The sequence below is a fragment of the Saimiri boliviensis genome, chromosome 3, assembly GCF_048565385.1.
Source record: "Saimiri boliviensis isolate mSaiBol1 chromosome 3, mSaiBol1.pri, whole genome shotgun sequence".
Taxonomy (NCBI): Eukaryota; Metazoa; Chordata; class Mammalia; order Primates; family Cebidae; genus Saimiri; species Saimiri boliviensis.
Genome location: NC_133451.1, coordinates 4,333,993 through 4,394,940, shown reverse-complemented (window position 1 = coordinate 4,394,940; position 60,948 = coordinate 4,333,993). Strand labels below are relative to the sequence as shown.

General features: G+C 54.1%; 1 protein-coding gene across 2 annotated transcripts; it reads left to right on the top strand.

Annotated features, from left to right (window-relative positions):
• The first annotated feature begins 2,159 nt into the window (after positions 1-2,159).
• TRMT44 (tRNA methyltransferase 44 homolog) lies at positions 2,160-38,374 on the top strand. 2 transcript variants are annotated; one of them, XM_039468191.2, is made up of 11 exons: positions 2,160-2,827; positions 7,414-7,528; positions 10,297-10,516; positions 12,239-12,307; positions 13,138-13,245; positions 14,713-14,784; positions 24,672-24,778; positions 26,004-26,187; positions 28,421-28,826; positions 32,776-32,892; positions 37,374-38,374. In XM_039468191.2, the coding sequence occupies exons 1-11, from the start codon at positions 2,209-2,211 to the stop codon at positions 37,598-37,600; spliced, it is 2,244 nt and encodes a 747-aa protein (XP_039324125.2). In that variant the 5' UTR covers positions 2,160-2,208; the 3' UTR covers positions 37,601-38,374. The 2 variants fall into 2 exon arrangements, with proteins under 2 accessions (XP_039324125.2, XP_074251917.1); XM_074395816.1 differs by lacking the exon at positions 2,160-2,827 and having other exon boundaries at positions 7,441-7,528; positions 10,326-10,516.
• Positions 38,375-60,948: the final 22,574 nt, after the last annotated feature.

Below are 60,948 nucleotides of genomic sequence, written 5' to 3'. Positions count from 1 at the left end.
TTGGCTGCCCTAACCAGGCTAAATACCTTTGACCGGTGTTGGGGTTGAACGGTGTCCCTAAAGATATGTTGAGGTGCTAACGCCTGGCTTCTGTGACCTTATTTGTTAATGGGGTTTTGCAGAGGTAATCAAGTTAAAACGAGGTCATGCTGGACTAGGGTTGTCTCTAATCCACTGTGAATGGTGCCCTTATTAGAAGAGAAAAAGAGGTTCAGAGAAACACCACCACGTAACCACGGAGGCAGAGACTGAAGTGCTGGAGGCACAGGTCAAGGAATGCCAATGACTGCTGGCAACCACACCAACTAGGAGAGAGGAATGGATTCTCAGAGCCTTCAGAACTATGAGAGAATACGTGTGTGCTGTTTTTTTGTTTTTGTTTTTGTTTTTGTTTTTGTTTTTGAGACGGAGTTTCGCTCTTGTTACCCAGGCTGGAGTGCAATGGCGCGATCTCGGCTCACCGCAACCTCCGCCTCCTGGGCTCAGGCAATTCTCCTGCCTCAGCCTCCTAAGTAGCTGGGATTACAGGCACGCGCCACAATGCCCAGCTAATTTTTTGTATTTTTAGTAGAGACGGGGTTTCACCATGTTGACCAGGATGGTCTCGATCTCTCGACCTCGTGATCCACCCGCCTCGGCCTCCCAAAGTGCTGGGATTACAGGCTTGAGCCACCACGCCCGGCCTACGTGTGTGCTGTTTTAAGCCACCGGGTTTATGGTAATTTGTTATGGAAGCCCTAGAAAACTAACTCGGACAGCCTAAAAAGCAATTACTGTATGTGATCAAACACTAAGGCGAGCAGCTGTGGCTGTGAGGATCTATCTCATTCACCTTTTACTTAATTCCACCGACATTTGGTCTGTGCTCTTCTCTCTAATAAACCACATGATCTGAGTTAGCTTTCACTTCTCTGACTCTAACAGAGATCCGTTAGGAATGACAAAATCCCAGTTGAGGGATTCGTGTACACAAATAATTAAGAATATTGGAGGTTTTTGGATTTCACTAGAGATTCTGCAGACCAGCTGCTGATGATGTTGGACTAAATTGGCAGGATCCAACCTTCTCTGTTGCTCCTGGGGACATGTAGGTGCCAGGTGACCTTCAAACCTCCTGGGATAACATTACATGATTCTTATGAAACGTCATGGCTGTGCTCAGACTTAGGAAGGCACTGGCTGTAAGGCTCCCACTAAAAGCAAACCAGAACCCAAGTGGAGAAAAGTGAGCTTTCATACGAGGACTCATCTTGAATTTTCACAAACTTAGCCTCCCTGACTTTTACCAGTAATCATGTCTCGAGCGTCCCGTACGTAAAGAGACCACCAGGCAGGCTCTGTGTGGGCAACAAGGCCGTTCACTTCGCACTTGGGTGCAAGCCGGCCAAGTCCAAGAAAGGAGTTAGGCCAAGGGAGTAGGAGAGGGGATTGGTTATAAAGGTTGGGGCTAAAGGTGGTTATCTATCTTGGGGACGGGAAGGGCGTCAGGGGATGCAGGATCACAAGGGTAGGGGTCGTTTATTACAAACAGGCATGATCATAAGGATGGGGAGTATCGGTTGCAGTCCCCACCCTTATGATCATGCCTGTTTGTAATAAATGGGGAGAGGGCGGTAGATTACCTAGTTACAGGGGTGGGAGTCTTGAGAAACCCAGTGTCCCGGGGGAAATTTTTGCAAGGCTGAACAGGAACAATGGGTGCAGCTTAAAGAGCGATTCCTTGAGGCAGGAACAAGTTTTCACTTCTTTCTGTGGCCACGGGGTTACTTGTGGTTACTCCAGACTTCTCTGGCTCCTAGGGACCATCCAGAGGTGTACGTGCGGGTCACCAAGGCTAAGACGGCCAGGCTTGGACGTGGAGACCTAACCATCAGTCCTGAGGACAGTGGGTTCCAGACGCACCTGCTGGCTGTTTGAGTCTGTAAATATACCACCTCCAGAATTCTCTCAAAACAGTCCAGATCATGTTACTATCGGGCAGCAATGCGCCTAGGGTGGATCCCCAGGAAATAAAACAAACGTCAAACTCCTCACCCACAGACTCCGCAGCTGAACCCCCGCTGGGGAAACCAAAAGCAGGAAAGGAGGTCCCCTCCAGCCACGCCCATTTCCGGTCCCAGCGCCCCGCCCCATGACGTCAACGCACCGCGCCACAGGGCTGCGTCATCTCGGCGCGCCGCTGCCGGGGCTCTACACTTGCCGGGTGCTATGGCGGAGGTGGGCCGGGCCGCGATCAGAGACCCAGGCGCGCTGCTCCCCCGGGGCTTCTGGGCTGCGGTGGAGGTGTGGCTGGAAAGGCCGCAGGTGGCCAACAAACGGCTGTGCGGCGCCCGCCTGGAAGCCCGCCGGAGCGCCGCCCTGCCCCGCGCCGAGGCCTGCTGCCCTGGGACGAGCTCAGGTCCGGAGCAGAAGGAGCGGGGTCCGGGACCCGGCCAGGGTTCCCCCGGAGGGGCCCCGGGCCCCAGGCCACCATCAGGACCCCAGCAGGGCACGGCGTGTTGCGAAAGTGAGGAGACCCAGGGCCGGTGCCAGCTAGAGGAGGCACAGAGGGAAGCCGCCTCCGCGCCCCTGCGAGACCCCGGGCACGCCGGCCATGCTGAAGGAGGGGAGGGCGACTTCCCCGCCGCGGATCTGGATTCGCTCTGGGACGATTTATCCCGAAGTCTCGCCCGTGGCAATTCGAAGCTGCTGGACTTCCTCACCTGCTCCAGGGCGGGATCGCAGCCAGAGGCGCAGCGTAAGCTCGACGTGGTTCTCAGAACCGTCATCCCGAAAACTAGCCCTCATTGCCCGATTACAGCTCCCAGGAGGGAAATGGTTGTGCAAGGTAAGAGTGTTATGATAGTAGACGGATACGATTAGATTAAAAAGCATTCACGGAACCGCGGGTCAATGAAAAGGTCCTAAGGGTACCTACCTGTGATGCCAGTTCCTCTGCGATGTCCTAGGGCGGTTGTTAGGCCTGTGTGTGTGTTGAGTGGGCGCGTAGAAATCTGTGTCATTAGTACAGAAGGTGGGATAATTGATTGGGGTGGTGTCTGGAAGGCTTCAGGGAGACAGTGAAGGACCAGCTGGTTATTGCATGATAACTAGGAGTTTAGCAGCAGATCCAGCTGTAGGTGTAAAGGGAGCTATTTATGCTGAGACAGGTAGCTGTGAAAGAGCATAGAGACTGGCCGGATGGGAACCTACTAGTTCTCAATATTTGTTAAATCTCTGGCATTTATTTTTACTGCCCGTGACGTTGACACTTCGGCCTCAGCCACTTCCCTCAAACTTTATTCAGCAGTCTGTGTTTTCTATTGCCACTGTAACAAATTACTGCAAATTTAATGGTCACAACACAAATTTAATTATTTCTTTCAATTCTGTAGGTCAGGAATCCTTGTTGAGGATATGCAGAGGTGGTATATTTACAGACTCAAACAGCCAGCAGGTGCGTCTGGAACCCACTGTCCTCAGGACTGATAGGTCTCCACGTCCAAGCCTGGCCGTCTTAGCCTGTTGGCTCTGCTGGTTTCTCTGCGTCTCTCTCACAAGGCCAAAATCAAAGAGCCGGTCATCTGGGCTCTTACCTGGAGGTTCTGGGAAGGAATCTGTTCCCAGGCTCGTTCGCCTTGTTGGTAGAATCCAATTTTTTATGTGGGCCTGGGGTCCTCTTTCCCTTGCTGGCTGTCAGTTCCTAGAGGCCTCTCTCTAGTTCTTTCATGCAGCTTCGGACATCTCAGAGCCTGCAATGGGGTTGAATCATTCTCACGCTTAGAATCTCTCTGCCTTCCTCTCTTGCTGCTTCTCCTCTCTGCCTCCAGCTGGAGAAAATTCTCTGCTATTTATGACCCATGGAGTTAGACTGGGCCCACACTGGTAATCCAGAGCACTCCTCCGTTTTGAGATCTGTAACCATAATCATGTTTGCAAAGTGTCCCTTTTGCCACATAATACAGTATATTCACAAGTCCTGGGTATTAGGGCATGGACACTTTTGAGAGGCTCTGGTGCCTACCTCAGGCAGCAATTCCTGGTAGGTACATAGTCCCCTCTGACAGCTCCCAGTACTGTCTGCCTCTGTGCCTTCGTAAGACTCTGGGTGTCCCTTCCTCCAGGGGATCCCTCTGACCCTGCCAGTCCAGTCTAGTTTAGGAGTTCTTCCAGCTCTTATCAACTGCGTTCTAATCTTAACCATTTTACAGTGTGCATCCACTGGGCTGAGAGGCTCGGAGAAGCAGTGCCCACGAGGCCTTCATGTGTAGACTTAGCTGAAGAGAGGGGCAGGGCTGAGTTTTTCCTTTCTTCCTCTCGGGGAGGCAATGTTCCCTCTCAATAAGGAGTGCTTTTTCAGGATGGCTTTCTATATTCAGCTCCATCCAGGAAGGCTCACCAGAGGACTTACGTCCTCCATGGAGTATAGACAGCCTGGGTTTGAATTTCGGTCTTGCCAGTGATAAGCCGTATGGCTGTGGGCAGGTTTTAGAGCCTCTCTGTGTCTCAGTGTCTTCATTTGTAAAATAGGTTAATAATAAAATCTCTTAGAGTCGCCAGAAGAGTCACTTTCCTGGCCCTATTCTCGGTAAGCTTATGAAGGTCTTAAGAGTAACGTGGCTGTTCAAGACCAGCCTGGCCAACACGGTGAAACCCTGTCTCTACTAAAAATACAAAAATTAGCTGTAGTGGCGGGCACCTGTAATCCCACCTACTCAGGAGACTGACGCAGAAGGGGGCAGAGGTTACGGTGAGCTGAGATCGCACCACTGCATTCCAGTGGTAGAGCGAGACTCAACTCCCTCCCGCCGCCACAAAGAAAGAGTAGGCCGGGCGCGGTGGCTCAAGCCTGTAATCCCAGCACTTTGGGAGGCCGAGGCGGGTGGATCACGAGGTCAAGAGATCGAGACCATCCTGGTCAACATGGTGAAACCCCGTCTCTACTAAAAATACAAAAAATTAGCTGGGCATGGTGGCACATGCCTGTAATCCCAGCTACTCAGGAGGCTGAGGCAGGAGAATTGCCTGAACCCAGGAGGTGGAGGTTGTGGTGAGCCGAGATCGCGCCATTGCACTCCAGCCTGGGTAACAAGAGCGAAACTCCGTCTCAAAAAAAAAAAAAAAAAAAAAGAGTACTGTGACTAAGAAATCTTAAGTGTTCGTAGCAGGCAACAGGACAACACAGTGGTTAAGAACTTGACCTCTTTAGTCAAGCAACAGCGTTCAGTTTGAGGCTGTGTGGACTTGAGACAGATGACTTCATATTTTGAACGCCTGCTTTTCTCACCTAAAACAGAGGGTTCAATAGGGACACTGCACTCCATGATGTGATGAGTTCACATTGCATGCCTGTAGCAAAGCATTTCATGTACCCCATGCGTGTATACACCTGCTATGCACCCACAAAAATAAAAAATTAAAAATTAAAAAAATGGAAATGTGTCATTGTTCAGTGACAGCAGCCACAGTGGATTTGGGGTTGCAACACTGGTCAGAGAGGGCGGGATGCGGCCGGCATCTGGCGGGTTGGGCCAGGGCATCTGCCGAGCATCCTACAGCACACGGGACAACTCCCTGCAATCAGCAGCTATCCAGCCACAAATGCCAGTGACGCCGAGGCTGAGAAACCCTGATCTAGAGGGTGCTGAAAATAATACTGATGATAAAGTTGTGAGTTTTATTTTACTTTATTTATTTTTTGTATAAATAGGGTCTTACTATGTTGCTTAGTCTGGTCTCTAACTTCTGGCCTCAAGTGAGCCTCCCGCCTTGGCCTTCCAAAGTGCTGGGAGAACAGGCATCGGCCACCTGCCTGATCCTGTTGTGGCTTTCCAATGAGGTGATTCATGGAAAGAACGATGCATTGTGTCAGTCCTCTTCTCTCTGGTCTCACTCACAGTAACAGCTGTACTTTTGTGAACTGCAATGCCCTGTGTGACCTGGGTGGGCCCTGTTTCCCTTTGGTTTCACCTCCTACCGCTTGTCACCTTGTCCACAGCACTCACCTCCATCCCCCACGCACCTGAGCACCCTCCTGCCCCAGGGCCTTTGCAGTTGCTGCTCCTGTGTCTGAAACACTTCTTCCAGGTGCCCCGTGGCACACTCCCTGACCTCCTTGGGCTCTCTGCTCAAACGTCACGTGATTAGGGAGGCCTTCCCTGGCCGCTCTGGATTCCACAGCTGACTGGAGTTTCCTTGCCCCGACACTGCTTGCGCCCGGTCTGAATCCACCCAGCCCCTTCAGCTCCGCTCTGCTCCGGCAGGCCTTGCTCTTTCACCTGCTGTGGAAGGGGAGCCACACAGCTGTGCGTACTTAGCTTGTGAAGCATATATTCCTCTGTAACTGAGATTTTGTTTTGTTTTGTTTTGTTTTTTAAATATCAAAGGTAAACACGATTGATTTTAGAGCTAGAACTTTATATAGCCAAACTGTAAGTATCCACAGAAACTGATAGAATACTGTACATTTAGCTTAGGAATAGGCCACTCTGCTTATGTTTTGATGGGAAGGTGAGTGGGAAGTCCCGCCATGCAGTGAGGACTCCACTCAGCATAAAGCCGTTGTTGGGCCGGGCGCGGTGGCTCAAGCCTGTAATCCCAGCACTTTGGGAGGCCGAGGCGGGTGGATCACGAGGTCGAGAGATCGAGACCATCCTGGTCAACATGGTGAAACCCCGTCTCTACTAAAAATACAAAAAAAAAATTAGCTGGGCATGGTGGCGCGTGCCTGTAATCCCAGCTACTCAGGAGGCTGAGGCAGGAGAATTGCCTGAACCCAGGAGGCGGAGGTTGCGGTGAGCCGAGATCGTGCCATTGCACTCCAGCCTGGGTAAAAAGAGCGAAACTCCGTCTCAGAAAAAAAAAAAAAAAAAAAAAGCCATTGTTAGGAAGGCCTGGAATGGGCTGGGCGTGGTGGCTCACACTTGTAATCCAAGCACTTTGGAGGCCAAGGCAGGCGGATCACCTGAGGTCAGGAGTTCAAGACCAGCCTGACCAACATGGTGAAATCCTGTCCTTATTAAAGGAAAAAAAAAAAAAGGAAGGCCTGGAATGATGTCACTTTCCTGAACTGGCCTCTGATGGTGGAGCAGAGTTCTGTGCCTTGCTCACATCTGAAGGTCATGGCCAGGCTGTGGCAGACACTCAGCTAGGGCAGAGGTCCCCTGTTCTCTCTGATGTAGCTCTCAGGTTCCGGTGGAGTCCACGTCGGCTGGCCCTTTCCTCAGGTCCTGGCTCATGCGTCCCCAGCAGATGCTGCAGAGAATGGCTGCTGTGTGCCTGGCACATTCTCGGCTCTGGGCTGTAGCCGTGAATGAAAGGCAGAAGCTCCTCTCCTGGAGTGCCGTCCGGAATAGAGTGCAGGGAGAGCGCTGCGGGACTGAACGCGTCCTGCTGGGCAGTTGTAGTTTATCATTCTTTTCTTTTTCTTTCCAGATGTCCTCAGTGGATCTGTAACGTTCTTGCCTTTGGAAGAAGATGATAAGGGGAACTTAAAGGTTAAGATGAGCAACGTGTATCAGATTCAGCTGAGTCACAGCAGAGAAGAGTGGTAAGAGCTGGGCGGTGGACCCTGGTGCGACGGTTTCCATTAGGTGGCTCAAGGACTCTGGGTTGCCAGAGGGCTTAAGGTCCTGTCCCTGAGGTGGTTGCGGTTATGAGGAATGCATTGCCAGCTCGTGTGCCCATGCCAGGTTGCTCTTCCTGTTGGCGCGTGGCCTGGAGGTCGGGTGGTCACAGCCTGGCTGGGGTCTCTGGTCTCTACCTTCCCTGTGGCTGTGATGGTTTAGCAGCCCTCAGTGTTAGCTCTGAAGTCAAGTTAACTCAAATGCCTGTATTGTTATTGTTATTATTACTATTACTATTATTACTGAGACAGAGTCTTGCTGTGTCGCCCAGGCTGGAGTGCAGTGGCACCACGTCGTTTCACTACAACCTCTACCTCCTGCATCCAAGTGATTCTCGTGCCTGTCTCCCAGGTAGCTGGAACTACAGGCACCCACCACCACACTCAGTTACTTTTTGTATTTTTAATAGAGACAGGGTTTTACCCTGTTGGCCAGGCTGGTCTCAAACTCCTGGCCTCAAGTGATCCACCTGCCTTGGCCTCCCAAAGTGCTGGGATTACAGGCATGAGCCACCATGCCCAGTCTATTTTGTTTTTTTTTATGACTTAGTAATGGGGAATAGATGATGCTTCTTTCTGCAGCGAGTCAGTGATGCTTATTATGAAGTAGCAGTTTAATAAGCACCCTTAATTCCGTATGATATTTGGGTCTGTACAAAAAGTATGAGATTTAATTCACACCAGGTTTTTTTTTTTTTTTTTTTTTTTGAGACAGAGTTTTTGCCCTTGTTTCCCAGGCTGGAGTGTAGTGGTGCGATTTTGGCTCACCACAACCTCTGCCCCGCTGGGTTCAAGCGATTCTCCTGCCTCAGCCACCTGAGTAGCTGTAACTACAGGCTACACCATCACGCCCAGGTAATTTTGTATTTTTAATAGAGACAGGGTTTCTCCGTGCTGGTCAGGCTGGTCTCGAACTCCCAACCTCAGGTAATCCGCCTGTGTTGGCCTCCCAAAGTGCTGGGATTACAGGTATGAGCCACCACGCCTGGCCCCATTTGGTATTTTTAAAATGAAAAGAGGAGGAGTGAATTCATTCATTACTCGTCAGCTGATATTTTCCTGAGCGCCGCTTCCAACCTGTACTTTCTGAAACAGTCTTGGGGCTAACATCTGAGTAATGGAATGGGTTTGCCTGGGCTTCCTAGAAAGCAGAGGGGTGTGGCGAGAAGAGCGTGGGTTTCCCACCAGCAGTGTGGCCTTGGGTACGTTCTCTGCCTCCTGGCCTTCCGTCTGCTCACCTCGAAATGGGTTGAATCATTCCTGAGCCTCTGAGGAGGTGGCAGGGCTGGGCCTCACCTGGACCTTTGCAGCTTCCGAGCTTGAAAGCGATGTCAGGCCCTGTACCACAAAGCCCTTTGAGAGCCGCCCAGAGGTTGCCCCGAGTTGTCGGGGGATCCTGCCCCAATGTCCCTTCCTGCCAGCACGTGTTTGTTGGAGAGTGAGGGGTGAGAGCAGGCACCAGGAGAAACCAGGCTTCCCTGTGCCAGGTGCCTCTGTGGTCCTTTACCATCTTGTTAGCTATTTAGTACTGTCCAAAAGGTACTTTGTGTTTTTCCAGCTTTTGAAGTTGTTTCCAGTGAGAGGGTTCATCTGGATTGTCTAAGGCACTGTGGCTGGAAATAGAAATTTCAACTTTTTTTTTTTTTTTAAAGATGGGGGTTTCACCATGATGGCCAGGCTGGTCTTGAACTCCTGACCTCAGGTGATCCACCCACCTTGGCCTCCCAAAGTGCTAGGATTACAGATGTGAGCCACCGCTCCCGGCCAGAAATTTCAACTTTTAACATTGGCCATTGGTTTTTCCTCTTTTGCCAAATGCCAGTTCTGAACGTGACTGATTTGGCCATTATCCCTGCGCGGGGGTCATGCTGCTGCCGTGCCCTCAGCGCGCCTGTTGGGCTCTTCAGCTCTGCCCCGCTCACCCAGCGGCTGCGTTCTGCTTGTTCTTAGCAACGTCTGTTGAATGTCACTTTTATCGTAGCTTTCTCTCATTGACCCAGCAAACTGAACGCCCCCCCTTCCTGTGCTGCCCCAGTTGCAGCCCTGGACAGCGTATTTTATCTGGGTGCGCGTCTGTCCCGCCAGTTCCCCCAAGGATTTTGAGCTTTTAGTCCTTCACTGAATTCATCCCTAAACAGTGCCTGCTGTGTGTCAGCACTGCTGGGGCTTGGGGGTGGAGCAGCCAGTCAGACGGGCAGGAGCCTCGCCCTCAGGGCCTTCTGATGGCAGAAGAGGTGGGGAAGACAAAGTGAGCCAGCAAAATGCGGGGCGGCCCTTATCTCTGGCTGAGTACTTCGCCTTCTGGCAGGTAGCTAGTTGGTGAGCCGGTATACTCATTTGAGTTGCACGTGTGGAAATGCGTAAAGAATAGAAACGTCAGGAAATCCTTGGACACTTAGAATCTGGCCCCTTGTGCATGAAGCAGAAGGAAAGAGTCCTTTATTTGTCTGGCTGTGGACTTCACAGTTGTGTCAATATGTTCTTAACAAAGTTTGCAGGGAAAGAGGGATCGATCCTTTGTGCTTTTTCATTGTTCTCCTCTAGTAGATGAAAATTCTGTAAAACGTTCTAGTTGGTTTCATGTTTTTGGTACTATTTTATAATAGCTTCTGTTCTCTCGGTAAATAAATGGATAATTTTAAAATAAGAACTGAACATGTCTGTGCTTATTCATATTTCTCTTATTTTTAAAGGTTCATATCTGTTTTAATTTTCTGTCCAGAAAGATGGCATTCAGATGGAATTATATATCCCAAACCCATGTGGCTTGGAGAACAGCTGCCGGCCAAGTTGGCCAGGTGGTGTGTACAGAACAGGAAGAGTGGCTTTAAGAGCACCCTTTCCCTCGTCTCCATCATGAAGTACAGCAAGGCTTACCAGGAACTTAAGGAGAAGTATAAGGAAATGGTTAAGGTAATTCTGCTGAGGAATAGCTACAATTATTTCCCCCTGCATGGTTTCTTTTTTTTTTGGTGACGGTCTCACTCTGTCACCCAAAAGAAAGGGCTGGAGTGAAGTGGCACGATCTCAGCTCACTGCAGCCTTCATGTCCTGGTTTCAAGCGATTCAGCTTCAGCCTTTCCAGTAGCTAGGACTACAGGCACACACCACCATGCCTGGCTAGTTTTTTGTATTTTTAAAAAGTAGAGATGAGGTTTCACCATGTTGCCCAGACTGGTCCCGAACTCCTGGGCATGGGCAATCCTCCTGTCTTGGCCTCCCAAAGTGCTAGGATTAGAGGTGTGAGCCACTGCATCCGGCACGCCCTTCATTTAAATGAGGTAAAATAATCAAAACTCTGCCAGGTGAAATTGTTCTTCCTGTTGCCGGCTGTGCTTTGACATACGTAGGGGTGCAAATGACAAAAACATAGGCAGATATATAATGGAAAAGGATTGATCTTTACTTGTCTATTATTTGTTTTCAAGAGACCTAAAGGGAGATTTTTTTTTTTTTTTTGAGACGGAGTTTCGCTCTTGTTACCCAGGCTGGAGTGCAATGGTGCGATCTCGGCTCACCGAAACCTCCACCTCCTGGGTTCAGGCAATTCTCCTGCCTCAGCCTCCCTCCCGAGTAGCCGAGTAGCTGGGACTACAGGCGTGCGCCACCATGCCCAGCTAATTTTTGTATTTTTAGTAGAGATGGGGTTTCACCATGTTGACCAGGATGGTCTCAACCTCTTGGCCTCGTGATCCACCCGCCTTGGCCTCCCAAGGTGCTGGGATTACAGGGAGTGAGCCACTGCGCCAGGCCCCATGTGTTTTTTTAACCAGTCACCTCTTGCTCTGTAACAAAAGCACCTCCAGAGTCCCAGGTTTAAAGCTGTAGCCTTTCATTATTGCTGAAGCACCTGAGGGTCCCAGGGGTTGGCTGACTGAGGCTGCGTTCGCTCCCACATCCTGACCTCGTGGTCCTTTACCATCTTGTTAGCTGTTCAGTACTGTCCAGAAGGTACTTTTTATGTTTCTCCAGCTTTTGGAATTGTGTCCAGTAAGAGGGTTCGTCTGGGTTGTCTAAGGCACTGTGGCTGGAAGTAGAAATTTCAGCTTTTACCACTGGCCGTTGGTTTTCCTCCTTTGCCAATGCCAGTTCTGAACGTGACTAATTTTAATAACGAGAGTTCATCTTTGCCCAGCTAGTGCTTTACAGTTTTGAGGGCAGCTTGATGATCCTGCCTGTTAGCTGAGGCTTGGACTTCATCCCGGTTTGACAGGTGGGGCGATGGCAGCCACGGACGGACCATGGGCTGGAGCGCTGGTCTCCTAGTCTGCGGCTTGCGGCTCTCGCTGCTCCACGTGCTGGCCCTGGTTTCCCTGTCCATTGCCCTTACCTGCGTAAACAGTGAGCACAGTGTAGCTGTGTTCCCTCTGCGTCTGCTGGCTCAGTTAAATATCTGGTGCACGCTCCGTTGATTGTGAAATCTGGCTTTGGATGCATTGTTCTTGGCAGGCTCTGTTTCTTTATGTAAATCATTCATTGTAAGAAATCAGTTGTGAATTCCTGCCCTTGAGCTTATATTTTTTATTTTAGTGCACAATTAGTTCAGTTGATTTACGCTTTATGGGGATACTTAAGTATTAGGAAATGGTCGTGGGGAAACTGAACCATTTACATTTGCGCTTGAAACTGTCTTAGGTGTGGCCTGAAGTAACTGATCCTGAGAAGTTTGTGTATGAAGACGTAGCTATTGCAGCGTACCTGCTGGTAAGAGCGTGCATGATCCCAGCGTGTCTGTGCGGGGGGCGGGGTGGGGGCGGTGAAGGTTGCTGCAGGCAGATGCTACCCGTAGGGAAGGGCAGTTTCCAAATCCATGACTTCCATTGCTCACAGTTCTGCTGGCCAGGGTTGGTTACACATGTCATGGTTTGACGTCATGGGGTCCTTCTGATGCGTGTAGGAACAAGTTTGGATTGAAGCTTGACCTCAGGTTCAAACTTGACCTGCAGGCGGAACTGTCAGTCCACTGTCAGCAGCCATTGCGCTGGAAGCACTGGGGAGCACATGGCCTGGGGCCTTCCAGCCCTTTCCTCTGCTGGCGTGCTGGCTAGCTACATTTGGGCATGCCCTCTGATTTTATAGTCTTGGTTTTATTATCTATAAGAATGTTTAGAGTAGGCTGGGCACGGTGGCTCAAGCCTATAATCCCAGCACTTTGGGAGGTCGAGGCCAGTGGATCACTTGAGATCAGAAGTTTGAGGCCAGCCTGACTAACATGGTGAAACGTTGTCTCTACTAAAAATACAAAATGAGCCAGGTGTGGTGTTACGTGCCTGTACTTCCAGCTACTCGGGAGGCTGAGGCAGGAGAATTGCTTGAACCTGGGAGGCAGAGGTTGCGGTGAGCTGAGATCGCACTATTGTACTCCAGCTTGGGCAACCGGGCAAGATTCCGTCTCAGATAAAAGAAGAATGTTTAGAGTAGATAATTTCCACTTTCCTTTCAACTCAGAGTTTTCTCTGACCGCTTTGTGTCGGAATTATTCCTGCGTAGAGTGAGTTACCACCTGACTTTGTTTTGTTTTTCTCTTCACTTAGGTTCTATGGGAAGAAGAAAGGGCTGCGCGGGGACTCACTGCCAGGCAGTCCTTTGTTGACCTGGGCTGCGGAAACGGCCTCCTGGTCCACATCCTGAGCAGCGAGGGGGTGAGGCCCAGCTCCGTGACCTTTTCTGGTACCTCGTCCAGAGTTTCTTCAAGTTAGACACAGGGTTCATGGACATCTTTTTCTGCTGGTACTGTCTGTATTTGGAGTCAGCTGGCTATTAGAGTAGGCAGGCACTTATAAACTTCTGTTAATTTGATAAACAAACAGCTCACAAAACAAGGGAAAAGTGGTGATCTTACTAGACCTACGAGGAAGGCCCCAGACCCCAGCGTGGGCCTATAAAATGACAGGCTTTCAGTAGCATGGATGTTTTTTACTGGCAGATTTTTCTCATGAAACCCACCGTCCCAAGGTGCTGGAAGGAGATAAAAAAGCAAGGCAGGTTCTGCACTTGAGAAGCTTCAGGCCAGGCGCGGGGCTCATGCCTGCAATCCCAGCACTTGGGAGGCTGAGGCGGGGGGGTCACTTGAGCCCAGGAGTTTGAGGCCAGCCTGGGCAACATAGTGAAACCCCATCTCTACAAAAAATTAAAAACAAATAAGAGAAGATTCAGTTCTGGCCCAAAAGACTCTGGCCTGGCGGGGTACTAGTTTCTGCATCCATTTTCTGCATGTTCGGCTGATGCAGGAAAAGCAGTCTCGGGCTGAGAGCGGCACCTGCCCAGGGAGCGAGGTCAGTAGGGGCGAGTCAGCTCTCGGTGTCTTGTGCCTGGAGCTTCCTGCCAGCGACTCATACCCCTGCCCCTGCATCCGGTGCAGCAGGCGCCGTTACCCTGTGAGACAGTGGCGAGCTTAGCCACTTCCTGCTGGGGGGCAGCAGCTGGAGTCCGCACCGAGTCCTGGTGGTGCCAAGCTGATCTTCCTGCTGTACTGGACAGCATTGTACTGGTGGGCTGCACAGACTTGTCTACACCCGGAAGAGCTTGGAATGGTTGTTAAATGCCCTTTTTCAAGTGTGCTATTAAAGAGCAAGTTTCTAATCATAGTACCTGGAAGCTGGTTGTGGGGATGGTAGTGTGTCAGGCGGCAGCTTGGCAGCTGGTACCTGAGACAGCTGGGAGGTGTCTGTGCACCCTTCCTCTTCTGCAGGCTTGGAATAAACAAGTGTGCCCTCTGAGAGTTAATGAGTGGGGCAGGGGGCAAGGAGAGCAAGCCGCCGAGCTTGACGGAGAGCAGGGAATTGGCCTGTGTTCTCAGCTGCGCTCCCTGGGGCACTGGCCCTGGACATGTTCCCATGCTAAAGGCCGCTGTGGTCACTCAGCTCCATGTCCCCGCTTGAAGACTTATAATGGCCATCAGCGGCGTATACCTTCTTACCTGCCTTGCGGGGGTGTGGGTGTCTATTTCAGACAGCTGAGAAGTCACGCTTGTGCCACCCACGAATGCCAAGGGCCGTTTCTCTTGCATTTCATACTGGGGCTGGTGCCTGCAGAGCTTTCGTGTGTTCTTGCTAATTTATTATGAAGTACTATACTTAACCTTTGATTTCTAAATTTAACTTTTTCAGCATCCAGGCAGAGGGATTGATGTCCGAAGAAGAAAAATCTGGGACATGTATGGACCGCAGACTCGGTTAGAGGTACTGTCTTTATGATGCATGCCCTTGATCTCAGCATGGCTTAGCCCCAGTGGGATTCGTTGTCGTGAGCGTGTCTCTTTGTATAGGTCAAGCAGACATGCTGACGGTAAGCCTTCACATTCATCTAAGCGCTCTGAAATTAGAGAAGAGAAAAAGAAAGATAGAAGTAGACTTCCCAAGCCTCTGGTTAAGCTGGCTGAAGGGCACTGGCCTCCAGGCAGGAGTGCTGGCTCTCCCAGAGTCTGTCAGTGCCATCTGCATCTTGTCTGGAGTGCTCCCACGCTGCCTCGAGGCAGGGGCCGTGCCCAGGGCACTTTGGGAAGTCTTCTCCAAGGCCTCCCAGAGGCTGCTTGTTCATTCAGCAGGCGACGAGTACCCTGCCTGCCAGGACTCCGCCAGGGATGGGGACACCTGCAGATGAGCCACAAAGGGCGGAGGCTGTGCCAGGGCCGGGACAGAAGGTGTAGAGGGCTGTGGGGACGCAGAGGAAGGGCTGGATTCCCCTTGGGGCCTCTAAGAAGGCTTCTTGGAGCACCCCCGTGAGCAGTGGAGGCAGCCAGGTGCACAGCATGGAAGCGAGGTGCCCCTGGCGGGCTCATCTCTGGGCACACAGATGATGTGAGGGCAGACTGTGTGGTCCCACGTCATTTCTCTCCTGTCTTTGGGCCAGTCCTCTCTATTCTTCACATTTGTCTTCTCTAGGACTTGGACAGTCTCACTTTTCTTAATGCCCCTACCCAGAGATAGTTATCACCTTTAATTTAGGGAAATAAGTATGTACCCATTTACAGTTCAAGAAAATCCCTTTGTGACCATGGTGTATGCGGAGCTTTGACCCTGGCTGCTTCTGCTCCTTTAACCTCCCATCCTAGGCACTACCTGAAGCCTTTGACGGTCATTTGTACGCATGTTTTTAGTGGCTGAATAATGGGCCATTTAATTGTAGGTAACAGCAACATAAACAATACAGCTGACCCTTGAACAACATGGCGTTGAACTTTGTGGGTCCACTTTTATGCAGATTTTTTTCAATAAATACATTGGACAATTTTTGGGAAATTTGCAACACCTTGAAAAAACTTCAGATGAAATGCGTAGCCTAGAAATACTGAAACAAATCGGAAAAACTTAGATATGTCATGAATTCATTAAATATACGTACATAATGGTCTGTGTTACTGTTTACTACCCTGACTGTGCAAATCTATTATAAAAAGCTAAAATCTATCAAAACTTAGAACCAGATTATATGTGGTGTCATTCCCTGTCAAGAGAAATGTAGATGTAAAGATGCAATAGGAAGTCATGATTGCGTGCAACTAACTGTCGCACATACTACGCACTGTCAGGATTTCCCAGTTGCCGCCTGCGGCTGCTGCAGTGAACCCAAGTGTTGGAAGCGTCCATTTAAAATGCCGCCCGGCGCTGCGCGCTCCGCAGCAGCAGCTCGTTCTTCCCACCGGTTGCACAGCCCAGTGACCGTGATCGCTGGTGATTGTCAGTGTGTTTGGTGCAATACTGTGAACCTCGAGACGCACTGTGGGACCCATACACAATGCCACTAGTGATGCTGGAAGTGCTCCCAAGAAGCAGAGGAGAGTCACGGCATCGCAAGGAAAGGCTGAATTCCTCGATGTGTAGTATAGATTTAGGTCTGCAGCTCCACTTACCCACCATTTCAGGATAAATGAATCCCGTGTAAGGACTGCTGTAAAAAGAAGAAAGAGAGAGAAGGAAAGAAATGTGTGAAACTGTCACTGCAGCTACACCAGCAGGCATGAAAACCTTGCACTTTTTGCAGGGTAACTTTTTATCTCATATTGAGAATGCAGCTTTTATGTGGTGGCAAGATTGCTGCAAGAGAAGCATACATACAGACTCTAATATGATGTGAGAAAAAGCAGTCATTATACGATAAAGCAGAAGGAAGTGAAGGTTCTAAAGCTGCAGAACTTAATGCCAGCAAAAGATGACTTGACCGTTTTAGAAAGTGATTTGGGTTTAGAAAATGCTGGGATAACAGGAGGCGTAGCTTCAGCTGACCAAGAGGCAGCAGCTGAGTTCCTTGGTGCCATTAAGAAAATCATCACCGAGAGGCCACGTGCGCTGGCTCACACCTACAGTCAGCACTTTCAGAGCCTCAGACTGGAGGATCGCTGGAGGCCGGGAGTTCAAGACCAGCCTGGGCAACATAGCAAGACCGCCCCCTCCACCACCGCATCGCTACAAAAAATAAAACATTATAAAAAGAAAATTATCAAAGGGAGACGTGTCTGCTTAAATAGGTTTTTAATGCAGATGAAAGTGCCCTATTGTGGAAAAAAATGCCATAAGGAAGAGAAGCCCCAGAATGTAAGGCAGGAAGGGACAGGCTAAGTCTGTTGTTCTGAGCGAATGCAGTCAGGTTTCAGATCAGGACTGCCCTTATCTGTAAAGCTGCTAAGCCCCAAATCCTGAAGGGAAAAGAGAAACGCCAGCTGCCAGTTGCTTGATTGTATAAGAAGGCCTGGGCGGTTAAGAACTCTATTGTGGGTTCATCAAGGCTTTGTCTCTGAAGTCGGGAAGTACCTGGCCAGTGAGGGACTACCTTTTAAAGTTCTGCGGATATTGGACAATGCCCCTGGCCACCCGGAACCTCTTAACACCAGCAGTGTTGACGTGGTCTGCTTGACCCCAAAGATAGCATCTTCTCAGCCTCTAGATCAGAGAGCTATGAGGACCTTTAAGCCTCATTATGCACAGTGTTCAGTGGAAAGGACTGGATACTGTGGAAGAGAACTCTGAGAGAGAGAACATCTTGAAAATCTGCAAGGATTTTACTATTGAAGACCCCATCATTGCTACAGAAAAGACCACGAGAGCCACCGAGCCTCAAACAAATTCCTGCCAGAGAAAATGGTGTCCAGGTGCTGTGCCTGACTTCACAGAATGTACGACAGAGCCAGTCAAGGAAATCATGAGAGAGATTGTGGATTTGGCAAACCAAGGTGGGAGGCAAAGGGTGCAGGATGCGGTCCTGAGAAATTCAAAAGCTAATAGTCACCACTCCAGAGGAAGGAACTACGGACCTGATGGAGATGAGTGCTTCCAAGCCAGTGCCAGCTGATGAGGAAGAAGATGTAAAAGAGGCGACGCCAGAGAGCACGTTGACATCCGACAGTGTGGCAGAAGGTCCTGATTATTCAAAACTTCATTTGACTTCTTCTATGACACAGACTCTGCTGTGATGTGCACTGAAACTAAAGGAAATGGAAGAATGATCGGTACTGATAGAAACATTTTTAGAGAAGCTACTAAAAAGTAAAGCAGACAGGAGTTACAGTGTACTTCCTGAGGTGACACGGCATGTGCCTGTCCTCTGCCTGCCCTTCCACCTCCTCCACGTCTTCCACACCTGAGGCAGCAAGACCAGTCCCTTCTCTTCCTCCTTCTCAGCCTGCTCTGTGTCAAGAGGACAGGGATGAAGACCTTTGTGATGGTCAGTCCTCTTCCACTCAGTGACTAGTAAATAGATTTTCTCTTCCTCATGATTTTCTTTCTTTTGAGAAAGTCTCGCTCTGTCACCCAGGCTGGGGTGCAGTGATGTGCTGCAGGTTCACTGCAACCTCTGCCTTCCAGGTTCCAGCAGTTCAGCCTCCCAAGTGGCTAGGATTATAGGAACTCACCACCATGCCCAGCTAATTTTTGTATTTTTGGTAGATACGGGGTTTCACCACGTTAGCCAGGCTGGTCTCGAACTCCTGACCTCAAGTGATCCACCCATCTTGGCCTCCCAAAATGCTGGGATTACAGGCATGAGCCACTGCACCCAGCCACAATTTTCTTAATAACATTTTCTCTAGCTTTATTTTAAGATTATAGTATATAATACACAAAATGTGTTTCAATCGACTTTTATGTTTATATTATGGATAAGTCTTCTGGTCAGCAATAGGCTAACAGTAGTCAGTTTTTGGGGAGTCAAAAGTTATACATGGGCCAGGTGCAATGACTTACACCTGTAATTCTAGGTCTTTGGGAGGTCAAGGCATGAGGATCGCTTGAGGTCAGGAGTTTGAGACCAGCCAGGGCAACATGGCCAAACCCCGTCTCTACTAACAACAACAACAAAATAATTAGCTGGACGTGGTGGCTGCAGTGAGCCGAGATTGTGCCACTGCACACCAGCCTGGGCGATGCAAGGGAGACTCTGTCTCTAAAAGTTATGCGCAGATTCTTAACTCGTGTGGAGGTTCAATACCCCTTAACCCCCAGATTCTTCAAGGGCCAGGTGTATTGTAATAAAAACTGACAGTCATCCAGTGCTGTGTGGGGATGCCTTTCTAAAGGTAAATGTATTGTATGTACAGTGACTTACTGTCATCCTCACAACAGCACTGGGAGGTTAATTCTCTCATTCCCATTTTACAGGCGAGCAAACCGAGGTACACTTGTGGAGGTTAGGTCAGCTGTGTGTATGGCAAGCGGTGAGGGCAGAATTATTTACTCAGCTCTTCTGTTCTTGACCGTCTGTTTTCAGATTATAAATTACACTACATAACTCTGTGTGTATAAATCGTCATCCACTTAAAAAATATTTTTCACAGGCTGGACTTTAAAGGTTTTCAATACATATTGCCATAATGTTTTTCGAAAAGGTCCTGCCTCAGATACACTTCCATTTCAGGAAGCTGAGTACTACGAGAGATGCGTTCAATAGGAGAAAGAAGAGCTGCACAGATTTAGCAGGTGTTTGGGTGCCCACTCCCAGCAAGGCACTCTCAGGTGCTGACGATTCAACAGTGACAAGAGCCCCTGCCTTTATGGTCCTGGGAGGGGGTGGGGGACAGACAACCCGCAGACACACAGCCAGTTCGTGCAGCAGGTTCAGGGTGGTGGGAGGTGCTGAGGAGGAGGCCAGGGGTGTTGTGGGATGACCACCAGTGGAGAAGGAAACAGAACAGAGGCTGGGCTGGGGTGGGCTACAGACATGCAGATACCTGGGGGTCTGGGCCTGACAGCACATCTGTTTGGAGCTGTCAGCCAGCCCTGGTCCCTAGAAGCACGTGACCATGGGGTCAAAGTGCACTCAAAGTCAGAATTTGGTCAAGAGTAGCTTGCTTCTCCTGGTACTAAGGACCAGAGAAATGACCCTGTAACGGGAAAAAAGTCATGGGTCACTTCAGGAGCGGTCCTAGGACAGGTTATAGTGGCTCTGTAGGCGTGGCCTCGCTTCCTCTGGGCGGTGTGGGCGTGGCCTCTCTGGGTAGCTCTGGGGGCCTGTTTGTCCTTCCTCCGAAACCCCTGCTGGTGCCTAGCTGCCAGCATTGCCTTAAGGTCCCGGCCACATAGTTACACACTTGGGTATGACTAGGTCACGGGTCCTTATGTGCCAGAGGACAGAATGTTGGTTTATGAAATAAAAAACAACATTGACTTTTCATTATGGAGAATATCAGGAATATACGGAAGCAGAGAGGAACCAGCCAGCTACAAGGGTTATTCTTTTCTCTCACCGTGCTGACCCTCAGACAGTCCCCACTGTTACTTTGAAACAAATCTCAGGTGTATTGCGGAGCTTATAGCTTGCAATGAGGCGGAGACCGAAGTACTCAGAGAATTCCAGCTGAGCGGGGCTAGGGGGTAGCTCTTCTGAGAGAGTCACCCCCAGCATCCGCCCGCCAAGTATTTATCAAAAGGGCTTGTGTTAACTACAAACATGCACCAGATGGCCCTTTGCGGTGGGTTGCTGAGGTGCCTGTGACCTTGTACACACTCAAACTGCGTTCTCAGGAGGCTATTTTCAGCGGTCCTTATCACACCATCACACATTCTCCTCCCCTGTCCTGTTTTCAGGGTCACGGAGTTTCATGCGCATGCACAAAGAGCATACACAGGGCCGCCGTGTTTTTCCATGCCCTGAGCTCAAATGCTTTGTACATAAAGCTTGAATGTGTTGCCATGCACCCCCCACATACAACATTTCATAGAAATAGAAAATAATTGAAAAAGATCTCAAAACTATTTTTACATTTCCTGTCAGCCTCACTCCCTTTTTTTCTTTTAATTTTTGAGACGTTTCCCCCGGGCTGGAGTGGTACAGTGGTGTGATCTTGGCTCATTGCAGCCTCTGCCTCCTGGATTCAAGGGATTCTTGTTCTTGAGCCTCCTGGGTGGCTGGGAGCACGGGCGCACACCACCGCTACGCCTGGCTACTTGTATTTTTAGTAGATACAGGGTTTTTCCATGTTGGCCAGGCTAGTCTGGCTCCTGGCCTCAAGGGATCCACCCGCCTCGGCCTCCCAAAATGCTGGGATTATAGGCATGAGCCACCATGCCCAGCCCGCGTTTTAATTTTTTGGAGACAGGGTCTCTGTTGCCCAGGCTGGAGTACACTGATGTGATCACAGCTCACTGTGGCCTCAACCTTCTGGACTGAGTGATCCTCCCACCTCAGCCTCCCGAGTAGCTGGGGCCACAGGTGCATGCCACCGTGCCTGGCTAATTTTGTGTGTGTTTGTTGTTAAAACAGGGTCTTCCTGTATTGCCCAGGAAGGTCTCAAACTCTGGGGCTCGAGTGATCTTCCCGCCTCGGCCTCCCACAGTGCTGGGATGACGAGGTCGGCCACCACGCCGGGCCTGGGTGCTCAACTCTTCGGTTGCACACTTGCGCTTTGCTTTATTGTGCAGTGATCGGCCGTGGCTTGTCCACTCACATTCCAGCACGTTAGGAAATGTCTTCAGAATCTCAGGTTTGAGGAACGTCGGTCATCTAGCCGGGTACTAGGGGAGGTTCTGCAGATACGTGTGCAGACTGTAGACTCACACACGTCCCAGAATTGGGCTCTGAATCTGAAAAGAGTAGTGATGAGGTTGATTTCAGAATTCCATGTGTCCCCAGGTGAAAAAGCACCTTTGGGAGGGACATCCAAGCAGCAGTTGAGTAGGCCGCCTGTGTAAGCCCAGGCTCTAGGGAAGAGCTGGCTGCTGGGAGGCACCCCTTGGAGAATGCACAGAAACTCTAGTTCTTTATCAGAGGTTCCCCAGCAACCTGCATCAGACTTTTCTGTGGGGTCACTGACCTGGGGAGACCCTGCCCGACCACTTAGTCAGGGAAGGCCTGCTGATGAGAGTCCTGTGTTCTAATCAAGTGTGAAGTTTCTTTCCTTGTTGCCTCCCAGCCTTCAGTCTCCATGCTAAAATAGTTATGTTTAAGGCCGGGCGCGGTGGCTCAAGCCTGTAATCCCAGCACTTTGGGAGGCTGAGGCGGGTGGATCACGAGGTCAAGAGATCGAGACCATCCTGGTGAACATGGCGAAACCCTGTCTCTACTAAAAATACAAAAAATTAGCTGGGCATGGTGGCACGTGCCTGTAATCCCAGCTACTCAGGAGGCTGAGGCAGGAGAATCGCCTGAACCCAGGAGGCGGAGGTTGCGGTGAGCCGAGATCGTGCCATTGCACTCCAGCCTGGGTAACAAGAGCGAAACTCCGTCTCAAAAAAAAAAAAAAAAAAAAGTTATGTTTATTCCAGTGTTAATTAAATACCGGGAATGCTGTCTTGCCTTCTGCCCTGGAGGAGCGTGGCCGGGATGAGGGTGGTTCTGTTGACACGTTTGTGCTGGTTGTGAATTTTCTAGGGAATGATTCCCTCCCAGCTGCAGGTGAGTGGTTTCCATGAATAGGGACAACGTAGAAATTCAAAGACCAAGCATAAGGTGCAACTTTTTTTCTTTCTTTCAAAAACTTCATTTGAGTGCAAGCAAGAGAGTGTTAAAAACAAAAAAAAACAAGCCGGGTGCAGTGGCTCACGCCTGTAATCCTAGCACTTTGGGAGGCTGAGGTGGGTGGATCACCTGAGGTCAGGAATTCGATACCAGCCTGACCAATATGGTGAAACCCCATCTTTGGAAAAAAAAAAAAAAAAAAAAAACAGAAAAAACAAAACACCTGTTTGTAACAACAGCATTGTGGTGAGCACAAATTGTCTTAATTTTGTGAAGCTGTGTATGAAATAGGACTATTGCAATTTGCTATATTCAAAATGCTAATTAAAATTCATCAAACAGGTGGGGCTTTGATGTCCAGTGCTGTTGGTGAGATAATATAAAATATGATTATGGTCAGCACCAAATGTCAGTTATGCTTGAATGTATTCATGCCACTTAAAGAGACAGATGGGCAAACTTAAATCTGGAATGAGTGGGAATCAAGAACAGTCCCAAAGGTTTGATGTCTCTGTAGATTACACATATACCCTTAAACAACACTCTTTTCAGTATTTTAACATCTGCATAAATAGAAGCACATATGCTTATTGAAGAACCAGAGAGATACAGAGTTTCAGTTTTAGGTTTTTATATATCATGTCTGCAAAAGATTCTTGTGTTGTAGTTTTGCTGTTAGAAAGAACAGCCCTGGAAAGTGAGTGTTCTCAGAATATCTTCCCCGTTATGATCAGGGAATGACTTCTGTTTGCTCATCTTGGGGACTCATCCTGCCACTGGAAAATTCAGATCTTTAGTGGTTGTGTAGTCTGTCTTCCCCTGCTCTCTTTCCAGTTTTTGCTGACAGAATTGCTGTTGAGACTGCTGATACCAGTAATTAATGATAGCCTCCTAGTTATCAGAGAGGGTAGGGTGCCTATGTAAAGATTTTAAATCATTAAAGTAAGCCGTCCTGGGCTTAACTGCAGAACCTGTCAGAATGGTTAAAGTGCCTATTCATGGGGATCGTAATCACTTTCTGATAGTTTACAAAAGGTAATAGCATAATAGTAAAGAATTATGTAATTTACAAATGTCACTTCTCCCTCGTTCTGGAGACTTCTTTTCGCAGATTGAAAGGCCTGTGCGGTTAGACCCTGTGTTGTGTTGTGCACTTAAGTCAGCCTCAGACCCCTCTGCCTTCCACTCACCACCTCTGAGGCCATTGCTTGCTCCCATGCTCTGCCAGAGGGGAAACCGTGCCACGGCCAGTCTCTCCTAGAGCCCCTCCTCATGCCTATGTAAAAATCAGCTGGTTAATGATCAAAAGGAGATTAGCACTCTGAAAAGTGCCATTAATTTCTCCAGTGATTTCCCTAAAAGTTGCCAGTTTCTCGCCCTCTGGGGCAGACCTAGGGAGGATGCATTGACTTCCCCACTCCTGGTCATTCTGCAGGTGAAGTGCGGCTCTGTGCTGTGCAACCCCAGAGCCCGCACCCTCCCGCCGTGCCACCCCAGAGCCCGTACCCTCCCGCCGTGCCACCCCAGAGCCCGTACCCTCCCGCCGTGCCACCCCAGAGCCCGTACCCTCCCGCCGTGCCACCCCAGAGCCCGTACCCTCCCGCCGTGCGACCCCAGAGCCCGTACCCTCCCGCCGTGCCACCCCAGAGCCCGTACCCTCCCGCCGTGCCACCCCAGAGCCTGTACCCTCCCGCCGTGCCACCCCAGAGCCCGTACCCTCCCGCCGTGCCACCCCAGAGCCCGTACCCTCCCGCTGTGCCACCCCAGAGCCTGAATCCTCCTGCTGTGCAAGTCCAGAGCCCGTACCCTCGCTCCGCATGACTCCAGAGCCCGTACCCTCCCGCCGTGCGACCCCAGAGCCTGTACCCTCCCTCCGTGCCACCCCATAGCCCATGCCCTCCCGTCGTGCCACCCCAGAGCCTGTACCCTCCCGCCGTGCCACCCCAGAGCCCGCACCCTCCCTCCTTGTGACTCCAGAGCCCCTACCCTCCCACCGTGTGACCCCAAAGCCCGCACCCTCCCGCCGTGTGACCCCAGAGCCCGCACCCTCCCGCCATGTGACTCCAGAGCCCGCACCCTCCCGCTGTGTGACTCCAGAGCCCACACACTCCCTCTTGTGTCCTGCCCACGCAGTAGCTCTACATTGATTCGCAAAACATTTTGTTCTGTGTTATTCCTTTAGGAAGCTGCAATCACACCCAACGATAAGACCCTTTTCCCTGATGTTGACTGGTTAATCGGTAACCATTCTGATGAACTCACACCGTGGATACCTGTCATCGCAGCCAGGTGAGAAGTAGAGGAGTTACCTGGTGAGTGCCTGGTGAATACTTCATCAGACCAGGGGAGCCGCTAGCTGCATGCAGGTGTCAAGCACTTGAAATGTGGGTAGTTCCAATTTTTGAAATGTTTGCATATTGCCTATATTGGGCTAAATTTAAAATAAATTCCACCTGTCTTATTTTACCCTTTAAAATACGACTACTAGAAAATATTACTTAGAATGTTCACATTATATCTCTGTTGGCCAGCACGGATGGGAACTGTGATGACTTCTACAGTATTTATATCTGGTGTCAAAAGAAGTGTCCTTTTTGGAAGTTTTTTCCTGAAAACATGAGGATTTGCCTTCAAGGGGGAGCTCTGCCCACTGATAGCCCTCTGCAGCCACAGGTGTCCCTGCATGGGATGCTGTGTGTGTCGGAGGCAGCTGGGCCTGTGCCTGGGAGAAGCAGGTGTGTGCTGCTCGTTGCCGAGTCTCCGCCTCTCAGGTTCTGCTCAGCCATTGGAGTTCTCAAGAAGTAACTCGGTTAAAGATCAGGTCTCCCCTCGGGCTTGGCTGTGCCTCCCTCTCGCATTTCCTATTCAGAGCTGACATCTAAAGTACTTCAGGAAGTTTTAGATGACACTTGACAAGAGTAACTGTGAAAAAAAATCCTTTTCTATAAAAGTAATTAGATTCCTATTTTATTGAAAAGATACAGAAATTAAATTGGGAAGGCTGTAATTCACCTTTTAATATAAAAGCAATGTGATAACAGCCACGAAGAGGGGGAGGTCAGGTCCTCTGCAGCAGCATGGGCGCAGCTGGAGGCCAAAACCGAAGCCCAGATGCCGCGTGTTCTCTCGGCAGGAGCTACATATTGAGTGCGCGGGCACGCAGACTCGGCAGCGGCCGAGTGGGGACGGCGGGCGTGGGGAGGAGGGAGGGGGGCAAAGGTGGCAGAACCGCCTGGTGGCTACTGTGCTCACTGCTTGGGTCGTAGGGTCCGTCTTACCCCAAACCTCAGCCACATGCAGTACACCCATGCCACAAACCCACACACAGACCCCAGAATCTCAAATAAAAGTGGTTATTGTTAATAAAACAAAAACAAAAAACAAAAAACGGTATTGTCCAGGAGCGTGTCTTCCCTGTTTTGTCCTGATGCGCGACAGCCCTGCGGCTTTGTGCTGTTTCCTGGACGGTTCTGCTCAGGATGCCGGGCTCTCTGTTGGTTGATTCTTTCTGAAGGTCTGCCTACAGCTGCTGCTTCTTCGTCTTGCCCTGCTGCTTCTTTGACTTTGTTGGAAAATACCCCCGGAGGCAGAGTAAGAAGACGCAGTACCGGGAGTACCTTGACTTCATTAAGGAAGTGGGCTCCACCTGTGGGTTCCACGTGGAGGAAGACTGCCTCAGGATCCCTTCAACCAAAAGAGTACGTTCAGTTCTTCTTGTTCTTGGTGATGTGCCGCTGTCCAGATGGGGAGCTCAGGGCTCTGTCACACAGCCATGAACCGCGCTGTGACATTCAAAATGTACAAATGTTCCAGAACGTGCTGGTGCTGATCTCTGTGTCTCGGTCACTGACGGGCCCAGAGGCTTGTTCTGTCCCATGGCGCGCTCCCTGAAGGCATGCCAGTGTTCCCTCCTCCAGGCCTGCGGGGCCCTGGCCCAGCCTTCCGTGCCTCTCCAGAAGCTCTGAGCGGCCCAGGGGCCTCGGCGTGGGTGCCAGTGCCTTCTTGCCTCAGCGCTGCCTATGGCTGAGCTCCCTGTGGAAAGTTTCCACTCCTTCAAGTGCCAAATAATTGGCCGCGATCGCAGTGTGTTTCAGAAGCTCACTGTGATTCCCACGTTCTCATTGAAAGCCTGCTTAATCCAGATTTACCTGAAATGTCATCTGGGCAGAAGTTGGTCCCGGGACTTTCTGTGAGACAGTGCGGCTGTGTCTCTGACCTTCGTGTGCTCGGGGACTGATTCCCTCTGGCCACTCTGAGGGCTTGACCTTCTTAAAGCACCATGGAGGCGTTTCCAGCAGCCGCTCGCCTCCTCCTCTGGTAACTTTATTTGACAAGACTTTGTGGCTGGTAGACAGTGTGCTTTTAGGAAATAACCCGTTGTGTCCAGGCCACAGAGTTTGATGGCTGCCTTAGCAAGAAGGGGCCCAGCTGACCTGAGCAAGGCGTCGGCCCTGCCACTGCCTGCGGTGCACTCGGGCTGATGGCGGGGCTCTGCCAGCCTGTCCTCGCGTGTGGGACCGAGAGGAGCCTGCCTGGGCTGTGGGGGCTAGACGGGATGATGTCTTCAGAGCCCGCACGGGGAGGGCATGTCGTGGGCACTTGCCGGCCGGCTGCGGTCACAGCCGTGCGCCAGGAACAGCGTTGGCTGGTGGCACAGGCCTCACGGCCACTGGCGCTGTCACTGCCTGCTACCGTGGGAAGCTGCCTTAGGACTTGCTGCCGAGCTGTCCCGTCACCTCTCAGTGTCCTCTATTTTGGCAAGTCTTGGTCTTCTGAGGTCAGCTTTGATTTGGGGAAACTGCTGAATTGTGCGTCCTCCAGGCAGGTCTGAGGAGCCAGTGGCTCTGATGCCTGCACTTGCTGCCCGTGACCGGCTGTCAGAGACCCGCACTGTCGCCTCATCTCAGCCTCAGTTATCTTGTAGGTTTGGGGATTGAGTGGATGTGAACGGGCTTTGTCATTTTTAAAGCATTTCAAACACAGCAGATGTCTGGGGGGGACTGGGTGTGTGACCAGCATTGAAAATTTAAAGTCTGCCGGAAGAGCTGCGGAGCAGAGGAGTGGCTGTCACGCAGTGCGGAGGTCGGCTTCCTCATCGCCTGCGCCTGGCCTTGTAGTTGATGCCTGGAGAGGAAGCCCAGACGTGAGGGCCTGGTTCTCTGGAGGAGCCTGTCTGAAGAGCACCCTGCCTCGGGTGTACCACGGGGGAAGGAGGGCAGCATGCCTGGAGCGCCCCTGGGTTTCCCTGCCCCCTGCTCAGGCCCCTGTGCACGTGCCGGCTCCCTTCCTGGCGCCTCAGCCTGTGCTCCTGGGCGGGGTGGCACCAGGAAGCCGTTAGGGCACTGTGGCTGCTGGCCCAGGAGAGTGGCCTCTGAGCTTAGGCGCCTTTGTTAGATCTTGTGACGGTCCGAGTGATGAGAGGGACCATGGGTTTGTACTGTATTTCTCATTGTTAAGTCACGTACGTTGGTGTCAGTTTTTATTTTTTACTTCCTTTTCGTTTTTTGAGGCAGAGTTTTCTCTCGTCACCCAGGCTGGAGTACAGTGCACAGTCCTGGCTCACTGCAACCTCTGCCACCCGGGTTCAAGTGATTCTCTTGCCTCAGCCTCCCGAGTCGCTGGGATGACAGGCACCTGCCACCACACCTGGCTCATTTTTGTATTTTTAGTAGAGACGGGGTTTCGCCATGTTGGCCAGGCTGGTCACAAACTCCTGACCTCAAGTGATCCACCCACCTTGGTCTCCCAAAGTGCTGGGATTACAGGTGTCCGCCACCGCACCGGCTGGTGTCAGTTTTTAAAATCAGGATTTTTTCATGATGGACATATAAAAGTCGCATGTGATTTGTACTCCAGGATGAGAGAATTCCATGGACAGCGCTGAAGGAGACGAGCCAGCTAAAATACTTGCTTTGCTCTTTTCAAACGCAGGTCTGTCTCGTTGGGAAATCCAGAACATACCCTCCCTCCAGAGAAGCTTCCGTGGATGAGAAGAGGACTCAGTACATTAACAGCAGGCGGGGCCGCCCTGTAAGCCCACCTGGCCCAGGGCTTTCCCCTTCTCCACCCCAGGTCGCTTTCAGCAGCACTGGTCACTGTGACGGGCACCAAGCTCTGGACGCCAGGGTTGGGTGTGTACCTGGGGCCCGGGCCGGAGGACCCTGGCTATCTGGATTTCATCCCAGAGAAAAGGCTGAGCGTGTGAGGAACTGTGCTGCCCTCCCTCGAGACTTTATTGACCAAGTGGTTTTGCAAGTGGCGAATTTATTATTAGGTGGAAAGCAATCTAACACAAGAAGTTCTCGAAATGAGAGTGTGAAGACCTGGAATCGGGGAGGTAAGCCGTCCACCACCTTAGAGACACCTGGAATGGGGGAGGGAAGCCATGTACCACCTTAAAGACACCTGGAATGGGGGAGGGAAGCCATGTACCACCTTAAAGACACCTGGAATGGGGGAGGGAAGCCATGTACCACCTTAGAGACACCTGGAATGGGGGAGGGAAGCCATGTACCACCTTAGCGACACCTGGAATGGGGGAGGGAAGCCATGTACCACCTTAGAGACACCTGGAATGGGGGAGGGAAGCCATGTACCACCTTAGAGACACCTGGAATGGGGGAGGGAAGCCATGTACCACCTTAGAGACACCTGGAATGGGGGAGGGAAGCCATGTACCACCTTAGAGACACCTGGAATGGGGGAGGGAAGCCATGTACCACCTTAGAGACACCTGGAATGGGGGAGGGAAGCCATGTACCACCTTAGAGACACCTGGAACGGGGGAGGGAATCCATGTACCACCTTAGAGGCACCTGGAATGGGGGAGGGAAGCCGTCCATCACCTTAGAGACACCTGGAATCGGAGAGGGAAGCCATCCACCACCTTAGGGGCACCTGGAATGGGGGAGGGAAGCCATGTACCACCTTAAAGACACCTGGAATGGGGGAGGGAAGCCATGTACCACCTTAAAGACACCTGGAATGGGGGAGGGAAGCCATGTACCACCTTAGAGACACCTGGAATGGGGGAGGGAAGCCATGTACCACCTTAGAGACACCTGGAATGGGGGAGGGAAGCCATGTACCACCTTAGAGGCACCTGGAATGGGGGAGGGAAGCCGTCCACCACCTTAGGGGCCAGCACGCTCCAAGGCTTGAGGGCAGGAACCCACTTCTTCATAACCGAGTGGAATGGCGTGGTCCTGTGACCGCACACGCTTTGTCGTTGATGATGAATATGCTGGCTTCAAGCACATTCTTTAACATTTTCCCAATAGCTCCTATAAATATAAAAGACTTTGTTATCTCCAGGGAGGAAGGCTGAGGCCAGGCTATGGAGTGACGGAGTTTGGACCCTTAGTTAACTTATAAAACATGCAGGTTTAGGGGCTGGAACTACTCATTTTCAGTCTACAATTATCCAAAGAGAAAAGAGGTTACTGAGTGCAAGAAAAATGCACTGTTCCCTTGAGTATGTGGCGAGATTTGGAGATGTTGTAATTGGATAATTTAATTCTCTTTGAAATCCCCAAAACAAAAAAGTCGTAAAGGAGAAAATTCCATGAGTCGTCCTCCCGGGGTGAGTGGTATATTGAAATGAACCGTGTTCCGAGAGCCTGGCTGTAGGGACCTCGCCTCCTTCCGCGCAGGGAGGCTGCGTGGCCACCAGAGGGCGGTGTGGGGCTGGAGCCAGAGTCTGGCTTCTCTTGCCGTTTTGGGAGCTGGAGAGGATCAGGGAGCCCCATCCCCTCCAGGCCCTTTCCCGGCCCAGCCGGCCCGGCCCCTCCTGGCTGGACTCCTGCCTGGCGGCCTGTTTGAGGGAACCCTTCCTCTCCAGGCCTTGCTCTCCTCACCTGGGAATGTTGGGGCAAAATCATGCTGGTTTCCTTCTTTATCCTTCATCCTCTGGCACCTTGCGTATGTGGGCCGGGCCGGGCCATCGGGCACAGACGCCCCTCCAGAGATCACTGGAGCCTGATGGCGCCTGGTCGGCAGAGCCTCTAGCCACCTGGTGCGAGTGGCCCTGGCTCAGTGGCTGATGGGGCCGAGTAACTGCTTGCAAACCACCAGGCACCATGGGGTCTCTGGGTTGGCTCTGCTGACTAGATGTGCCCTGCTGTGGCAGGGCCGGAGGGCCGAGGGAGAAGGCGGAGGCTGGCAGAACATGGAGCCCGCCACAGGCAGCTGGGCCCGGAGCCCGCGGGACATCAGTGTGGTCTGAAGGTTCCCATGTGCAGTCAACAGTGACAGTTCCTGAGTGTAGTTTGACCTTTCAATTCCCAGGAAATGATGTGCGCACAGATGTCGGCTGTGCCTGGGGTGGACAGCCTTGCGGTGGGTGAGCAGGAGCGAGGAAGCAGTACTGCGGGTGGAGAGTGGGGGTGGCTGAGTGCTGCCTGCCCCTGGGAACCAGGGTGCCTAACAGGCCCCAGACCCCCTTCCCCTCCAGATTGCTGTCTGTGGGTCTGGGGCCTGTTAGGGGCACTCCTTGTGGCCCTGCTGTGAGAAGGGAGGAGCTGTGCCCTTGGCCTCTCAGCCCACGGCTCCCTCCCACCCACAGGTGGCCTTCAGGGCCTTTGGTGGCCCCCCACCCAACCTGCCCTCTGCATGTCTGTGCCTATGGGCCGTGTGTGGGTCTTTCTCCAGGGCCTCACCCATCCTAGCTGGGCGTCTGCCCCTGTGGGATGTTGCTGAGAAACGGGGTGGAAGGGATCTCCAGGACCTCACCCATCGTAGCTCAGTGTCTGCCCCTGAGGGATGTTGCTGAGAAACGGGGTGAGAAGGGGTCTCCAGGACCTCACCCATCCTAGCTCGGCCTCTGCCCCTGAGGGATGTTGCTGAGGAACGGGGTGGAAGGGGCTCTGCCCTCAAGAGGCTCCGGGTCCTGCCCTGCTAGGAGTCAAGACTGCACATGTCAAAGGATGAGTAACCAAGAGGTCAGACGTGCCAGGCCCAGAGGCCCCACAGCTGCACCCATGGCTGCAAGTGTGAGAATCCCCATTATGGAGTCAGTGGGGGCCCAGAGCTGGGGGGACAGAAGGCTGACTAGGACGATCCATCATCTTTTTTAAAGCACCCCATTCTTGAGAATGGATTTGAGGCAGCTGAGAGGTGGACTCAGAGGTTGACCGGGCTGGGATAGGCAGGATTCTCGCAGCAGCTGCGACAGTGGCTGTCCTTGGCCAGCGCTGTGATGCCCAGATCTGTGGTGTGTGCAGGCAGGCGCCATCTCCTCCGCTCCCCTGCAGTTTGGGAGGGTGCGGGTTAGACGTGAAGTGCAGCGTCTGGCAGGCAGGAAGTTCCTGGCAAATACAGGCGGGCAAACCAGCTTTCACTCATATCCGATTTGAGGTTTTGGTAATAAATGACTTTATTGTCACTAGGTTTTCTGATTAGAGCATTTTGAAATGCATGCAGGCTCTCAAAGCAGAAATTCTAAATGGGAAAGAGACCATCACTGTGGTGTCTGCTAGTTCCTTTTTTTTTTTTAAAAAAGATGGGGTTTCACCGTGTTGATCAGGCTGGTCTTGAACTTCCAACCTCAAGTGACCCGCCTGCCTTGGCCTCCAAAGTGCTTGGATTACAGGCGTGAGCCACCACGCCTGGCCTGCAATTTCCTTTTCTTATCGCCTAGCATGGCCTTGCTGACTGCTGGCTGCTCTAGAGCCGTCGTGCCAGGCCTGCTGCCACAGGCTTAGAGCAGCCACTGGGAAAGCCCCGGCCCCAGGCCTGCCAGCTTGGCCTTCTTCCTTTAGTCTGAGAAACCCTGGCTCCAAGCAGCCATCCCCTTTTGTGGGTCACCAGTGAAAAGGGCTCGGTGACCACCCAGAGCGGGCAGCATCACCTGATGCCTGGCCATGTGTGGGCACGGGGCATGTGGGGCTGTACCCCGTAAGGCTGCACTGCCTCAGACACAGCGGCCCTCGCAGTTTGGCTGGGGTGTGGTGTGGGTCAGGTATGGTGTGAAGTAGGTGTGGTGTGGGTCAGGTGTGGTGTGGGTCCGGTGTGTGGGTCACGTGTGGTGTGGGTCACCTGTGGTGTGGGTCAGGTGTGGTGTGGGTCCAGTGTGGTATGGGTCAGGTGTGTGGGTCATGTGTGGTGTGGGTCACCTGTGGTGTGGGTCACCTGTGGTGTGGGTCAGGTGAGATGGAATTAAATTACGTGGTCCTTTGTGCTGGAGTGCACAGGGCGTGGGAGCGTGTGGAGCGGAAGTGGACTGTTTCCGCCTGTGTGACAGGTGTGTAATATTTTGTGTCGTTTTGGGGAAACCCTGTTTTCCGCAGAGAGCCTTTCCCTGGCAGAGGTCGCGAGTGCGCTGGACGCGGAGACGCTGCGGCGACTGAAGCGGGAGTGTGGGGGGCTGCAGACGCTGCTCCGGAACAGCCACCAGGTGTTCCGAGGTACGGGCCGCCTCCCCGCCTTTCTCTTTCCTTCCTTGCTCCCTTCTTTCAGGTAAAAACGCTTTATTTGAGTGGTTTCGACTCGAAGAAGAATCTGGGAGAGGCCCCGAGTTCCGCGGTGCCCCGCCCAGCTCTGGCGTGGGTAGCATTTGACCTCGGGGTGGGACGTGGGTCACCCCGTCCCCTCCTCGCCTCTGGACCTCGTCCTGTGACACCTCCCAGGCCGGTCTCCCTCCTACTTGGCTGTGCTTGCTGGCGCCTCAGCTCCGCCTGCTCCACACGGGACAGAGCAAGTCAGGCAGCCGCGGCCGGGCCCTCCTGTCACCGGGACCTCTGGGGCCACTGGCGTCATCTGTAGCTGCTGCCCACCGGAAGCATCCAGAGCCGCAGAGCCAGGCTGGGGAGTGGGAAGAGCGAGCCCCTGCCCCACAGGCGGAGGCCTGGACTCCCGTGGCCCTCGTCCCACGGGCCCGGGCAGGGACAGGTCCTGGCGCCCAGCCCTCCTGCTGCGCGACGCCCGTGACTCCAGGACTGCCGGGGCTTGGGGAGGCAGGAGGGCCCTCCGCCTTCTGTCCATTGGCTCAGCCCACAAAGCAAGGCGCACACAGCCCTCTCCTGCTGGAGCCGGCGGGGCAGTGAGGGCGAGGGGAGCGTGGCAGTTTCCGCCCGGTGCCGGGTGTGCAGTTCCACCCGCTGCAGCTTCCGAGTGTGCGCAGAGCGGGGGACAGGCGGGCGGGGGACAGGCGGGCGGGGGACAGGCGGGCGGGGGACAGGCGGGCGGGGGACAGGCGGGGAGCCGCACCTGACCCGCGCCAGCGGCTGGGGAGTTGGCCGTAGCTTGCTTTGTGGAGTTTTCTTCCTCGTTCTGTAAGTATTTTAAAACAAATTCCAGCTATGGGGCTCGTTCACCCCAAGTACTTCCACTCGCATCTTTAAAAATAGTAGGCGTTCTCTCACCTCACCGCCATGCCCTCCGCACACATTTCTGCCAGGCGCGACGTGCAGGGAGAACTGGCCTGGCTCCAGAGGGCTTAATCCGGAAATGACACTTGCGCTGGGCCTGGAAGGAATAGAGGAGCCAGGAACAGGGAACGGCTTTTAGGCAGAGGGAACAGCATGTGCGAAGGTTGCGTGGAGTAAGAGTGGGAGCTGGTGGGGCTACAGCTGCCATGACCAGGAGAAGGACTGGCTCTCTGACTGGTAGGGAGGGATGATACCGAAGTCACAGTGAGGAGTGGCCTGGCTCACACCCTAGCTTCTGGGTTCCCTGCCCATGAGTCACTCGGGCTGCCGTGGGGGTCGGGTGAGGGCAGCACCTGGCTGTGTGTGTGAGAGAGCACAGGTGTATGTGCCATGCCTGATGTGTACACGAGAGCAAGGGTGTGAGTTTGTGCACACCCACACACAGCCTTTGGGTGGCTTGCTCTTGGAGAGCTGTGCTTGGCTCTCAGCAGAACCGGCCTCTCCTGGTGAGAGCTGCTGTTGGGGGGCCCGTAGGCATGGTTGGAGCCTCTGTTTCCTGGGCAGGCGCAGAAGCGCGTCCCTGAGGCTGCCTCCGGAGCCGACGCGGGGCCTGCCGTGCCGGCTGGGCTGGGCCTGCAGCCTGGGGTCTGCTCTTCCTTGCACAGGGCTTTAAGCGGCTAGAATCCTTCCCCCCTCTGAGGGGCCTCTCTGTTTTTCCCAGCACTTGTTTTTGGTTGATGGCCTGAAATACTGTCTTCTTCCCCCGCCATGAAGCTGCTCATCTGTCAGTGCTTTTCTGTGCAGAAAAATAGGGGCGCACTGATTTTTGGAAGCACTTCTGAGTAGGCGTCCTGGGGATTGTTCTGAGTAAACATTGTCCTCCAGTCATGTGAAAACTGTGCTGTGAAGCTGGGTCTCATCGCTGCATGAGATTCGGGTTTTGTTTTCAGCCCACGTGGCTAGTCTCAGGAAATGCTGATGAGAGTGAGGAAGTGGAAACGTTTTCAGATGGTTTCAGGTCAGCCGGCCCTGAGTACGACCTGTGAGGGCCACGAGGGCCAGCCCTGCCTCTGCCCCGCCCCTCCCGTCCATACTGGCTGGCGTGGAGCTTGGCACCGTGCTGCTGGATACACGCGGGGCCTCATGTCATCCTGCGCTGGGGTGGAGCAGGCCTTCCTCCTGGAACATGCGGACATGGCTCAGAGAGGTCCGTGTGCGGCCCACCGTCTCCCAGTGAGTGGAGAGGCCGTGCCGACCGCCAGGCCAGGTCGCACCCAACAGGCCACTGAGCCTGCAGCAGCATCCGAGGACTTTGATCCTCAGATCAGAGGTCACCCTGCAGGTCACCCGTTCCTCAGAGCAACTTGGTGAAGGGAGTGTCTGCTATTGAGAAGCAGTGTCGGAGTGGCGGTTCCTGTGCTGTTAGAGTCCCAGGGAACAGGCACAGTAGGGAGGGAAGAGGTGGCGGGAATTTGGGACGAGCTTACTGTGGCTCTGTGGCTCGCAATGAGGAGCACGTTTCCATAGGGAGGGTCTGTCGGTTGGTGGTCTTTCTAGCTGGCTGGAGCGAGTGCTTCTGGAGGGCTGTCCCGTCTGGCGCCTGGCCAGCTACCTGCCATGTCCAGGGGTAGACAAGGCAGCGGGTCAGCACGGCTGAGCCAGCCTGGAGCTGGCCTCCACGACACCTGCAGCCCCATCTCTGTCGTCAGTGCTCGCTCCTCAGCCTAGAGACCTGCAGGTCCTGCTTCCAAAATGTGGCCGGGTGTGGTCTGAAATCTGCCTGAGGGGCCTGCCGCCAGCTGGCCGGTTGTGTTGCGCGAGGGAAGGGGAGGCCCCAGCTGGCTCTGAGGGTGGGAATCTGCATGCAGCCTTTGGCCTCAGTGAGCCCCGCCCCCATTCTCCTGACAGGTCAGGGCGTCAGGCAGAGGCCCCTCACTGTTTGGCATCGTGTGCCCCCTGGGGAGTCGGGGTAAGCTCTGGCCCTGCGGCTCCTCCTGAACACCCTTCAGGGGGTTCCAGGTCCCTCAGTGGCCATGACGTGCCCCTCCGTGCTGTGCCAGGAGGTGCTGCTGTGGCAACATCACACAGTGGGGCGGCCTTAACCGGAGCCTTCAGGTTTAGAAACCTCAGCTCTGACGTTGGGAGGCACAACAGAGAGGCAGCCGTGGGAGGGCACACGGGGTCAGCCTCGCCTCGGCGGTGCGCCCAGCCAGGCTGTGGGGGCGAGCCCCCCACGGCGTCCCCAGACACAGCCAGGCGCCGCTCTCTGGGCTCATTTCTCTAGTTTCAGGGAGAAACTATTTTTAAAACATCAGTCTGTCAAAAGCAAACAGCCTCGTTACTGCCACACACAAGGTGATTTGAAAGCAGAAGTCCCGCTTTGATTCCTACACTTTCAAGTTCTTGTTGGAAGTCGGAGAGCCAGACCTCCTCACTGAGGCGCCTTTATTCGCCCGAGCCTCCTGTCGCGAGCAGTTTCCTAGCTTCCAGCGAGAGCCAGGAAGGGGGTGGTTGCTTTGGCCACATTTCACGGGAGTTGTTGGCTTCTCAGAAAGAAACGGCCAAGTGGGAGTGTAGGGGGAATCTCGGCCCGATTTGGGCGGTGGGGTCACGAGGCGGCCTGAGGGTGGCCCTCGAGGCCTGGCACCCTGCTGACAAGCGGGCCCACAGCAGCCCCCTCCTGGCCCCACCCCACTCTGATGTCCCTCCAGCTCCCCAGTTTGGAGATCAGCCCTGGCCATCGGGTCCCAGTGGCATTTCCAGAGGGGGTATCTAAAGTACTGGGCACAGGCGGGTCCCTCCTCCTCTTCCTGTTCCAGAGCTCCTTGGCCTCCCCTGACTCCACACTTGCATCTGGAGGGGTTCCAGTTGGAGACACATGTAAACCCAGTGCACCGGGACGGCACCAAGGAGAGAGGCCGCCCTGCACCTCCCAGACTGCGGGAAAGACCGCACCTCACCCCGCTTCTGTCTGTGATGCTGAGACAGTCCGCAGAGGCCGGGGCTGCACACACACGTTTTCTCGTGTTCCAGCTCTCACATATGGTCCCTCCTTCCTCCACTCCAGTGATCCTTCTCAAATGGTGGCTCTGCAGGACCTGCCACTCAGCAAGAGGGAAGGTCATGGCCTCAATGATGAGGTCACATGGGACCCAGCTCTGTCCTCCGCCCTCCCCTCTGGCGGGCCGTTGAACAGGGCCAATCCCGGTGCAGTCTGTGCTGGGACACTCAGCTTTGCTGCTGCTCAACCTAAAGTCTCTTCCTGGGTCTGCGCAGGGCCGCCGCTCACCTCGGCAGGGCTCCCCTTCCCTGGCCCTGCCTGTAGACGAACCCGTACCTCAGTCACTCCCACTGGAGGCAGACCCACTGTGACCAGCAGGAACTCTGGGCTCTGTCCCGGCTGTATCCCTGCCCCTGGGCTGGCACCTCGTATGGAGTGGGAGCTAGTCAGATGCTGGTGAGTTAAGGAACTTTGAGGTTAAGCTCTCAGTGTGTCTCTTCTCTGTTCCAAACCACAGTTGTGAATGGGCGAGTTCACATCCGTGACTGGAGAGAGGAGACGCCGCGGAAGACAAAGCCACCAGAAGCGAAGCGGAGACTGCCCTCGGAAGCCCACAAAACCCGCCTCTGCTGGTTCTTCACGCATCACCCTGACGGCTGTGCCCTGTCTGCGGACTGCTGCCCATTTGCCCACGGGCCTGCCGAGTTGCAGCTGTCCCGGACCCCGAGGAAGAAGATTCCGTGAGCTGCGTCGTCGTCAGGGAGGCCACACCAGGGAGAACTCCACCAGCCGTCCTCAGCGCCGCTGCCTCTGCACTGGCTGGGTTTCCGTCCGCCGCCTCCACCTTCTCCAGACCCTCACGTGATGCACCGTATTTCATAGACGTCACACCAGGGGAGCCAGGTGCTCAGAAGCCCGCAGCTGGGTGCCTGGCTTGGTTCAGATGCAGCCACTTTAAACGTGCACAGCATCTTCATATCACAAAGATCGTGCACAGATTCTTACAGTGTCTCTTGGGGGGAAAGCAGCTGGGGACACTTGCACAGGCCCCTCCCAGGGCACTGTCCCAACGCCTGCCCCACCACGTCCAGGTCTGTGAAGAGGATGTGGCTCCCTGAGAAGTGTGACCGTGTCCGCCAGCACTTCTCACCACGCTGGAGAGCAGCCGCTCCGGAGGGGCCACCACACTGGCGTTTTGAAAATAGGGCTGGCCCTGCTGAGGTTGTCTTTAGACTCACAGAGAATAAAACAAAGCACCCATCATTTCCTCACACGGGTCACTCTTAGTGGCATGAAAAACATCTTAAGTGAATTGTCAACAAGGCTTTAAAAATGTAAATATGGGCCGGGCGCGGTGGCTCAAGCCTGTAATCCCAGCACTTTGGGAGGCCGAGGCGGGTGGATCACGAGGTCAAGAGATCGAGACCATCCTGGTGAACATGGTGAAACCCCGTCTCTACTAAAAATACAAAAAATTAGCTGGGCATGGTGTCGCGTGCCTGTAATCCCAGCTACTCAGGAGGCTGAGGCAGGAGAATTGCCTGAACCCAGGAGGCGGAGGTTGTGGCGAGCCGAGATCGCGCCATTGCACTCCAGCCTGGGTAACAAGAGCGAAACTCCGTCTCAAAAAAAAAAAAAAAAAAAAAAAAAATGTAAATATGACAGATCATAGAACAGATCACAGAAAGGTAAGACTGCAGCTTCCTCCCACCTCCACGGGACCTTCCTCCCCACAAATACTGCAGCAGTTCTTCTGAGTCCTTCTAGAAAAAAAATCCTAATTTGTTTCTCTTTTATTTTCATTAAGAGATAGGGTCTTCATCCCTCGCCCAGGCTGGAGTGCAGTGGCACGATCATAGCTCAGTGCAGCTTCCAACTCCTGGGCTCAAGCCACCCTTCTGCCTCAGCCTGTCAAGTAGCCGGGGCCATAGATGCACACCACCATGCCTGGCCAACTTTGAAAATGTTGGAGGTGGTGTCTCTTTGTGCTGCCAGTTCAAGGTTGGCCTTGAACTCCTGGGCTGGAACAGGCCTCTCATCTCAGCCTCCTGTAGAGCTGGCATTCCAGCCGTGAGCCATGGTGTCCAGCCCCTGATGTTTCTGATCAAAGTTACTCCTGTAGTTTTTTTTTTTTTTTTTTTTTTGAGACAGAGTTTCGCTCTTGTTACCCAGGCTGGAGTGCAATGGCGCGATCTCGGCTCACCGCAACCTCCACCTCCTGGGTTCAGGCAATTCTCCTGCCTCAGCCTCCTGAGTAGCTGGGATTACAGGCACGCACCACCATGCCCAGCTAATTTTTTGTATTTTTAGAGACGGGTTTTCACCATGTTGACCAGGATGGTCTCGATCTCTTGACCTCGTGATCCACCCACCTCGGCCTCCCAAAGTGCTGGGATTACAGGCTTGAGCCACCGCGCCCGGCCACTCCTGTGGTTTTTTACAAAAAGTCATATGCAGCCCACACTGTTGTGCTCTTGACTCTGCAGGGCGTCCCCTGTGCCTCTCGGTTGGACGCCTCTGCCTGGTTATTTGCAGCAGCCTGTGGCATTCCGTGGCAGCGCTGTTCTCATCATTTCTGAGCAGTGATAAACAGGCACCTGCTCTGAAGGCACCTTGGCTCTGCGGCACCACTGGGCAGTGCTGCCATGGGCCCAGTCAGTCCCAGATCCCAGAGCCCAGGCTAGGGATGTGCCAGGAGGTGCCTTCATCTTACCCAGGAAGGGTCCGCCCTTCATCTTACTGGGAGACGGGCAGTCCGTGGCCCCCTGGGGCAGTCCCCAGTTGGTTGAGCAGCTGCAGCTCTGACTGGTTGAGGCACAAGGGGGCTCTGCTGGGGCCTCTGGGGTCCCCCCTACTGGGAAGTGCTCCCTGCAGGGGACACCCGAGGGAGCAGCCCAGAGCTCAGTACCGAGGGTGGTGGAGCAGGGAGATGGGAAGAACTCTCTTCCCAAAGATGAGTCTGGGTCGAGGGAGCCACAGAGCGGTGTCCCTCCCCCCAGCCGCTGTGTTAGCCAGAGGAGCCGTCCTCTTGCCAGGCTGTGCCACAGCGTTGAGGTTTCGCTGCTCAGCACATCCAGGTTGATGCACTTCAGGACAAGTCACCTGATGCCCCCAGCCCTGCATTATTGCCAGAGCTCTCCCTGCAGCAGGAAGGGCTGAGCCCAACCTCAGAGGGGCTTGGGGCGACATCAAGGAAAGGCAGAGCAGGGAGTGCAGGGAGCCCGGCCCTGAGGAGCCGCCCTGCCGCTGCCTCTGTCTGGAAGGGGTGCACTTCCTGAGCTGAGCCCAGGACCCCACCCGAGCCTTGGGCAGCTGCCCAAGGTACCCCGTGCCAGGTGTGCAGCCTCTGCCAGGCCCAGGATAGCTCCACGTGGCTGGACCCCCACTCCCTCCCCCTCCCCAGGCCTCTCCCAAGTCCAGGGCACTTGCTTTAGTTTTCCAGTGTAGGGAGACGGGGCAGTGGCCGTAGAGCCTGGTTCTGTGCTCGGTGCTGCTGGACTCCAAACCTGGCTCTGGAGCTGAGTCCTGGTGAGGGCAGGTGACCCTGGGGAGGATGAGCTCCCCAGCACGCCTCAAGGACACAGTCACACACCCAGAGGACACAATCTCAAAGGAGCATCACATGGGGCTGGGGGCGTGTGGGGTGACCTCAGCTCTCCCTTGTGGGATCCTGCCTGGCCAAAAGCTCTACTGAGTGGGGCCCACCGTGCCCGTAGACCCCTCCGTGCCACCCGGCATCACGTGGCAGAAGCAGTCTTTGGTGAGCACATCACCTGACCTGACTTCTGGGTTCCAGGTACCATTTCTTACTGCCCCCCCTGGCACCACTGTGCCCTGTCCACTGGTCATGTGACTGGGTGTCAGGCACAATCCCCTTGCAGCAATAAACAATGCATCTGTAGTCGAAGGTGGGCAGATAAGAGGCCTGGTGGGGGGCGCAGATCTGGCAGCCTGGTGTGGCCAGCCCAGAGGGCTTCCTGGTGACTCCTTGGAGCTTGAGCATCTCCCCTGGCCAGGTGAGATCGAGGGAATGCCACGAAGGTGGGCATGAGGGGAAATCTCACCAGGGCCACAGTGCATCTGCACTGCCTGTCCAGATAGGTTCCAGGCAGGCACCAGGTCTCACCGGCTGACGGGCAGCCTCTGTCCCCAGGCGCCCCGGCTTGCCCCACCTGCTGCAGAGGAGGCCCTCTGGCGAGCCTTGTGGTCTTGGGGCCTGCATGCACCCTTGGGGAGTTACCATGGTGACTGGTGCTGGGGTTCAGACCCCAGGTCCCACAGGCCTTGGCTCATGGCATGGCCAAGCCCTGGGGTCTGTCGGGGTTGTCAGGGCAGGCTTCCTGGAGGAGGGGCTGAGGTTGTGCATTTTCCCTCTCATCCTGCCGCTAGGGCTACTCTCGAGGGCCACAACTGTCACAGCACGAGGAATCCAGACCTCAACAGAAGAGCCTGGTGTGGACGAGAGTCCCAGGGGAGAGGCAGAGACCTCTGCTGACTTGCCCCCAGCTCATTTCTGTGTGACCCTCCCTTGGTGGTGTTTTTTGCTCAGAAGACTGTGTTGTGGACTTCACAGTTCTGGGAAAAGTCCGGTCACGTGTCACTGGACGGTGCAGATGCGTTGAGAAACTCATGGTGAGGTGATTTTGCCATCCTACGTCAGAGTGTGCCCCGTGCTCCCAAAAGACAGTCTGCTCCACACCCAGGCTCCTGGACCACGTGCCTCACGGCACGCTGCTGTGCTGAATGCTGTAGGCGCTGTCAGGAGATGGTAAGTGTCTGTGTATCCAAACGTAGAAAAGGTACGGTGAAAATAGGGTGTAAAAGATAAAGCATGCTTCGGCTTTGGAGGGCACTCACCCTGGGCGGAGCCTGTGGACTAGCCGGGGCTGTAGGTATCGGGGAGGGAGTGGGGGTGCACGGAACCCTGCTGCAGGCTTGATGAACAGCACACCTAGGCCACACTCCATTTATTTAAAACAAAATTTTCTCAGTGACACAACCTGAGCATCAATTTGTAACTTTTTAATTTTATGAACTTTAAAAGCATTTTTGACTCTTTTGTAACAACACTAGCCTTAAAACACAAACACATTGTACAGCTACACAAAAATATTTTTCCTTGTTTTTTTTTTTTTTTTAATTTTGTGTTTTTGAGATGGGGTCTTGGTGTATCGCCCAGGCTGCAGTGCAGTGACACCATGTGGGCTCATTGTAGCCTCCACCTCCTGGGCGCAAATTGATTTCCCACCTCAGCCCCGCAAGTAGCTGGGATCACTGGCATGCACCACCACATGCTGCCTAGGCTGGTCTCGAACTCCTAGACTCAAGCGAGCCTATTACAGGGAGTAGCGAATATCTGAGTTGCCAGTGGCAAATCCACATGGGTCTGCAGCAACCTTAACTTGCCTCCTTGGAAGAAATAATTGAACTGAGGTGAACTGAGGGGGGTGAGACAGAAAAAGGAGCCCCAGGCAAGTTTCAGAGCCAGAGTGGAAGTTTATAAAAAAACTTTAGAGCAGGAAAGAAAAGAAAGTACATGTTAAAACCTGCGCTCTGAATGAAGAGACCCCCCTAAACAGGCTTTGTGTGAGCAACATGGCTGTTTACTCACCCGGGTGCAGGCGGGCTGAGTCTGAAAAGGGAGTCCGCGGAGGGCAGTGGGATAGGAGTTGGTTTTATAGGTTTGGGGTGGGCAGTGGAAAGTTACAGAAGTTACAGTTTAGGGTGGTTTTTTCAAGCTAGGAGGGGTGGTCACAGGGTCTGGAGTCACAAGGTCGACCAGGGTTGGTTACAAAGTCCAATTGCCTTATCAGTTGAGGTGGGAGTAGGGAACCACAGAGTCATTTCTTCTCCTTTTGTGGTTTTCCAGTGACTTCAGCCTTTCTAGTTCCGGGAGACCATCCAGAGGTGTACGTGCAGGTCACAGGGGTCGCCATGGCGTCCTTGGCACCGTCAGTCAGCCTGAAAGACCTTACAGTACACTTGGAAGAGACTCAAGCAGGCACTTTGGAGGTCAAGGGCAGCATTTGACCTTTTGACTTGGGGTTTTACATGCTGGCATGCTTCCAGGTGTTTTGTGTCCCTTTTCCCGACTCTTTCCTCAGGGCGGGCTGCCTGCATGCTTGACGCCCTCCTCGCACTTGGGACGTGAGCATCTGCAGTGCAGGGCGCTTAACAAGTTGTGCGTCTGTTCACCTGCGGCTTCTTCCCTTGTCCGGTGGGATGCCCCCAGGAGGCCACGCTCTGCCATTTTATCTCTCAAGGCGCACGCTCCAGCCCACTCCCCCATTCCTGAGATGTTATTGAGAGCCGCTGATTACCAGTTTCCAGTGTCTTTATCTATTGGGAAATTGCCTCTCCCTAGTGCCTGCGACCAGCTATCATTTATAGAGAGGCAGTGTGGCAACCCTGGGACCATCACCTTGAGAACTAAACTCCTGATTTTTTTTATCTTGCTCAAATTCCTATTTAAGGGGTCTGGGGAGTCACGCCCTACGGATCATAAATTCTCATCATATGGGTTTTATTTAACTGTGTATATCATGACTTACTTTCCAACCTGACTCTGGCATAACATTACAAGTCAGTGAAGAAAAATCAAAGCATTTTACCTCAAAACGTGTTTCTTTGCCTTATTTTGAAATGGCTCTGCAAAGCTGTTCTTTGTGGGGGAAATTTGCATCTGTAAAGAATCTATTAACATAATGATCTTTTCCTTCCAGACAGACCCTCCCAATTCTTTTTGTTTGTTTGTTTGTTTGAGACGGAGTTTCGCTCTTGTTACCCAGGCTGGAGTGCAATGGCGCGATCTCGGCTCACCGCAACCTCCGCCTCCTGGGTTCAGGCAATTCTCCTGCCTCAGCCTCCTGAGTAGCTGGGATTACAGGCACGCGCCACCACGCCCAGCTGATTTTTTGTATTTTTAGTAGAGACGGGGTTCACCATGTTGACCAGGATGGTCTCGATCTCTCGACCTCGTGATCCACCCGCCTCGGCCTCCCAAAGTGCTGGGATTACAGGCTTGAGCCACCGCGCCCGGCCAGCAGCTTTTCTCTTTAATTTTTTTTTTTTAACTTTTAAACTTTTTTGTTAAGAACGAAAGCAGAAACACATGAGCCTACGCCTGCACAGGGTCGGGATCGTCAGTATCACTGTCTCCCGGCCGCCTCATCTTGTCCCATCAGAAGGTCTTCAGGGGACAGCAGCGCACCTGGAGCTGTCACCACCTCTGCTAACAGGGCGGCCTTCCCAGTCCCTCCCGAAAGCCCTGCCTGAGGCGCTGCTGGAGGAGGCGCGGTGAAAGTTCGTCTCTCTGAAAACCTTCCACGTTGAGGTCTGTGCGTCCGCCTTGAAGGGGCTTGCGGAGGTCTGCAGAGCTTCTGCTCAGCCCTTCGCTGTAGGTTTTCTTGGGCCGCATCCTGCGTTTCTGCACTTGCTTTTCTGTCGCCTCCTGTTCAGCAGCTCCTCCCTTGTCAGTGCTTCGGGAACCCCCTCGAGGCGCTCCTCCACGCCGTCGTCCTGCACCCCAGGCTGGAGTTTGTGCCGTCCTAGCCACAGCCCCGCTGAGTGTTGCCACCCCCTCATCCCGGGCAAATCCTGCGCTGTCCTGGGTGAACCCCTCGCGCGTCTTCCTCCATGGCACTCACACACGCTGTTGAGACGCGCACGCTCTGGAGGGAGAGACTGGCCAGACGGGCTTCGTGTGAGCCACGTGGCTGTTCCTTCATCCGGGTGCGGGCGGGCTGAGTCCGAAAAGAGAGTCAGTGGGGGGCGGAGGGAGAGGAGTTGCTTTTATAGGTTTGGGGCAGGCAGTGGAAAGTTACAGAAGTTACGGTTTAGGGCAGTTTTTTGCAAGCTGGGAGGGCGTCCTAGCGTCTGAAGTCAGGAGGTTGACCAAGGTCGGTTACAAAGTCCAATGGCCTTGCCGATGAGGGTCGAATAAGAAACAGTAGAAGAACGTCTCAGGTTAGTTGGGTGCTGCAGGGGTTGATTGTTCTTCCGTTTTTCATGACCTTCCAGCTACTCAGATTTTCTAATTCCTGGACGCCCTGCAGAGGCGTCTGTGCACGCCACGGCGCCGTCAGCCAGCCTAAAACACCTTACACACCTTGGCAAGCACGGCTTGGGACATCACCCCCGGCTCAAGCGAGGTTTCGGCTGCGGCCCTAGATGCCAACCTTCCGCAGCTGCATCCGTGCCTTCTCGGCTGAAGCTGTGGCCTGGGCAAAGGGCCTCCTCAGCCAGCGGGCCTTAAAAGTGGCTGCGAGTGCCTGGTCCCTCGGTTGGGTGAAAGGAGTGGTGTTTGGAGGGAAACCTCTGTGACGGGGATGAAAGTCACCAGTAAGAGGAGGCAGTGTGGGAGCGCCACCACCACCAAGCAGGACCCTAAAAGGAACTGTGGTATTTGGCAACTCAGGAGGGTGGAAGAAGAGCGGGTCATCCCTGACCGCGTTGCCCCTGCGGTGCCCTGGCCCTGCGGTGCCCTGGCCGTCATGCTCACTGTTGCACTTGAAGGCCCTGGGTTCTCACCGCGCAGGATCTAACTCGGCCGGCAACATGGCCACGGCTGTTACTCCACCCTTTAAAACCTTGAAACCCGGCACTGACTTGGCCTCCTTATGGATGAAAGTGAAACACCTATGCAAAAATGGCATCAGTGAGAAAGTGATGGCGGTGAAAGAGACCTGAGCTAGCCCACTCCCATCTTACCTTTCCCTGAACTATTCCTGGGCTGCAGGGCTGGGCTAGGCCGTGCCCCAAACTCGACTGCTTTTGTAAACCTAATGGGAGGCTATCGGAGTTTATAAGATGCGCAGCTTCCCCAGTTACACCTGCAAATAGCATCACTGTCGTGGAACCCGAAATCGGCCTTTTGAGATCTCTTTCCAGGTTTCCCGCGTGTCTGACACCCACGGGTCCATTTGGACCTGTCCACCCCTGCTCCTGTGGCCCCCACAGAGGCAGTTCAGCCCACAAGAGGACAGCTCCTCCTGTCATCCTGGGAATGGTTTGAGTAGTGACTCAGTCTCCCACATGGTGTGGCCAGCCTTGTGTATTTCTCCGCAAAAATGCATGGTCTTTCTTTGTGCAGTGGATGGGAAAAACCCCTTGGGCAGTTACCAAAATGTCCTTTCAGGCATCTGTTTCCAGAATAGGGAGGTTTCCTCCATACTGAAGATTCGCTGTGGCAGGTAAATTTCCTGCATCATCGAGTTTCCAGAAATATCTTCAGCTGCCTTCACATGGGCACCCGCAGACTCAGCACTCACGTTCACATCAGGTAACGCAGAACCATCCTCGAATCATATAAACCACCCGGAACTAGCTGTCAATCTGACACCAAAGTCGGGTCCAGCCTGTCCTTTCTTTTTCGTATTTATTTATTTATTTTAAGATGGGGTTTCTCCATGTCGGTCAGGCTGGTCTCGAACTCCTGACTTGAGGCGATCCTCCTGCCTCGGCCTCCCAAAGTGCTGGGATGACAGGCGTGAGCCACCGCGCCTGGCCCAGCCTTTCCTTTCAACATCGAAAACAAACTTTTTGCTCTGGCTGTGACTGCCATGGTGCTGAAACGGCCTCTGCAAAAATTATAACAGAAAATTACGGCAGTGAAAGAGACAATTAACCTAACTGACTCCATCTTGCTTCTGACCTCCAAGCTGTCCTTGCTCATTCCTGGGCGCAGGCTCAACCAACTTTGGGAGGAGCCAACTACAGTGTGAAAAGAAAGTAAGTCTTGGGCCCCTAAAAGCACTAAGCCAACGGGAAAAATCAGCCGGGAACTGCTGAGGGCCGACCTGCCTCCTGTTCTATTCCTGAAAAGAGATGGCTACTAGGATTAAAAAGCTGCATACCTCCCTCACAAGGAATTTCCTTGTGGACAAAGGACAGACAGAACTCAAAGTCTCATCCTTCGGCTCAGAGATAAATGCGTATCTGACTGCCTCCTTTGGACAGGCCAATCAGAAACTCAATCTACCTATGACCCAGAAGTCCCCTCCCTGCTTCGAGGTGCCCACGTTTGTGGCTGGAACCTTGCCTATGTTGATTGATGTCTCCTGTCTCCCTAAAATGTATAAAACCAAGCAGGGCCCGACCACCCTGGGCACACGTTGTTAGGACTGTCTGAGGCTGTGTCACGGCATGTCCTTAACCTCAGCAAAATGAACTTTCTAAACTGGTTGAGACCTGTCTCAGATATTTTGGGTTCAAGTGCCCAAGGGACATATGAAGCTTTTTTTTTTTTTCTTTGCAGCTCTCTTATTTAGGGATCAAATGGGAGGCAGGTTGCCTTATGCAGTTCCCAGCCTGACTTCTAATTGGCTTGGGGATTATCTTACACAGCACCGTCATAGATGGGTTCTGTCATGGACTGAAACAAAGAAATTTATAAAGAAAAGAGGTTTGGCTCACGGTTCTGCGGGCTGTGCAGGGAGCATGATGCTGGCATCTGTGCAGCTTCTTGGGGGGCCTCAGGAAACTTACAGTCATGGCAGAAGGGGAAGCAGGATGTCTTCACGTGGCCAGGGCAGGAGGGAGAGGGAGGGGCAGCCATTTTCTTCCTCGGTGTTATGGAAAGGGTGACGCCTCCTGCTGTTTACTTAGGTTTCGTACAATGCAGTGTCTGCCCCTGCTGGGGTGCTGAAGGAGGGTCCCGGGTTGACACAGCCACGCCCACCCTATATCCACCCCTCCCCTCATTTCCAGCCATTTGAGTTAGCCTGGGCCACGGGTCTGGCTGATGGCCTGTGAGTAGAAGCGATGCCCCAGTGCCCTGTGCAGAGAATCTGGGGGCCGCGTGTTCTGGTTGGGAATAGCAGATGCAGGGGTAAGGGGTGTGGGAGTGAACCCCACCTTTATGGTGAGAGCCACAGGGCCCTCTGTGTCTGTTGGGAGGTGGTGGACTCTGTGTGGCCCAGTTCCCCAGAGGAGGTAGCTTGAGCTGGAGCTTGAGGGGTAAGGGGGGTCCCTCGTGGGAGGTGAGTTTGTGTCTTTACCCCCTCTCTGTGGCTCCAGCTGCAGCAGGTATAGGACCTTGGTGGCCTTCAGCCCAGGAGGAGAGGCTGAAGATCCAGTCCCCGAGCAGCTTCAGAGTGTTTACAGGTTATACACGTGGCCTCCTGAGATGTGGCTCTGGGTCCCAGGGGCCTGGGGCTCTGGGATGAGCTGTGAACTCCCAAACAGCACCAGGGACTTGCTCCAACACTGTGCTGAGAGGATTGCCCCCTCTTCTGCCTGGGCCCCCTGCCCTGGGCCGTGCCTCTAAAGGTGCCCGCAGCCCGCGAGCTGAGGTGTTGTGCAAGACAATGCAAGGCTTCGAGACCGCGGCCGCCTGGGCAAACCCTTTCCAGGAACTCTCCTGGGCCTCCCCCACATTGCTGTGTCCACAGCGCCCCAGGCCTTTGCCTTCCCTCTTCTTCACCCCTCCAACGTTGGTTTTCTCTCTTTTCTCCCTTTAGAATTGAGTAGGGGGTGCAGGGGTGAGGGTGTGTGTGGTGAGGGGTGTGGGGTGCGGAGGGAAGGGGGTGTCCTGAGGGTCAGTTTAGGGCGATGCCTCTTTCACCACCGCCACCGAAGATGAAACCAGCAATAAACCAAATACCACGTGTTCTCATCTATAGTGGGAACTAAACAATGAGCGCATGTGGGCAGAAGGAGGGGGCGACACACACACGGGGGCCTGCTTGAGGGAGGAGGTTGTAAGGAGGGACCGGTTCAGAAAAAACCACCAAACTCTTGGGTACTGTGCTGAGTACCCAGGTGATGAGCAGTCTGTACACCGAACCCCCGAGTCGGGAGTTTACCTATATAACAAACCTGCACGTGTACCGTGGATTCAGAAATAAAAGTTAAAATAGAGACAGAGAGAGAGAGAGAGAGCTCTCGGCTGATGGACGTGTTGGCTCATGCCTGTAATCCCAGCACTTTAGGAGGCCAAGGCAGGAGGATTGCTTGAGGCCAGAAGTTCAAATCCAGCCTGGGCAAAAAAGCAAGACCCTATTTCTATAAAATACAAATAAAAATCAGCTGGGGGTGGTGGCACATGCTTATAATCCTAGCTGCTCCGGAGGCTGAGGCAGGGAGGCTTGCTTGAGGTCAGGAGTTGCAGCTTGGGCAACAGAGTGAGACCCTCTCTCTAAAAAAATAAAAATGGCCGGGCACAGTGACTCATGCCTATAATCCTAGCACTTTAGGAGGCCAAGATGGGCAGATCACTTGAGGTCAGGAGTTCGGAAACAGCCTGACCAACAGAGTGAAACCCCGTCTCTATTCACTTGAGGTCAGGAGTTTGAGACCATCCTGACCAACAGAGTGAAACCCCATCTCTATTAAAAATTCAAAAATTAGCTGAGTGTGGTGGTGCACGCCTGTAATCCCAGCTGCTTAGGAAGCTGAGGTACAAGAGAGAATCAGCTGAACCCGAGAGGCAGAGGTTGCGGTGAGCCGAGCTCACACTATGCACTCAAGCCTGGCTGGAGGGAGAGACTGCCTCTCGGAAATAATGAACGAACGAATGAATGAATGAGCGCATGCATGCCTTCGTCCCCTTTCAAGGTCTTAGTTGGGGCTGAGCTCAGTCTGTCCTGGAATCTCTTTCCCACTGCAGAGGTCTGAATGAAGCCAGTCTTGCCAACTTTCACGAGTGTCTGGTGGGCACTGTTTTACTTTTTTTATTTTTGAGGCAGAGTCTCACTCTGTCGCCCAGCCTGGAGTGCAGTGGCGTGACCTTGACTCACTCCATCCCCTGCCTCCCGGGTTCAAGCAATTACTGTGCCTCCTCCTCCCAAGGAGCTGGGATTACAGGCGTGCACCAACACGCCTAGCTAAATTGTTTTTGTATTTTTAGTAGAGACGGTTTCACCATGTCGACCAGGCTGGTCTTGAGCGCCTGACCTCAAGGGACCTGCCTGCCTCAGCCTCCCAAAGTGCTGGGATGACAGGTGTTCTTCGATGCTGGGACCCCTTCACTGTGCTATAGCACCCACAGATTGAACCGCTTCCCCAGTGTGGGGGTGAGAGCGCTGGGGAAGTGCTCCATGAGGAAGCTCTGCCCTGGACCAGAAACCCAGATGCAGCCCTACCAGGCCCTCAGCTGAGGGGCAGGTGGCTGTGCCACCATTCAGTGGGTGTGATTGAGCACCTACTTCATGCCTGGCAATTCCATCTGCTGGGGATACAGTGATGGCAGAGGTGATGGCTTGTGCATGCACCGGCAGGGAGGTGGCCTGTGGCAGGGCTAGCAGGGGGTCTGGGGGCACACCTGGTCCATTTGGGGCTGTGGGACAGGAGAGTCCCCCCACCATTGGCCCCTGCAGTTTGAAGTCTGGGAGCTGGTGTGTGGGGTGCTGCTAGTAATAGCAGCGTGAGCTCTGGGACTGGATGTCCTGGGTTCAAATTCCAGCTCTGCCTCTTAAGATGCAGCCTTAGGGAAGTCACCAACATCCTGTGCCTCAGTTTCCTCCTGGGGAAAATGGGGATGATGGTAATCTTGGCAGAGGATTGCCGAGAAGGCTGAGCGCATTTGGAGCCTAACAGCTTCAGCAGGCGCTTGGCCACTGTGGGAACTCGGTGAGGGTGAGCAGTTTCCACAGGGGCCTTCTCAGCAGGCTTCGTAAGACGGGATGACGTTCCTGCGCCATCTGAGATGGTTTTGGACCCTTCCTCCTCTCCTTCTTTGCCCGCTTCCCTCTTCCTTTCCCCTTCTTCCCCTTTTCCTTCTTATGGGGAGCTAGCTGGCAGGTGCGCACTTGGGGCCCTCAGCACCTGGAGTCTCACGGGCTCGGCTGCCCTTGGCTGTGAGCTTAGGCAGCCCCCGCCCTTCCTGGGCCCCAGCCTCTCCATCCGTAAAACCAGAAGGCTGCCTGGAAGGTTCCAAAAGTCGCCCTCGGCCCTGACCCCTGCCCACATCTGTCTGTTGGGACTGGTGCCACTCTGTGGACAGCTGGTTTTCTGCCTCTTCCCGGGTCTGTGGAGAAGTCACCCCTGTCCCGGGAGGAGACACACGCCTGGTCCTCTGAGCAGCAGCTGAATTTTACAGAAGGGCTGTTGATTGTTTTGTTCAAAGAGGGAGAATCCGTTTGGTTCTGTGAGTCATAACCCGCCATTCTCCAGGATGGCTCTGACCCATACAATGGCTCCTGTCAATGTCAGCCCTGAAGGTGCATGGGTGCGTTCTCAGAACACTGTGCCAGGAACGACTCCAGAAGCTGTCCTGAGCACATCCATGGGAATGGTCCTGGGGACAGGCAGCCGCCTGAAATAGACACCTCCCCTGCCTGCTTCCCGTTGCTGTTTGTCAACCAGATCTGCAAGCTTCTGATGGAGCAGGGGTCAGGTGGACGGAGAGGAAGCTTCTGAGTATTTCTAATCCTCAGCTGAGTACGAAACTACAATGAACTTAGTGGTTTCAAGGACACATATTTATCTCACGGTGCAGTAGGTCTGAAGTGTGAGTGCAGCTTAGCAGGGTTCCCTGCTCAGGGTCACACCAGGCTGCGGTCACGGTGCCACCAGGGCAGTGGTCTCAGCCAGAGCGGTGGTTTCAGCCCAGGCTCGGCCGGGGCAGACTGCATCCACACTCACCAGGATGTTCGCAGTATTCAATTCCTTGCTGGCTGTTGACCAGAGACTTTTTGTGCCTCAGTTTCCTCCTTGGCAAAATGGGCTGATTTTTCCTGGGCACGGGGCGCTCTCCCAGGGCCAGCTCACACACAGCAGCATGACTAGTTGCGATCTTATGCAATGCCGTCACGGAAGCCGTGCCGTCACCTTGCTGGGCTCTGCTGGTCAGACGCAGGTCCCAGGTCCCAGGTCCCGCTCACGCTCACGGGAGATTAATCAAAGATGTCAACGTGGGCCACTACAGGGTCTGTCCTCCACTCTCTGGATTGGCCCAAGACCACTTCTTCTTCGCCCTTGAACACACAGCACACACAGGCACACGCAGACTCGGCACAGGCTTGAATACCTCCACGGTGAGGTCATGTCAGACAAGAGGGAGCGTCTCCCACTCCTCACCTCCCACGTGAGAGGCAGAGGCCGGCGTCCGTTTTCTGGCGGTGGCCCGGGGCCGCCCTCCCACTGGGTCTCAGCTTCCTCATCTGTAGGGGGAGGAACTTGCACTTGGCAGGGGTTCCTGGACAATTTTCTGCCGACGAAGCCCATCCCCTTCCTCAGGCTGCAGGCACCGCATGTCGGGGGTGTTCTCCCACACAGTCCCTCTGTACACACACACTCGAGGACCCACTCTGTTCACCTCGCAAGGCCACCTGCCCCCTACGGCCCCTGGAGGGGTGGGGCTCTATCCTGGCAGACCCTAGGCGGTGGCCGCCGCAATCGACCCAGCTTGAGCATCGGCCAGTGAAGATGGGAAGCAGCCTAAAGCCACAGAATCGCCCACGTGGGACTCTGGACCTAGGTGTGGAGGGCACTGGGCTGACAGGGTGTGCAGCACCACATGCCCACCAGCAAGGGACAGAGCACCCGGTCCCTGAGGGGGCCTCTGTCACAGCCCCGGCCTGTGGAATGGAGATCTCAGGTGGCCTCGAGGATGGAGGGCTGGGTGGAGCTGCCAGGCCACACCCCTCAGAGAACCCAGCATGGAGCTGGCGCCCAGTCCGATGCAGGGAACTTTCCACCCCGACGCCCACACAGGGGTCCTGCCACCAACGGGGGTTAGGTGGACACAGGCTTCTCTTGGGAACAGAATTCCCCTCCAGGAAGAATCTGCTTCCCACCTGTCAGGGGCTGAGTTTTGTCCCCTCAAATCCATGTGAATCCAGAACTTCAAAATGTGACCAGATGTGGAGCAGGGTCCGTGTAGACGCAATCAAGGTAAGATGACGTGATACTGGGTTGGGGTGGCCTTAAATCAAATGACAGTGACATTATGAGGAGTGGACACACCCACACACGGGAAGAGCCCATGAAGATGGAGGCAGGGGTTGGGCTGTGGCCACAAGCTAAGGAGCACCGAGGCGGGCCCCAGTGCCCGGGGAGCCGGAAGGGCCAGGAGGGTGCTCCCAGGGCCTTCCTCCGCAGCAGGGCCCGCCGACACCCGGGTGTTAGACTTCTGGCCTCCAGGACTGGGCGACAGTAAATACCTGTGGTGTGAGGCACCTTCATTTGCGGTGCTTTGTAACGGCAAGCTCGTTTCATGATTGGGAGCCGAATACATCCCCAATTAGAAGTGGAGTTTCGGCCGGGCGCGGTGGCTCAAGCCTGTAATCCCAGCACTTTGGGAGGCCGAGGCGGGTGGATCACGAGGTCAAGAGATCGAGACCATCCTGGTCAACATGGTGAAACCCCGTCTCTACTAAAAATACAAAAAATTAGCTGGGCATGGTGGCACGTGCCTGTAATCCCAGCTACTCAGGAGGCTGAGGCAGGAGAATTGCCTGAACCCAGGAGGCGGAGGTTGCGGTGAGCCGAGATCGCACCATTGCACTCCAGCCTGGGTAACGAGAGCGAAACTCCGTCTCAAAAAAAAAAAAAAAAAAAAAAAGAAGTGGAGTTTCGCGTTCCCAAAGCTCCCTCCTGTCCTCGCATCCCCACAGCAGGAGGGGTGATGGTGAGCATGGCTGTTCAGACGCAGGCCTGTCCGTGGTCTGTGGCGCTGGCGTGGTGGAAGGGGAACCGGCAGAGCCGCGGCCTCTTAGGAAGACTTCTCTCATGGCCTGGGCTGCCTGCCCCGCTGGGGTCCCGGTCCACCCAGCGCTGCTACACCGTGGCCACACCCAGCCGAGGCTCTGGCGATCGATCAGGCTGGACACAGGGCAAGGCTCTGGGCTTCCCTCTGGCCGTATCACTGGGGGGCTGGGCAGTGTGCAGGCCAGGAGCTCCCAGTTCCGTGGGGCCTGCCAACCCAGCTGCCCCTGGTTCCCAGGAGTTCTCCGCCCCTGTATCTCCCAAGCCCGAGGCCCAAAACCCAGGGGCCTCGTCCCTGTGTTAAATTCAAGGCCACTTCCGAGGCTTCACCTTAGTCGACTTCCACAGCACTTGCTGGGGGCCCCTCGGGCTTCCCGAGGCTTCCAGAAGCTTCCTCTCCTCTCTTGGTCCTGGTTCCCTCCTGTGTCCCTGAATCTCGGGCTGTTCTTTGGTGCCCTGGCTGCTTCTCCACCCTCCTCAGTGTCGAAGTTCTGGGAGGCTCTGAGCCGCTCTGGCTTGTCCCGGCCTCGCTCCCCACGGCTCCCACGGGGCAGGGCCTCGCCCCACGGCTCCCGCGCCCTCTGCAGCCCCCACCCATCCACGCCTGCTCGCTCTTGCTTCCCCTCCAGCCTCTGAGCCTCTGAGTGATTTCCTGTGCCCAGTATACTCCCTCCTGGCAGCCAGCCCTTGCCCAGGGGGCTGCTTTCCTCGCCGGCTCCTGAGTTGCTGGGCATCTTGGTGGTGGCTGCTGGGCAGGTCTCAGGGTGGGGCAGGGGCTGCATCACGGGTCTGCACTGCATGGAACTGACATGGCATGGTGCCAGCCCCTCAGCCTGGCATTCAGCGCCGTTTCCATGCTGCCCATGCCCCTACCTCCTAGGCTTTTCCCGTGGCCCACCTGAGTCTCCTGCAGCTCCCGTAGGGCCGAGCAACAGCCTCATTCACTGAGGCAGTGAGTCCTCTCTGCCGGGGCTTGCTCCTCTTCCCGCCAGGTCCCTGCCCACCTTCACTGCCTTCCCTCTTCCTCCTGGGGATGGGCTGCTGCCCTCCTCCCCTGGAACTGTGCCAGCTCCAGCCTCTCAGCCGGCAGCTCCTGCCCCACCCCGCGCATGTCCAGACCTGGGCTCCACACTGACCCCCAGCGTGCACGGAGGTCCTGCCATTCCGTGGGCGTGGGCCTGTGCCGAGTCTGCTTTCACCTGCACTGGCCCATCCCTTCCACCTGGGAGGAAGGTCCCATCGTCCTCGCTGTGGGGAAGACGCTTGGCAGAGCTCTTCTGGGTCTCAAGGGTCTGCTCCAAACCCTTGCTCCCGCCCCTGCCACATTCCATGCAACCTGGCCACACCTGCAACCTGCACTCCGAGGTGGCAGCCCTGCCCTGCTGGTGCCAGCCCCTCTGCCTCACCACCCCAGTCCCTGAGCTCCCTGGGGCTGGACACCACTTCTCTGGATTCTAAATCAGTCCCTGCAGGGTACCTGTTCCTGCATCCACTGCTTCCCCCAGCCTCCTGATCTGGGTCCTGCTGATTCTGGTCATGACTCACCTTCTGCTCAACCCACCCTCCCCTTCGGGCTGCCCCCAGCTGCAGAGGAATGCGCCCTCCGTGTCCCACTCCCTCCACCAGTGACAGCTGATCTGTCCTCTCTCCTGGCTGCATGAGCTCTCAGGAAGAGGCAGTGCTACACCGAGGGCCTGGGAAGCCTCTCTAGGTCCCTGCCCCCACCTTCCAAAGGAGGGCTACGGCAGAGGTGGCAGAAATGGTGGCTGCAGCAGACTTCTGACCCGGCGCTGCTCCAGCTGTGACTCCTCACACCCCTCAGACTTGCGTCTTCCATCTTCGAACGGGAGCCTGCAGCCCCTGAGGAGGCGGTATCTCTGCCCGTGGGAAGTCACACGCACTGAGGCTGATGCAGGTGCCCCAGGCTCAAGGGCGCAGGAGCCTCCCGCCCTGGGAAGCCAGAGCGCAGCCCCAGCTCTGCCACATTGACCTCCCAGCACTTCTGCTGCCTGGGCATCCTCGTCTGCAAGACGTGGGGTGGATGGAGAGCTGCAGGAGTCCCCTGTGGCCCTGAACAGGCAGGTGGCATGGGGGGCATGGTTCACACCCCAGCGGCGGAGGGGAGCAGCACATGTGCACCAGCTGCACTGTTTTCTGCTTGCACAACCCCAAGAGATGGGTGTCCTCACTCACCTGGTCATTCAGATGAGGAAGCAGAGACAGGCTGAGACACTTGCTCAAGGCCGCTGGTGTGGCTGGGCTCTGTGTTCCCACCCAAATCTCATCTTGAATAGTAATCTGCAGGTGTGGAGGGCGAGACCTGGTGGGAGGTGACTGGATTGCGGGGCGGTTCCCCCATGCTGGTGATAGTGAGGGAGTTCTCATGAGATCTGATGGTTTTGTCAGGGGCTCTTCCTCCTCCTTCTCTCTCCTGCCGCCATGTGAGACGTGCCTGCTTCCCTTTCCACCTTTGGCCTCCCCAGCCTCGCAGAACTGAGTCAATTAAACCCCTTTCCTTTATGAATTACCCAGTCTTGGGTATTTCCTTGCAGCAGTGTGAAAATGGAAGAATACACACAGCAGACCACAGCACCAGAGTTGGGGGCCAGGGCAGTGTGGCTCCAAGTATGTGCTCCTGATGAGGTCACGGGACCCCAGCTAGAGAAGGGGCTCTCCCTGCTTTCATGGGGACATTCACAAGGAGCCCTGGTGCTCAGTGCAACATCTGAGGGCCTCCCTGAGACCAGGGCCCGTGAGCATCACAAGCTCCTGAGGGGCCGTGCCCTGCCAACACTGCTGGGCGTGCGGGTGCAGAAATACTTTCAACAGAAGCGCAGCAGAAGGGATTTCTCCCAAACCCTCGGCTACCCAGAAGACCACGTGGACTGGAATTCGGCATTTCTGTAACATTCTGTTTAGTCAGACCCTGACTCCACCAAAAACAAGCCCTCAGCCGACGGCTGGGGTGGGAGGTGGTGACTGTCCTTCCAGCCCGGGCACCGCTCCACGCTCAGTGCTGATTTGGCCTCACTTAACCTTTGCTGCTGGGCTCTGCCACATCCCAGGGTCCCTGTGTGACCCCGGCAGGCGCCTTCCTTCTCAGCCTGGGGTCCTCTCTGGCCGGGAGGTGATGGCCCTTCCCCAGGGGAGGCTGCCAAGTGCGGTGTGTGCACTTCCTCCGTGGAATCCTCACCTCCCGGGCCAGGCACTGGGTGGACGGAGGCTGCTGGCCCCGCGTGGCCTCCCCCGCTGGAGGTTCTGCCAGAACCCACGTCTGCAGTGCTTGGAGCCATTTCCTGGCACAAATATAAAACACAACTCCACTCTCTCGTGCTCCAAATGAGAAAGGCTGCTTGGGGAGCTGGGCTGGCCTGGCCGCCGGCCCTCGGTCAGCTGCCTGCCTCAGGGGGGCTACGGGAGCCTCATCAGCAGAGCTTCCCGGAGGAGGCAGGGGTGGGATTGTCAGCAGGCGGGCCTGGGATGGAGCTTCCCGACTGGAACACAGCTGGCTGCGGACAGGGAGTCAGCTGCCGCCTGGAGGGACAAAGAGGCCTGTGGCCGCAGCAGGTTCCCGCCTGGCCTGGGCCCCGAGGCCAGCAGGCGCCTCCCAGGGCTCCCCAGCTCCGAGCCCCCCGCAGCTGGATGGAAGTGTGCTCCCCGTGGAAGCGTGGCCAGCTCCGAGCAGGCACTGGAGTGTCTTTCCCTCCACCTCAGCCCTTGCCTACGTGGGCATAGCAGAGGGTCTGCTCACGTGGTGGGGGCCCCCGACCAGGCAGGACCAGGCTGTGTCCCCACTCGGAAAGTGAACAGAGGGCCACGTCCATCTGACGGGCTGGCTGGTAGTTTAGAAGCCCGGGATCTCCTGGCAGTGAATTATTCTGCCGAGTTACAGTGTGTGCAGAAGGACGCGGCTGAACACCCCGGGAGGGGAGCCTGCGAGCCTGAAGCACTTCCATCCCCTGCGGGGCCTCCGAGCGCAGCCTGCGGCCTGAGACCCTCCTGCCCTCCTTCCCTTTCCCTCCTGGCCTTTCTCCTTTCTCCTTCTTTCCGTTCCCTTCTTTCCTGCTGAAGCCAGAGTTCATTTCTGCTACTTGCATCCGAAAAGGGTTCACACGAGCAAGCTTGCGGGGACCCTGGGTCCTGCCCCTGGCCACCTGGAGGCTGCTGTGTCCTCAAGCCTGAGGAGGCACCGTGTGATCCGGCCCCAGCTCCTTCAGCCCGCCCCGTCTCCGCGTGACTGACAGATCTGGCAGGAGGAAGAGCCTTGAGCCCAGAAAGCCCAGGCCCCCCAGGAAGCCTCAGTGTGGCCTCACATCTGGCAGGGTTTTTTTTTTCTTTGAGGTGGAGTTTCACTCTTGTCAAGAGGCTGGAGTGCAAAGGTGCAATCACGGCCCACTCCAACCTCCGCCTCCCGGGTTCAAGTGATTCTCCTGCCTCAGCCTCCCGAGTAGCTGGGGTTACAGGCGCCCGCCACCACACCCAGCTAATTTTTGTATTTTTAGAGACAGGGTTTCACCATGTTGGCCAGGCTGGTCTCAAACCCCTGATCTCAAGTGATCCGTCCACCTTGGCCTCCCAAAATGCTGGGATTACAGGCGTGAGCCACTGTGCCTGGCCCCATTGTTTTTAATTATCAACATTATTTTTCACGATTTGCTGTGCTACGTATTTCATCTTTGCATCATTTCCAGTACAGAAGGTATAAATAGTGTAAAGACATTGAGCGTTCTAATTTGTCGTGTGCATTTTTTACAAATGTGATTCCATGAAAATGCATTATCAGGCCGGGCATGGTGGCTCATGCCTGTAATACAAGCACTTTGGAGGCCAAGGCAGGCGGATCCCTGAGGTTGGGAGTTCAAGACGAGCCTGACCAACATGGTGAAACCCTGTCTTTAAAAAAAAAAAAGAAAGAAAGAAAGAAAAGAAAAAAAAAAGAAAACATATTATCACAACATCAGCTTTATGTGTAAGCATTGTGTATGTACATAAAGTCGTTGAAACTTCCTCAATAATGAAGAGATGTCCTCTTTGTACGCCTGCATTTATGAAAGGTAAGTTTCCCAAGGTCTGGGCTCTTAGGGTGGCTGCCTGTGCAGAGCTGACCTTTCAGTTTCTGATGGATCTCATCAGAGGATGCAGGCTGTCCATCATGGGTTTTCAAATGACTGCAGTTACCTCGGGAATTTCTTTATGAATACGGGTTATCAGCTCAACACCAAATGTCTATACTTGCAAATGTATATCTGTTCTTCCTGCCTATTTTATTGTGTAAAGTAGCCTAGGAGGTGTTCAACTGGGTTTTTATGTTTCTCAAATAGATCTCCTTTAAAAGTTAAATAAATGTCTTTTTTTTTTTTTGAGACAGAGTGTCACTCTGTCAACCAGGCTGGAGTGCAGTGGCACAAGCTCGGCTCACTGCAACATCTGCCTCCTGGGTTCAACCGATTCTCCCACCTCAGACTGTAATCTCAGGAGCTGGGGCTACAGGAGCCACCGCGCTCGGCTAATTTTTGAATTTCAGAAATGGAGTTTTGCCATGTTGGCCAAGCTGGTCTCAAACTCCTGACCTCAAGCGATCCATCTGCCTTGGCCTCCCGAAGTGCTGGGATTACAGGCATGAGGCACCAAGCCCGGCTGAAAAAGTAAATAAATGTATTTTAAAGCATTTTAAAAAAATTATTTTCTAGAATTATATTTTGAGGGTTTGGATTTTTCTAGATTTCGACATTTTGGATTATGGAGTTCAAGACTGTGTCTTTTGAAATCATGGCCCAGACTCTCCTGAATTTCCTGGCGGGACTGGCGGAACCACAGGGGTTCCTGTAAGAGGCAGGCAGGAGGGTCAGAGTGAGGGGCTGTGAGGGTGAAGCGGCCTGCTGGGCAGGGAGCGCACTCTGAAGGGGGAGGAAGGGGCACCAGCCATTCTTCTAGAAGCTGACAAAGGCGAGAGACCGGATTCTCCCCTGGAGGCAGCAGAAGGAAGCCGCCTGCAGACACCTTGGTTTTACCTCCACTTCTGGGGCTCTGCTGGCTGTGTCCAGCATGGTGTGACCCGCCTTGAGCATGCACCTGGCAGATCCTCACAGGATGAGCCCACACGCGAGGCAGACTGGTCTGTTTGCCTCTCCAACCTGGCCCGCACCACTGCACACCGTCCTCGGGGAACTCCTCCTCCGGAAGCCCTCCCTGATGGCCTCACACCTTCCTCTATGCTAGTGATGGTTAAGGCTCCTCCTTATGGGTTTCCCTCTCTCTCTTCTCCTGGCCTAAACCATCTGTGTCTCCTGAGCTCCAGCTGTGGGCCTGGCCCTGAGGGAGAGAACAGGATGTGGTGGTAACTAAGGCGATGGTCATTGAGGGCCTCCTGTCTGCAGAGCCCTATGGTGGGTGTGTCCCAGGGACCAGCACCTTATGTAATTTCACAAGGACCCTCTGGGCAGGGGGAGCTTGTCCTGTTCTTCAAATCACAGAGGACGGTGCCTCCATGCACCTCACCCATCCACCTGTCTCCAGAGTCCTCTCTGGATGACACCTGCTGTGACCTGGAGCAGGGGTTGCTGATGTGGGAGCCAGGCCGACCTGCCTGGACTCAGCTCAGCCACCGATGCGCCGTGCGGGTTTGGGTGACAGATTCGGCCCCCCCGGCCGCAGTCTGCACATCTGTGAGTGGCATGCTGGCCCTTACCTTGCGGGATTTTGGAAGGACTGTGTGGGAGAGCGGTGAGGCGCAGAGCCTGTGGCTAGATGAGTGCCCCTGGGTGACTGTGGGTGCCCCACTGCCCACCGTTTCAGCTCTAGCAAGAAGGCAGCTAGCTCCTCTTTGTGGGAAGCAGAAAAATTTCCTTTCTTTTTAGAGAATAAATGTGCTCATAACTCTTTGTGAAGCCCCATCCTATGCAGCTGTGAGACACGCCGTGCTTACAGGCACGTGGTACACTCTATGTCCTTGTACTTTAACCAAGATGTCTGTGCTGGACGTGCTCACAGACATGTCCCAGCTCTCCATTGCTTTTACCTGTTTAGAAAAGTTTTAAGTTATTAGCCAATCGGGTTTTAGTTTAGATTGTGAGGTCTGGCTCCAGCCAACAGAGATCAGACATAGTAGCAAGGACAACCCCAAATGCGTAACGGATGCATATGTCTGCTTTCCTTTGTTCATTGTACTCTCGTGGCAAGATGGCTAGGGAGGGTATCCTTCCCGCAGGAAGTAAACATTGCGTTGCCGAGAGGCCCTTTGTCTAGGTGCCGATCTTTCTTCGGGGCAACGAGCATCTGTTTCCAACAGCTTCCAAGGAGGTTGGCACCTAGTGGCCTTCCCCTGGTGTGGCATTTTCCCTCAAGGATCCAGCTGACTTGAATGGAGGGAATTGCTGCATTTGGAAAAGCAGCTGGGGCGGGCCACGCTGGGTCTCTGTGGGAAGCTGCCAACACAATCTCAACAT

Bases quoted from the DNA above. Each gene is read 5' to 3' on its own strand.
- TRMT44 (XM_039468191.2), top strand. From the start codon at position 2,209: ATGGCGGAGGTGGGCCGGGCCGCGATCAGAGACCCAGGCGCGCTGCTC. The intron at 2,828-7,413 runs GTAAGAGTGTTA...TTTTCTTTCCAG, and splicing joins GAGGGAAATGGTTGTGCAAG to ATGTCCTCAGTGGATCTGTA. The intron at 28,827-32,775 runs GTAAGCCGTCCA...TGTTTTCCGCAG, and splicing joins GAAGACCTGGAATCGGGGAG to AGAGCCTTTCCCTGGCAGAG.